We start from the raw sequence: 72,089 nt of genomic DNA on the forward strand, positions 1-72,089 counted from the left end.
GGAAAACCATTTGTGTGTGGCAATTTTTCACAAGGTACCTTGTAAAATTCATCTAGCCTTATAGTGCAATTTCCTGTGACCAGAAGATAGGTCAGTGGCACCTTATTGATCCTGTGATCATTGGGAAAGTATTGTGTCTCAATTTGTGGTTTAAGACCTATTCTGCATGGCTGCAACTCCTTTCACACCTTGTGCGTACGCACAGCAACATGTGCATACTATGATTGGAACAGTGGATTAGTGGAAAATAAATTTAGCGCTGGTCTTCATTTGGGTCGGGGGATCAACAGTGTTACGTGATAATGTTTTGCTGCTTCCCCCCCCTCCCAAACAAGGGCTTAACACATCTTTCTTTTATTCTCTGTGGTTACGGTCACTGAACAAAATTATAAATCAAACAACTTAATGACTGATAGGTAGGTAACCACCTATATATATACTTTTCTCAGAGTCAAATACAAAAGAAGTAGCAAATGTGGAATAGGAAAGTTTGGTCTTTTTGCACAACTTCACTTGGGTGGCCAGATGTTCGGGATGTGCTGAGAAAGTTCTGATGTTTCACCATCTGTCCTGCTGAATTTTGGAAAGTTAGTATGTCCCAGTTTCAGAGGTTAACTGAATACGTTTTTCTGTGCCCAAGTGCAGAATTAGTTACAACAGTGTTTTCTAAACTGTTGGTCGCTGCCCACTGGTGGACCTTGAGACGCTTTTTGGAGGGTTAAGATAGTCCAAGCATGTAAGCTTTATCACATTTGCTACATTCATAATGTTTCTATCCAGTGTGAGATCTCTGATGTTGCATTAGCTAATCCGTTCTACTAAATACTTGTTTAGTGATGACTATAATGAATACTTTTCACATGTGAAGCATTTATTTGGTTTCACGCCAGCATTAGCTTTCAAATAAAATGCACTGATATGGCTTCTTTTTACCCTTCACTTTCCCTTGTCATGTTCAGTGGATTGATGTGGCTTCTTCCCCATGGGAAATTTCCAGTGACAGGGAAATGCTCTCTTTTGAATGAAAGGGGTGTCACATCCAGTACACTAAAAAGATCTCTCCAAAGTTTGGTCTTTCTGATGGGCATTAGATCCCTCTTTGCAATCGATGCCTCATATCATTTAGCACGCTGATGTGGTTTCCACTCCAGATGAATGTGCCAATGAGAAAGCAGTCCTCTTGTTTCAATAAATCCCTTGTCAGATTGAGTACATTGATCTGATTTCTCCACAGTGTCAACCTTTTGATGCTTTACTAGCTTTGCCATTGTAAGGACTGCCTTGTCAGAATGACAGTACTGACATTTTTTCTTTCTTGCATGGATTTTCGGATGGTTTATTAGAAGGGTGCTTCAGTACGAAAGCCTTTTAATGTTCAGTACATTCACACGCTCTTCCCCATGTGGACTTTCTATTGTGTCATTATCTTTCTTTGGGATGAATGACTTTTCATATTAGTTGTTTCTCTTCTGTGTGGACATATGTATTAGGCTTCCCTTTACAGAGAACGTCTGGCACTAGGCTTGCCTTTGAATCGCCTAGTCGCATTCACTACAATCATATGTTTGTTTCCGTTGTAGATTTCGTTATGTTTTACTAACTGATGCTTCAGAGTGAAAGCCTTGTCACACTTAGTAGGTTTATATGGTTTCTGCGCAACATGGGCTTTCTGATGTTGCATGAACTGTCGCTCTGAAATGAATGCCATGCCACATTAAGCACATTCATGTGGTTTCTCTGCTGTGTGGACTTACAGATGTTGCATTAGTCACTCCTTTGAAAGAAATGACTTCTCACATTCACTACAATCATGTGGCTTCTGTCCAGGGTGGATTTTCTGATGTCACAGTACCATGGGCTTTAGAGTGAATCACTTATCACATTCATATGGGTTTGTTCCTGTGTGGATTTTCAGATGTCGCATTAGGTGGGTCTTTCTCCTAAATGCCTTGTCACATTCAGTGCATTCATATGGTCTCGCCCCTGTGTGGATTTTCTGATGTTCCATCAAATGGTGTTTTCTACTGTATGCCTGGTCACAGTCAGTGCATTCATATGGTTTCTCTCCAATGTGGGTTTTCAGATGTATCATTAGGGTCTGTTTATTAAAGAATGCTTTGTCACACTCGCTACAACCATATGGTTTCTTCCCAGTGTGGATTCTCTGATGTAGTACTAGCTGGTGTTTTAAAGTGTATGCCTTGTCACATTCAGTACATTTATATGGTGTCTCTCCACTGTGGACTTTCTGATGTCGTGTTAGGCTTCTTTTTGCAAAAAACACTTTGTCACATTCATTGCATGTATATGGTTTCTCTCCTGTGTGGACTCTCTGATGTTGTATTAGTTCTCCATTTGTAACAAATGCCTTTTCACATTCACTACAACCATATGGTTTTGTCCCAGTGTGGCTTTTCTCATGTAATGCAAGTGTGTGCTTTGCAGTGAATGCCTTGCCACAGTAAGTGCAATCATATGGTTTCTCCCCAGTGTGAGTTTTCTGATGTTGCTTCAACTGCCCTTTTGTAACAAATGCCTTCTCACATTCACTACATTCATATGGTTTCTCTCCAGAGAGAAATTTTTGATGTTGTTTTAAGTGCTCTTTTCTTACAAATGCCTTCTCACATTCACTACAAACATATGCCTTTCCTCCAGAGTGGAATTTCTTATGTTGTTTTAACTGCTGTTTTCTAACAAATGCCTTGACACATTTAGTACATTCATATGGTTTCTCACCAGTGTGAACTTTATAATGTAGTGTCAGCAGTGCCTTTGTAATGAATGCCCTGCCACATTCAGTGCATTCATATGGTTTCTCCCCAGTATGGACTCTCTGATGTACTGTTAAGGCTCCAGTTGTAATGAATGTCTTGTCACATTCAGTACAGTTGTATGGTTTCTCCCCAGTGTGGATTCTCTGATGTCGTATGAGGGATGCCTTTGTAATGAACGCCTTGTCACATTCAGCGCATTCATACGGTTTCTCTCCAGTGTGAACTCTGTGATGTAATATTAGTTCTCCATTTGTAACAAATGCCTTGTCACATTCACTACAACGATACGGTTTCTCTCCAGTGTGTAATTTCTGATGGTTTTTTAACACATCTTTTCTAATGAATGTCTTGTTACATTCAGGACATTCATAAGGTTTCTCCCTGGTGTGGACTTTCTGATGTTGGATTAACTTCTCATTTGCAATGAATGCCTTGTCACATTCTGTACATTTATATGGTTTCTCTCCAGTGTGGATTTTCAGATGATGCATTAGTGCTCCCTTTGTAACAAATGCATTGTCACATTCACTACAACAAAAGGGTTTATCTCCAGTGTGGAATATCTGATGTTGCTTTAACATGTCTTTTCTAATGAATGCCTTGTCACACTCAGTACATTTATATGGTTTCTCTCCAGTGTGGATTTTCAGATGTTGCATTAGGTTTGTCTTTGCAATGAATGCCTTGTCACATTCACTACAATGAAAGAGTCCCTCTCCAGTGTGGAATTTCTGATGTTGCTTTAACAGCTCTTTTCTAACGAATGCCTTGTCACATTCTGTACATTTATATGGTTTCTCTTCAGAGTGGATGAATAGATGTTGCATTAGATATTTCTTTGCAACAAAAGCCTTGTCACATTCACTGCAACGAAAGGGTTTCTCGCCAATGTTGAATTTCTGATGTTGCTTTAACATGTCTTTTCTAATGAATGCCTTGTCACGTTCAGTACATTTATATGGTTTCTCTTCAGTGTGTATTTTCAGATGCTATTAAGTTGGTCTTTGCATTGAAAGCCTTGTCACATTCACTCACTACATCCATATGGTTTTTGCCCAATGTGTAGGTTTTACTGTCATATTAGAGCTGTCTTTTTCATGAATGCTGGCTTACATTCAATTAGTTTTAAATGTTTTGCATCGGCATAGGCTTACATTCAATTAGTTTAAAATGTTTTGCATCGGTATAGGCATTCTGGTGTGTCTGCAAGTTCCCTTTTGCAGAGAATGTGGTATCCTCAACATGGACTGCCTGATCTACCAGTAAGTGTCCTTTTGCATACAAAGCTTCTGACATTCAATGCATTCACATAACTTCTTTCCAGTGTCAAGACTCTTTTGACTGAATGTCTGTCCACATTCCTTACATTAATATGCCCGAAGTCTTGCGTGGGCTACCTTGTGTATCTTTAGATGGCCCCTAGTCCTGAGTATTTTATTACATTCAGAACATTTATAGTCTTTCCATTGTGTGTGCTTTATGTTCAAACCCTTTTCAAAGTAAATACACAAAGGCTTTCTTCCATGCTGATTTCACATACTCCTTATAGAATGCTATAAACAAAACTGCGTTGAAACATTTAATGCATTTAAAAAGTTCACTATTCCCTAATTCCTTCTGGTTAGTTTTGCTGAGTATTTTTTCAAGCAATCCGAGTGTGTACATCGAGCTGTCTTATTGATTTTGAACAGGTAATAGCCTTCATGGCATGATTTTTTTAATGCTCAACATTGCAGCATATTGCTTTGTAAAACAGTCTAATGCCCTTTCGATCGTCCATTCTTAACACATTTCTTTCACCACAGTTCTTTGACCTGTTAAAAAAAAAAGTCAATATTAAAGAAACTATAATTATGATTTCATGCTTACATAAAGATGTATACTTCATATTTATAACTGAGTGAATGAAACTCTGCAATATAGTCTTTCCTATTTTCAGTTTCTATTTGATATGAACTCCAGATTAGGTTTGTCAGAAAAAAAAAACCCAGTGTTTAGATGTTTTTATGCATGAAGCAGTTAATGCCTTGCAGTGGCTTTGTAGCTCATTCTCAGTAGCCTTGGTTTCAATATTCCAACACTATGATCATTATTTGTTCTTTGAAACTAGCACTTTTGGATGAGCTAAAGCAAACCTGTATACGTTAGAGTAACAAACTTCATTTGTTTTGAGAACTGAACACCCACAGGTGTCCAGGGCGGTGTAACTTGCATTGATCCCACTAACTTTCCCACAATACCCTACAAAACCTGAAAGTTTGCTTAAACGGCTAAGATCACTACTTTATTTAAATTTTGTGATAGATATTTTTGAAACCTGTTGCGATCCACAAATTGCACAACCATCCAGGTTTTCCACTATCTCCACATAAAAATGGAACCCAATTTTTGAGGATGGGCTCAGCACCTGAAAGAGCACAAAACTAAAGAAGAATGCATCACATGTTTCCACTGAAAAACACACATTTTTTGCAATATGGGTATCAGTGGATTTTGGGGGTTGATCGTGCTTCCACCCAGGAAAACCTACTAAATCTGTACGTTTCTGAAAACTAGATAAGTAGTGAAGTCCAGGTTGGGGTGACCTGTGTGACTCTAAAGAGGTTTTCTTATAAAAACAGATCTTGCGAATCTCAAAAGTTAGCTAAAAGCACACATTCTACTGACATATCTGTGCAGTAAAGTTCCAGAATCTGCAGGAATACAACAATTTTGTACTACCCAGAGTTCACATATGACTCCTGATAAGAAAGGTGCCCCACTACTCCGCCAGGCACAGATTTACAGCGCAACTCCTGTCTGCCGTCACAGCCTCTCTGGAAATCCCTTGCAACTAGGAGTTTTGCAGCTAGCTTGTTAAACAAGCTAGTTAATATACCTTAATATAGAATTCAATAGAGGCACCTAATGGGGAAAAACATAGGAAAATCACCATTACTCTCAATTTATGCTATTACATTAATCCTACATGTACATAAAGCTCCTCATCCTCGTTTAAACCCCCCGGTGTCTTGGTCCCAAGGAGTATAATGTAGTAATGTATTCGGACTCCCTTATCCTCAGGAGTCTCTCTCGATCCCCTCCACATATGTTTCTCTCAATTTTATCAATGCCAAAAAATATCAAACTGTTAGGATCACGATTATGCATTTTTGACCAATGTCTAGAACCGGATATGAAGCATCATAGTGCTTAATGGCTCTATAGTGTTCCAAAATCCTCTTTTTTACAGGACCAATAGTGCTACCAATATATTGCAACCCACAGGGACATTGTAAAACATAAATGCAATAATCTGACATACAAGAGATAGCTTTATTAATCTTTCTGATTTCACCCAAGACCGTCTTATACGTCTTAACATTCTTGCTATTGCTGTATGCCTTACACCTACCACACTTGTAGAAACCCTTCTGTTGACTAAACCAGCCAATGTGTTGATGACTCTGTGCGCTCAAATAACTATGGACCAAAATATCACGTAAGGATTTTGCATCCGGTACGTAAACTTCGGCCGAGAAGCCAGCACCTTCCCAATTATAGGATCATTTTTAACTAGATGCCAATGCTTCATTACTGCCTTCCTGATTGCTGGACTCGCATTATTATAAATTGTAATTATCCTCATCTCAGGGATTACCTTCTCCTGCTTGTGAGTTTTTATCAGCAAAGTTTCCCTCTTAATTTGAGTTACTCTCTCACTGGCTATTCGTAATACCCTATCTGGATAACCCCTTGCTCGCAATCTTTTCATCATCCTATTCTCCTCCTCCTTGTAAGATTCCAAGGTAGTACAATTCCTTCTAGCCCTGAGTAATTCACGATATGGAATATTCCACTTCAAATTAGTAGGATGATGACTGCTCTCATGCAGGATACTATTACCTGCTGTATCTTTACGGTATAGCCTCGTCTGTAGAGTGTTGTCCTGAACTTCCAATAATACATCCAGGAATTTCATTCTTGTTGGATGTATTTTCCTAGTAAATCTCAAATTTAAAGTATTATCGGAAATATGATCCAAAAATTCCTCCAATTCTCGATGTGTTCCCTCCCATATCATAAAAAGGTAAACAATATATCTTGTCCACATTGAGATATGTCTAGTCCATTTCTCATTCTCTTCTACCCATACCCGAGTGGCCTCCCACCAACCCATGAAAATTACAGCATAACTTGGAGCAAAGCAGCTTCCCATCGCTGTCCTGATCAATTGATATATATATATATATATATATATATATATACACACACACACAACCATTGTTGAGTTCTGTGATCATTATTATTTCACTGCTGTGATTATTTTCAGAATTGCACTTGTGTTACTGCCTTTGAAACAAAAGCCCACATTATTTTCTCTGTGCATGAAACTTGAGAAGTACCTTAATGAATTCATTACTCAGACTAAGAGTGCTGCATTCTTGGCATTCCTTTCGTCTCCTCTCAGTCCAATGTAGAGCAGAACAGGGGTAAACAAGTCCTTTGTTTAAGGCCAGGGCACAGGAAACATAAAGGGCATACACTCTTGACAGGTCCCCAGGGCAGTATTCATAAAACACATTCAGGGCTGTTTAATGGCAGGTGGCTGAACTTCCAGCTGTCTGTAGCTAAACACACCCCTGAAGCTGCATTGTGCATGACACTCCTGAGCTTCAGCTTCATCCTTTCAGCCACCAATTTATAGCCCTGCCTGCTCCTCATGAGCCTCTGAGGATTCCACAGACAACTTTACCTCTTCACCTTCCCTGCTCCCCAGATCTCCTCCTGCCCCCCACCACCCCCAGGACCCCAAAAACAGCTTTACCTCTGCACCACCCCCCACTGCTCCCCAGATCTCCTCCTGCCCCCACCGCCCCCAGGACCCCATGCACAGCTTCACCTCTGCACCACCCCCCACTGCTCCCCAGATCTCCTCCTGCCCCCACCGCCCCCAGGACCCCATGCACAGCTTCACCTCTTCACCACCCCCCACTGCTCCCCAGATCTCCTCCTGCCCCCACCGCCCCCAGGACCCCATGCACAGCTTCACCTCTTCACCACCCCCCACTGCTCCCCAGATCTCCTCCTGCCCCCACCGCCCCCAGGACCCCATGCACAGCTTCACCTCTTCACCACCCCCCACTGCTCCCCAGATCTCCTCCTGCCCCCACCGCCCCCAGGACCCCATGCACAGCTTCACCTCTTCACCACCCCCACTGCTCCCCAGATCTCCTCCTGCCCCCCACCACCCCCAGGACCCCAAAAACAGCTTTACCTCTGCACCACCCCCCACTGCTCCCCAGATCTCCTCCTGCCCCCCACCACCCCAGGACCCCATGCACAGCTTCACCTCTGCACCGCCCCCACTGCTCCCCAGATCTCCTCCTGCCCCCCACCACCCCCAGGACCCCATGCACAGCTTCACCTCTGCACCGCCCCCACTGCTCCCCAGATCTCCTCCTGCCCCCCACCACCCCCAGGACCCCAAAAACAGCTTTACCTCTGCACCACCCCCCACTGCTCCCCAGATCTCCTCCTGCCCCCCACCACCCCCAGGACCCCATGCACAGCTTCACCTCTGCACCCCCCTCCCCAGACCATCCCCTGAGCCCCCCACCCTCCAGGCCCCATGCACAGCTTCACTTCTGCACCCCCCCGCTCCCGTCACCCCCTCCCCACCCTCCAACCACATGCACAGCTTCACCTCTGCACCACCCTCCCCAGACCATCCCCTGAGCCCCCCACCCTCCAGGCCCCATGCACAGCTTCACTTCTGCACCCCCCCCCGCTCCTGTCACCCCCTCCCCACCCTCCAGGACCCCATGCACAGCTTCACCTCTGCACCCCCCCTGCCTGCTCCCTTCACCCCCACCCCACCTTCCAGGCCCCATGCACAGCTTCACCTCTGCACCCCCCTCTCCAGGCCACCCCCTGAGCCCCCCACCCTCCAGGACCCCATGCACAGCTTCACCTCTGCACCACCCCCGCCTGCTCCCCAGATCTCCTCCTGCCCCCACCGCCCCCATGCACAGCTTCACCTCTGCACCTTCCTCTGTAGTGTTTCTATTCGAGAGGTTGAAGACTCACTCCACTATGTGCCTAATCCGAGACTCCGCAGCGTGTGCGTGCCCCCCCCCCATTAAACACAGAGATACGGGGTGTACTCACTCCTGCGCAGAGCTCGCTCGCTGCTCTCACACCCGGGGGCCGGGGGGCCGCGCGGGAAGCCTGCCCCTCCGGCCACGTCACATCACCGGCGAGGGAAGGTCATCGCGTGCTCAGGTATCAACTTCCGGGCCCTTTTACAGTTCGTGACCTAAGCTACGCGCACGCGCAGGTCTTAACTTCTGGACTACGCGCAATTAGTATCCGCGGCTCGGCGCATGCGCGGATTCAAACTACTGGTTTTATACGAGTAGTTCTTTCCGATGGGCGCATGCGCACATATGAACTTTCGGTTCTTTCGCAACTAGTGCTGAGCGCATGCGCAGGTCTTAAATTCTTTTTTATGCACGATTAGTGACCGTTGATCTACTCCGGACAAATCTCCGCTCAGCGCATGCGCAGATGTACTCTTCCGGTGTATTTGACGCTCACTCCCTCAGATTCCGAGCGCGACACCCCGAAACACTCCCCGCAAACCCCTGAACCCTCGTAAGCCAGAAGAAAAGCCAACCGGAGGTGAAACGAGTGTTTTCAAGCAAGGGCAGGTCCTTTCACATACCGAGTTCCGCGCCCCAGCCGCCAGGCCCTCGTTGGTCTCTTCTCTGGCGGAACATTGTGGCGCAGGCGCCGAGGCTCGGCGGCGAGGGTACCGCGCCTTCTAGCTTTGCCACAACCATCTTTGGTACTATTAAGGACACGCAGGCTCTGATTATGCTTCTCAATTCTTTACTGCTCAAAAACAGCAGCCAGGAAAAACCAATAAACATTAAAGAGGCTTTGAACCCCGCCTCCCGTAACCACCGATAGCAGACCAGCATATCCTATGAACGGGGAGGCACCAACTGGCCTCCTCTTTCTTTGCTGCTCTGCAGTCAGATAAGTGCCTTCCTATTTGTGCTTACTTTGATCATGGTTATTGGTATAATGATTTTATGTGGTATTTTTATTACTTGAGATTTGCTCTTCCAAGCGCAAGGGTGAGTGTTGCGCCCGTAATTCATTTTATTTCTGCCTCGCGCACCTTGTACGCGCGCTTCTGTTTTTCCTTGTCGGCGGCATTAATCATTTTTCTTTTGTATTTCTCCGACGCGCCTCACACGCGCACAGCAGATTCTATTATGGGCGGCCCCCAGGGCTTCATTTAATTATTTCCTTTTCCTTGCTGCATTGCAGCAGTTAATTTAGTTTTGGCGCATCGCGGCTTTTGCCTTTCCTTGCGCGTGAGCGCACCAGTAGCCTGAGAGTGACCGAAAGGTCAGGAAAGGCTTGCCCGACTTCCTGGTCGCGACGTTATTAATCGCACCAGGAGACATGCATCTATAGCCCAATTGGGCTATTCACATGCACATACATCCCACGAGGGAGGGAAGCGACATGTCAACTTCCCTCTCTCGTTGGACCACGGGCGCAGGCCTTGGGCTGATTCAACAGGGGCAGTGATTTTCTGTGATATTATCTCTACTATGCCTCATTTTAGCTCAGTTTTTCTTCAATAGCGGCTGCTATCGTTTTTTTCTGTGCAGGCACTCGTCTCCTGGTGCACCACATTTATTTATTTATTTTGATTTTTGGATTTTTGACGCCCCTGACCTGTGCTGGCTGGGGTTGGAACCATTTAAAAACTTGCTTTTTCAGCAATTGTGAGCACTTCAAACATTGAAGTTTTGACAGTGGCAATACCATGTCTGATGAAGAGTATTATGGTCAGGGCCTGGAGATGTATGGCCCTTATGAAGACGAAGATTACTATTTTGACCCCTGTTTTAAACAGGTTGTTGACTCTTCCATACAGAAGTCTTTGGATAAAACAATTTCATCAGCCCTTGTCCCCTTATCCAAAAAGATTGATGACCTGGCTGGCCCTTCTTCTTCTCTTCTTTCTGGAGATATTTCATCTCTGTCTGTCCCTTCTACTGAGCAACTGTGGCCTCACAAGAGTAAATTGGCCAATATTCCCTTTCCTTCTACCTCTGAACACACTTATGCTTCAAATCCTTCCACGCCTATTACTTTGCATACAACTGTCTCTGATTCTGTTTCCTCCCAGGATTCCGCTCCACCTAAGAAACGCACAAAAAAGTGTAAACCTTCCTCTTCTTTCTCCCCCTTTCCTTTTTCTTTCGAGCCATCTGATATTATTCATCCCAAGCCATCAGATTGGGCTACTGCCCCTGCTGTAGCGGATTATATGCATCTGCATATTCGTAAAGGGTTTGAGAAGGAAGTCAGATCCAGATTTAGATCGGAGGGTTCGCGGCCAGATTTACCTCATAAAACTGCGCTCACTCCTGAAATTGACAATACAATGGTGACTTTCCTTAAAAAATATAACAAGGACCCAAAGAAATGAATAGACAGGGCCCTCAAGGCTTGTCAAGATAAATTGCTGGATGTGTCCGGCCCCCTTGCAAAAATTCGAATTGGCTCTTCAGGCTCAGGAAACCGGGGCAGCCATCCATCTGGAGGTGCCGGCTGGGTGGACACAATGGGTGACATGTTTCCTTGGCAATGCAAATTTTGCTTTAGCGTCGGAACGTAGAAAGTCCGTCTTACTGCGTATTGACCCTCAGTTGGCAGATTTGGCTTGTTTGTGAAATACATTGCTAAATTTGTTAATACTGTCACCTCTTTGGATTAATCACAGTCTTCCCTTAAAATAATATTTAACCCACTTTTTGAACTGGCTGGTCGATTTTGAGGACGCTCTACCGACCGGGGTTTTCAACAAGGTCCTGCCAGAGGTACTTATCCAAGACGCAGGGGTTACACCCAGGACCCTTCCCAAGCAGGTTTCTACCCCTCCAGATATAGAGGAGCAAGTAACCGCAACAATCGAGCCGCACATAGAGGTTACAGAGCCATCAATAACACCCCCACAGGTAATAAATCTTCCTTTTCCTTCTATCTCCTTAGGGGGCAGACTAAAATTTTTCATTCAAAAATGGGCTTACATTTTCTCAGACGCATGGGTTCTAGATATGGTTCAGGAGTATCCCATAGAACTGATATTGGTTCCTCAACAGCACGCTTTACCTCCTCCTATCCTTTTTTCCCAACTAGACAAATCCTTTATAGATGGCGAAGTTCAGGAATTGTCAACAAAGAAGGCCATTTCTATAACTTCCCATCATCCAAGAGGTTTCTGCAGCAACGTTTTCTTGGTGCAAAAGAAGGGAGGTGGTCAAAGACTAGTACTCACTTTAAGGCATTTCAACCCCTTTGTGTTATACCGTCATTGCAGGATGGAGGGCATCCATCTGTTGAGAGACCTTCTTCAAAAGGGAGATTGGATGGTTCCTCTAGATCTGAAGGACGCTTCCTTATCAGTCCCCATAGCGCTTCCCCACCTATGGTTCCTCCAATTTCAGTGGAGAAATAATTGGTACGAATAGCTGATGCTCCCTTTCAGAATGTCTTCAGCTCCGTGGGTGTTCACCAAACTCTTGAAACCAGTAGTGGAAAATCTTCGCCAGAGAGGCATTTGATTGATAATCTATCTAGACAACATGATTATCATGGCTCAGGATCAATCTCTGTTACTGACCCACCAGTTTTGGGTGAGCTCTCTTCTTCAGGATCTGGGGTTTGTGATCAATCACAAGAAATCCTGCATGATTCCATCCCAACGCTTGGAGTTCCTGGGATTCCAGGTAGATTCGATACAAGCCCTGTTGCTTCTTCCTCCTCAGAAAATGAATTTGATCAAGAGAGAGTTGAGGTTGGCGTTATCGAAACAGATGGTTTCTTTGAGGTCCATAGCATGGATTGCAGGCCTTTTGGCCTCTTCGATTCAGGTGGTTTTTCTGGGTCCTCCCCATTACAGAGCCTTGCAGAGGTTGAAGATCCATTTCCTTCAGGGTTTCTCATACAAACACCTGGTTCCAATACCTCTAGAAGACCGGGAAGAACTTCAGTGGTGGCTCTCTCACATGGAGGCGTGGAACGGCAGGGCCATCTTTGGGGACATCCCTGAGGTGGTGATAGAATCGGATGCCAGTCACTGGGGCTGGGGAGCGAGATGCAGTCCTTTTTCGACAGAAGGGAGGTGGTCCTCAGAGGAATTGCATCTCCACATCAATTGTGTGGAACTTTTAGCGAGTTCTTCAGCCATCAGATCTCGATCCCCCCACAGGAGCAATTGTTGTATTCTTCTGAAAATGGACAATGTGTCTGCAGTCCGGTATATCAACCGTCTGGGGGAACAAGGTCTCGCCTCCTGACGAATATTGCCAGGCAGTTCTGGAACCTTTGTCTGGATCGGAAGATCGTGGTGACATCTTAATTCCTTCCAGGCAAAGATGACTTAGTGGCAGATTGGAACTCTCGATTCCTGAGGGATTCCAGCGACTGGAAACTTCTGCCTTCTGTTTTTCAGAAGGTCATGGGGATATTGGGACCTTGTCAACTGGTTCTGTTTGCACCTCACTTCAGTTCCAGATCCCAAAATTTTCAGTTGGAGGCCAGATCCTCTGGCCATGGCGACGGATGTGTTTCTGCAGGATTTGTCATCTCAGGTGAATTATGCGTTTCCTCCGTTTGCCATGATTCCTCAAGTTGCAACGTGCTTGCGACGACAAGCAGCGTCTGCAGTTTTCATAACTCCCTTTTGGAAGTGTCAACCGTGGTTTCCATCCCCTCTGGAACCCCTGATTGCCCTTCCTCTTCAGCTGCCAGTGTTTCCCCAGCTCCTTCTGGATCCAATGGGTTCCCAGCACCCTCTTCTTCTATCAGGTCAACTGTGTCTCATGGCCTGGATGATATCGGGAGACATTCACAAGTGCAGGGCCTTTTGGCTTCAGCTTCCTCGTTTATACGACAAGCTTGGACTCCTTCCACCCACAAACGATATTCCCTGGCATGGAAGAAGTGGGTGGGTTGGTGCATTCGAGAAGATTTGGATCCCGTGGGATCCGAAGTCAAGGACATTATAAATTTCCTGTCTGAGTGTGCAGACTCTCGTTTGTGTTAGAGGTCGGTAAATAATTTTAGATCTGCTATTTCAGCTGGACATTCTTGGATTAATAATAAACTGGCTGGGCAACACCCTTTGGTTTGTTAATTGCTGAAAGGTATCAGAGTGGCCAATCCACCTAGACCACGCTATTCACAGCTTTGGGATGTGAATGTTGTTTTATCTTTTTTGTCTAATTGGCCGGAGAATCATTTGTTATCTATGAAACAGTTGTCCCAATGTTAACTATTTTACTCTGTTTAATTTCTTGTCGCAAGGTGTCCGATGTGAAAGCCCTGGATTTAGGAGGGAGGTTATTCTCTCCTTCTGGGGTTTCCTTTATCATTTCCAAGCGTACTAAATGTATGTCTTCGTCTGTGGATTACTCAGCATTTCCACATAATGCTAATCTGTGTGTAGTCAAATGTTTAAAGGTATATGAAGAACACACTGCAGGCTACAGAGTGGATCCTTTGGGTCCTTTTCTTATTTCTACAGAGAAACCCTTCAAACCAGTTTCAGCAGCTACTCTGGCACGCTGGGTTTGTTGGGTGATGTCAGAGGCAGGTATTGATATGTCTCTATATGGAGCCCATTCTACCAGGGAGGCCATGGCATCAAAAGCTTCTTTTTTGGGTTACAGATTGGAGGATGTTCTTAGGGTGGCCGATTGGTCTGGTGATTCTATGTTTAAAATGTTTTTATTATGAACCTATGGTACATGTGTCTAATTTGGTGGTGGATCAGCTTTGAACCAGCATAATCGGAGCCTCCAGTCCTGACATAGAATGCAAAATTTTCTAGTGTAGCGTTAAGAATTTTAGATTCTGTTAAGGACACGGAGGCGAGGATTATTCCACCCAGTATATAGGTTGAATTGAATGATATTATTCAATGATTTGTATTATAGTCTTTTGCTTCCCACCCTGAACATTTTTTGATCGTATTATTCTCAAGTTTTATGATGGATTTTTCTTTCAGACACAGATGCCAAACAAGGGTGAAGTTGACGAGCTGTTGTTTGGTCGTTCTTGGCAACCTGGAATTTTGGTGGATGGTTCTTCGTCCCAGATACTTTTGTTTGACTTGATCACTGTATGTTTTCTCTGATTATTCAAAGAAAGAGGACGTCAGTTGGTGCCTCCCCTGTTTATAGACTATGTTGGTTTGCTATTGGTTGTTATGGGAGGCGGGGTTCAAAGCCTCTTTAATGTTTATTGTTTTTTCATTGGCTGCTGTTTTTGAGTAGTAAAGAATTGAGAAGCATAATCCTCGCCTCCGTGTCCTTAATAGAATCTAAAATTCTTAACGTTACACTAGAAAACTTTGTATTCTCTGTCAGGGCCTGAGGCGCAGATTATGCTTCTCTTTTTTTACTACATATTTACAGCAGCCAGTCAGAAACAATATTAGAGAAAAAACAGCAATATAAACTACAAGCCCCATGAACCCCAGCTTGTGTGTCACATGGGTCAATCCCCAGCAGTCCAGCCCTTCAAAAGGTACTTCCACCATTTTAACCTCCTCTTTCTTTGCTGCTCGGCAGCCAGTTAACCCCTTCACTGCCAGGGCTTTTCATAAGCTACCCGTGCCAAATTTGCGTCCTTTTTTCCCAACATCCTAGGGATTCTAGAGGTACTCAGACTTTGTGGGTTCCCCTGAAGAGACCAAGAAATTAGCCAAAATACAGCAAAAAACTTGTTTAAAAAAAAAATGGGAAAAAAGAGCTGCAGAAGAAGGTTTGTGTTTTTTTCCCCTGAAAATGGCATCAACAAAGGGTTTGCGGTGCTAAAATCACCATATTCCCAGCTTTCAGGAACAGGCAGACTTGAATCAGAAAACCCCATTTTTCAACACAATTTTGGCATTTTACTGGGACATACCCCATTTTTTATATTTTTTGTGCTTTTAACCTCCTTCCAATTCGTGACAGAAATGGGTGTGAAACCAATGCTGGATCCCAGAAAGCTAAACATTTCTGAAAAGTAGACACAGTTCCGAATTCAGCAAGGGGTCATCTGTGTAGAACCTGCAAGTGCTTCCTACAGAAAATAACAGCTCAAATAAAAAAAAAATTGAAATTGAGGTAAAAAAACAGCCATTTTTCTCCATGTTTTACTCTGTAACATTTCCTTGCAATGTCAGATTTTTGAAAGCAATGTACTGTTACGTCTGCTGGACTCTTCTGGTTGCGGGGATATATAGGACTTTTAGGTTCATCAAGAACCCTAGGTACCCAGAGCCTATAAAGAGCTGCACCTTGCAATGGGGTTTCATTCTATACCGGGTATACAGCAATTCATTTGCTGAAATATAAAAAGTTAAAAATAGGTATCAAGAAAATCTTTGTATTTCCAAAATGGGCACAAGATAAGGTGATGAGAAGCAGTGGTTATTTGCACGTCTCTGAATTCCGGGGTGCCCATACTAGTATGTGAATTACAGGGCATTTCTCAAATAGACATCTTTTTTAAACACAGTCTTACATTTGGAAGGAAAAAATGTAGAGAAAGGCAAGGGGCAATAACACTTGTTTTGCTATTCTGTGTTCCCCCAAGTCTTCCAATAAAAATGGTACCTCACTTGCGTGAGTAGGCCTAATGCTCGCGTAAGGAAACACAACATGGACACATCACATTTTTACATTGAAATCTGACATGTTTTTTGCAAAGTGCCTAGCTGTAGATTTTGGCCTCTAGCTCAGCCGACAGCTGGGGAAACCTATCAAACCTGCGCAAATTTTGAAAACTAGACATCTATGGGAATCCAAGATGGGGTGACTTGTGGGTCTCTGACCAGGTTTTGTTACCCAGAATCCTTTGCAAACCTCAAAGTTTAGCCAAAAAAACACTTTTTCCTCTCATTTTGGTGACAGTCAGTTCTGGAATTTGAGAGGAGACACGCGTTTCCTTCCACCCAGCGTTCCCCCAAGTCTCCCGATAAAAATGGTACCTCACTTGTGTGGGTAGGCCTAGCGCCCGCAACAGAAAATGCCCCAAAACACAACGTGGACACAACACATTTTCACTAAGAAAACAGAGCTGGTTTTTGCAAAGTGCCTAGCTGTGGATTTTGGCCTCTAGCTCAGCCGGCACCTAGGGAAACCTCGCAAACATGCGCATTTTTAAAAACTAGACACCTAGGGGAATCCAAGATGTGGTGACTTGTGGGACTCTGACCAGGTTCTGTTCCCAGAATCCTTTGCAGACCTCTAGATTTGGGCAAAAAAAATACTTTTTCCTCTAGTTTCGGTGACAGAAAGTTCTGGAATCTGAGAGAAGCCACAAAAATCCTTCCACCCAGCGTTCCCCCAAGTCTCCCGATAAAAATGGTACCTCACTTGTGTGGGTAGTCCTAGCGCCTTGGATTTCTCTCAACACCCTTTAGTATCTGAGTATACCCAGGGTTGTAAATTTGTGCATAGGCTTTGCCTAGAGAGTTCAGGCGCCTCCCTCCATGTTTTACTTTACTAATATTTGCACCTGTTTGGGTTTACACTCCCCCTGTTTAGTACTAAGGTACACACATATATATATATATCTATATCAATCATGGCCCAGTATGATCCTTATGAGGAGGACAGAGGGGAATACCAATGTGTTTCCCCCTTCTTTTGAGGAAAGCCTGGTGGAGGCTTTAGACTCTAATGTACAGTTATCAGTTAACAAGGCTCTGGCCAGAGCTCTAGGCCCCCTGACCTCTCATCTAAAAGGTTTCACACGCCAACAGGGTTGGTTACCTCCGCTGACTGCGTCTGCTGAAACTAATTCTGCATCTACCTCATTGTCAGGGTGTAAAGGCAAGGGTAAAACTAAAGTAAAAAGTGGCATTCTGAGGCTTTTGAGAAGTTGTCTACGACAATCTTGGATTAGCATGGTTATAGCCATGTTCTACCGCAAACATCCTTGATGACCCCTCAAAAGACTTGGATCCTTCTGGGTCAGATTCATCTAAAGGATATTCCGATAGCGATCAGGAGGACACTTCTGGTCCTACCAAGAAAAGATATCTTGCACGGGGGCTGACACAGGATCTAACGGTCCTGAGGTACTTACCTTCGGTCCTTCAGAGATTATCCATCCCCGTTCTACCAATTGGTTCCCTCTGCCACGGCAAAGTAGCGGACACTCCTGAGGTTGACCCGACCATGGTCACTTTTATGAAAACGTGGGCCAAGGACCCCAAAAAAGGACTGGATAGAGTCTGGCGTACTTGTCAGGATACTTGTCAGGATAAGTTGTTGGATATTTCAGGTCCCATTACAATAATTTTGGAATTGGGTTTTATAGCCAAAGAATCTGGTGTCCTTGTGGATCCAAATGTTTTAATTGGCTGGGCTCAACAAGCAGTCAGTCAGTTAGGTAATGCCAACATCGCCATGTCCACTGAACGACGACGTTCAATTCTCATGCATATAGACCCTAAATTAAATGATCTTGCTCCCTCTGAATCTGGACCCGTTGCACAAGGATTGTTATTTGGGGCTCCCTTTGTAAAGGACCTGGCAAAGATTGCAGTGACCTACAACACCCTAGATAAGGCACACCTGTCTTTGAAAAAAGTTTTCTGCGATACCCTTTTTGGAAGGGTCGGACGTTATAGAGTCCGCTCGTCAGGCAGCAGATTTTACCAGGGCTCACATTGCAAAGCTTTCAACAGATATCAAATTTCCTGGCAGGACCAAGCCTCAGACCAAACCTTCTACCCTTCAAAACTTTGTGGAGGTCGCCAGCTATACCGTCGAGGCAGAGGCTATCAAAAAGGCAACCAAGACACAAGATTTTCAGATGAGGATAATACCCTCTTCAGAGGTGATTTTGGGGGGAAGGATTCAGTTGTTCTCACACAATTAGTCAAACATTTCTCAGGACTCCTGAGTTCTAGAATCAGTTCAGGGTTTCAAACTGGAATTTTACACTTCCCCAATAAAGGATTCACAACCAGGGGAAATATATTTTCCTTACGAGATCAAGAGCTCGTATCAGAGGAAATTATGTCCCTGTTGCGAAAAGGCGCCATTTGTCGTTCTTCTCCTCATCCCGGGGTTTTCATCAGCAATGTCTTTCTAGACAGCAAAAAAGACGGGGGATCTTGTTTAGTTCTCAACTTGAGAAGCTTCAATTCGTGGCTAGCATACCAGGATTTCAAGATGGAGGGTTTCCATCTTCTAAGGGGTTTGCTCCAGGAAGGTGATTGGATGTGAGACTAGATTTGAAAGATGCTTACCTCTCAGTTCCCATCTTCCCTCCTCACAGGCGTTTTCTTCAGTTCTTTTGGCAAGGGCAATGTTACGAGTACTAGGCCCTTCCATTCGGTCTTTCATCAGCCCCACGGTGTTTCACCAAACTGATGAGACCGGTGGCAGAAGCTCTCCGAGCCAGAAGTGTCAGGTTAATCATGTATCTCACCAATTTAATCCTGATGGCGCAGGACCCTCAGACTGTGCTCCTTCACTTTTAATGGACAGTAAAGTTGTTGCAGGAACTGGGATTTGTCATCAACCAACCAAAGTCTTTCCCAACCCCTTCTCAGGAGATGGAATTTTGCGGATTTCTGATTGATTCGGTGTCATCCCAGTTAGTTCTTCCTCCTCAAAAGATTTGGAATATCAATAAGGAGTTGAGGTGTGAACTGCGAGCCCAGACAATATCGTTGAGATCCGTAGCTCAGATAGTGGATCTCCTAGCCTCGTCTATTTATGCAATTTCCCCAGGACCCCTTCATTACAGGGCTCTCCAACACCTCAAGATTCTGCACCTGCAGAAAGGTCTATCGTACTCCGATCCGATTCATCTATCTGCAGAAGCCGGGTTGGAAATGAATTGGTGGCTGAACCACATGGAAGCCTGGAATGGCAGAGTAATTTTTGGCAGGACTCCGGATGTTATTCTGGAATCGTATGCAAGCAGATGGGGTTGGAGGGCCAGGTGTGGATCCCTCTCTACGGGAGGTCATTGGACGGAGAACGAGCTTCAACTTCACATCAATTGTCTGGAGTTGTTAGCGGGCTCCTTTGCAATCAGGAGCGTTTCCCCAATGAAGTCAGATTGTTGCATTCTGTTGAGAATGAACAACGTCTCAGCAGTATGTTATGTGAACAGACTGGGGGGCACGAAGTCTCGCATGTTAGCAGAGATTGCCAAGGATTTTTGGCACTTTTGTCTGCAACATCGGATCTCGGTTATTGCAGAATATTTTCCAGGTACGAAGAACTTGGTGGCGGACTGGTATTCCTGCCATCTCTGGGATTTCAGCGATTGGAGCTTACATCCGAAGATTTTCAAACAGATCAGTCACAGGTGGGGTCCTTTTTCAGTGGACCTGTTTGCCTCCAGAACAAGTCGTCAGATTCCGGCCTTCTTCAGTTGGCGTCCGGATCCAGAAGCTCTGGCAACAGATGCGTTTTTGCAGGATTGGTCTTCCCACAGCAGGTACGCATTTCCGCCCTTCAGTATGATACCCAGGGTTCTGTCCCTGGGGAGTCATCAGAAGATCAACCTAATCTTAATAACTCCTTTATGGAGGGCTCAGCCATGGTTCCCCATGGCTTTGGAAATGTCGTGCGATTTTCCTCTTCGGATCCCTCATCTCCTGAATCTGTTGCTGGACCCAGTAGGCCTTCCACATCCTCTGATGTCATCCAGTCAGCTGCAACTGTTGGCTTGGAGGGTTTCGGGGTTAGATAGAATTTGCCAGGTATTTTGGCAAAAGCTGCAGCCTTTATCAGCCAGGCCTGGTCCAGAAATAACCCATTAGCGTTATGCTTCGGCATGGAAGAGATGGGTTTGCTGGTGTGGCAAGAGGAGTTTGGATCCCTCTCAGGCGGATGTCTGTTCCGTAATCAATTTTTGTCGTCTTTAGCTGAATCTGGCCTGTCTTATAGATCGGTTAACAATTACAGATTGGCTATTTGGCAGGCCATGTTTCTATTAATGGTAAACCTATCAGAGAAGACCCGCTGGTACGTAAATTGCCGAGGGGTATTCGTTTTTCCAATCCTCCTCAAGCTAAATATTCATCCTTATGGGATGTGAATGTTGTGCTTCGATTTTTGAAATCCTGGCCTGATAATAAATATTTATCTCTTAAACAACTAGCGGCTAAATTGACTATGTTGCTATGTTTGATTTCCTGTACAAGAGTGTCAGACGTTAGAGCTTTGGGCCTCCAAGGTCGTCAGTATTCCCCGGAAGGTGTGAGCTTTACAGTTTCTAGAAGAACCAAGACTAACATTAGGTCCATATCATATCCGGCGTTTCCTCATGATTACAAGTTGTGTGTAGTACAGTGTCTATGGGCATATGAGGTGGCTACGCATGAATTCCGAGCAGATTAAGAGGGACAGATTGCCTTAAAAAAGCCCTTTAAACCGGTTACTTCGGCCACTTTAGCTAGATGGCTGCGTTGGCTTCTTTCGGAAGCTGGAGTAGATACTTCTGTGTTTGGAGCTCATTCAGTTAGAGGCGCTTTGGCATCCAAGTCTTTTAACCTAGGGTCTCGCCTAGAGGATATCATGAAGGCGGCAGATTGGCCTTCTGAATCCACTTTTAAATCATTTTTATTATAAACCTGTGGTAGATGTGGCGTCAATAGTGGTGGCTCAGCTTTAAACAAGCATAATCTGAGCCTCCGGTCCTGACATAGAATACAAAATGTTCTAGCTTTCGCGTCACAAATTTTCAATTCTATTAAGGACACAGAGACCCTGATGAGTTATGAAGTTGTTCGTAAGGTATAAGTATACTAATTATGAATATTCATAATGCAAAGAATTTGTTTTCCCCCCTTTTAATTTGTTGTATGCAATGTTGAGGGAGTGGTTGTTATGACTTCCCTTTGTTTTTTCCTCAGGTACTGATCAGAAGCAGTCTGGATAAGGGTGGATATCTCCAGATTTATCTCATTGAAGTGTCAGTTATCTTCAGCGACTTGTGAGTTGGATCATCTGGGATCCCAAATTTCAGGGCCTGTGTGTGCAATGGTGGATCGGTCTGTATGCAAGGAGAAGTATCGTGTTTTGGTTCCAGTTTTGGGAGTTGAGGAACACTTGATGTTCCGTAAGACTGTTTCAGCATATTGACAGAATCAAGTTTGATTGTTGTTATTCGCAAAGAAAGAGGAAGTCTGATGATGTCAGGAGTTTATATATGTGGGCTATCTCTGTGGTTGGTCACATGGTTATGGGAGTTATGGGACGTGTAGTTTTTAAATAAGATCTCTTTTAATTGGCTGCTGAAAATAAGAAGCATAGAAACAGAAGCATAATCCTCGCCTCTGTGTCCTTAATAGAATTAAAAATTATTGACATGAAAGCTAGAAAATTTTGTATTCTACTTCGGCCGACCACAGACTCATAAGGCTTCCCGTCTAATTAGAATCCATTCCTTCCATAGATGAGCAGCAAGTAAGTCCATGAAGCTCACGTCTGTTTAGAATCCGAACCTAAAATAAAAGAAAAAGTGAATCCCAATTCAGCCTCAAAAGACTAAAGCAAGAGAAAAATTGAATCCCAATTCAGCCTCAGATTAAATCAAGGGGGGAGCTGCGAAATACATCTACAGTTTCATGTAATCAAACACTCAAAATCTGACAGATAAAGCATTGCCGGGGGTGGGATAATTCTCACCTCCGTGTCCTTAATAGAATCTAAAATGCTTGTTGCAAAGCTAGAAAATGTAGTATTCTATGTCAGGAACGGAGGCTCCGATTATGCTGGTTCAAAACTGATCAACAACCAAAGATGAAACATGTACAATTGGTTTATAATAAAACATCATAAACATGGAATCATTCGACCAATCAGTTGCATGGAGAATATCTTCCAACCTGGAATCCAAAAAAAAAGCCTTTGAAGCCATGGCTTCTCTGGTGAAATGTGCACCATATATAGATATATCAATACCTGCTTAAGACATCACCCAACGGACCCAGCGTGCAAAAGTAGCAGCTGATACAGGACGAAAGGGTTTCTGAATCGTAATGAGAAGAGGACCCAAAGGATCATTCCTATGATCAGCGGTACGTTCCTCGTACACTTTCAAACATTTGACCACACAAAGCTTATCACTGTGAGGAAAAACAGGAATATCAACAGATGTACACATACAATTGGTCCTTCTGGAAATGATAAAGGAAACTCCTGTGGGAAAAAAACAACCTACCTGCTAGATCTAAGGCTTTCACATCCAAAACTCTGCGACATGAAAGTAGGCATAATAACATTGTCAATTTCGCTAACAATTGTTTAAAGATAAAGAATAATTATCTGGCCAGGAATTCAAAAGGATAATACTACATGCACATCCCACAACTGCGAGTAGCGTGGTTTAGGAGGGTTGTTCACCATGATGCCCTTAAGCATTTTACATACCAACTGATGTTGTCCAATAGATTTACAATCAATCCAATCGTCCTGCAGAGATAGCTGACCTGAAATTGTTTACTGACCTGTAACATAAACTAGATTCAGCGCACTCAGACAAAAAATTCAGAATATACTTGAGTTCGGATCCCACAGGGTCCACCTCCCCACAAAGGCACCAACCTACCTATGTCCTCCATGTTAATGAATATCTCTTGCACGTGGATGGAGCCAAACAAGGCAGCTGCTGATGAAATGCCTTGCATTTGGGAAATGTCTCACAATAATTTCCAAGCCATGAGAGTCAATTGACCCACTATCAGGAAGTGGTGAGGGGATCCTACTGGGTCCAGGAGGAGAGACACAAAGACTGGAAGAAGGAAAGGAAGAGCATTTGACAACTCCAGACGAGATGGGAACAAAGGTTGATTCTTCCACACAGGAGTGATAAGAATCAATGATGCATACTGGCATCTCATTTGTGCGGCCAGTCTCGGAATCATGGCAAATGGAGGAAAGACGTAATTCATCTGACTTGCCCCGTTCTGCAGGAAAGTATCCGTTGCCAGGGCTAACAAAGCTGGTCTCCAAATGAAAAAGTTTGGAAGTGAAAGTTGAGGTGAGATGCAAACAGATCTATGTGAAAAGGACCTAACAAGGACATGATCTGCTGGAAGATCGAAGGAGGAAATCTCCAATCGCTGGAGTCCCTCAGAAAATGAGAGTTTGAACCTGCTGCCAGATTGTCTTTCCCCGAAAGGAATTCTGCCACTTCCATTATCTTCTGTGACAGGCAAAGGTGTCAGAATTCCCTGGCAATGTTTGCTAACAGGCGTGATCTGGTCCCTCCCAACTGGTTGATGTACCAGACTCCTGATCCATTGTCCATCCTCAAGAGGATGCAGCAGTTGCTTTTGACTGGTGAGGGAGACCTGATGGCGAAGGACCCTGTAAGAAGTTCCAGGCAATTTATGTGGACATATAATTTGTTGGAAGACCACCAACCTCTTATCAAAAATGGTCCGAATCTTGCTCCCCTGCCCCACTGACTGGCATTGGACTCTATCACTACCTCTGGCGAGGCTCCGAAAATGGCTCTGAGAGCCACCAGTGGACTTCCTCCTGGGCTTCGATTGATAAAGGAATTAGATGATCATCTGATAGGCCCTGTTGCAGATATTGGCTCTTTAGTCTCTGAAGGGCTCTGTAATGCAAGAGACCCGGAAAGACGGCTAGTATCGAGGAAGCAAGTAACCCCACAATCCGGGCCAGGGATCTCCAAGAAACCATCTGTTTCGACTAGGTTGCTCTCAACTCTCTCTTGATCTACTTCATTTTCTGGGAAGGGAGAAGAAATTGAGCCTTGACGGAATCCACTTGAAGCCCCAGAAACTCCAGGTGTAGGAGGGGATTAAGGACAATTTTTTTTAGATTGATCACAAACCCCAGATTTTGCAATAAGGAGATTGTCCAAGAAGATGAGCTTGGTCCTGGGCTAATAGTATCATATTGTTTAGGTAAATGATCTAGCGTATTCCCCTTCCACGAAGGTGTTTCACCACAGCTTTTAAAAGTTTGGTGAATACCCACAGGGCTGATGACAGGCCAAACGGAAGCATCAAATACTCGTACCATTTGTCCCTCAAACGGAACTGAAGGAATCTTCTGTGGGAAGGAGAAATGGGAAATGTTGAATAAGCTTCTTTGAGATGTAGACGGACCATCCAGTCCCTCTCTTGCAGGAGATCTCTCAGAAGGTGGATATCTTCCATCTTGAAATGGCAGTAAACCACAAAAGGATTGAAATCTCTGAGATTGAGGACCAATCTCTGGCCTCCTCCTTTCTTTTGTACTAAGAACACATTGCTGCAGAAACCTTTTGGATGGTGGGAAGTGAGGGCGATAGCTCGCGTTGTTAAGAGTTCTTGAATTTCGTAGTCGATAAAAGACTTGTTTTGGTGAGAAAAAAGGAGAGCAGGAGGGATTTTTGGTTAAAAAGGAACAGCAGTTAGCTCTATGGAATAACCTTGAACTGTACTTACCACCCAGGCATCTGAAGAAATGTTGACCCAATTGTGAACAAAATGTTTTATCCTGCCCCCCCCCCCCCCCCCCCCCCAAAAGGAAGAGAAGGGAGAGAGAACAGGAAAGTTTGTTACCTGTGGGGGTGTAGTCAATGGCTTTGTAACCTCTGTTGGAGCCACAGAATCTACAGTCACGTGCACCTTTAGCTCTGGAAGGGTAGAAGCCTGCTTGAGCTTGGTCTTGAGTAAAACCTCTGTGTCTGGGGGCGGCTTCTCTAGTAGGAACGTGTTGATATCCCCGGACAGTCGGGCATCCTCTAAATCGGCGGCCCTTCCAAAAAAGGGGGTTGAGCATGCGTTTGAGGGATGTTTGCGATTTATCTAGTGAAGTGAAAGTATTCACGAATTTCGCAATGTCTTTCACAAAGCGATCCCAGAAACATTTCCCCTCGGCCAGAGGGCCTGCTCCAGCTGAGGCTAGATCCACGAGTTGTGAGTCAATGCGTAATAAAACAGATTTGTGCCATTCAGAAGCTGGGGCACAATTTGCATTGCCCAAGAAACAAATGGCTCTTTAGGTCCAACCAGTAAGTACTTCAGGGTGAATGGCAGCCCCAGATTCCTGAGCTTGAAGAGCTAGTTCCAAGATTTTTGCTAAAGGACCTGACACGTCCAGAAGCTTATCTTGACAAGCCCAAAGGGCTCTATCTATGCTTTTTTTGGGATCTTTATTACATTTCTTTAAGAAAGTCACCATGGTGGCATCAATCTCAGGAGTGGCAGCAGTCTTATGCTGTAGATCAGGACAAGGGCATTCAGATTACATCTGGATCTGATTTATTTTTCAAAGCCCTTTCTGAGATGGGCTTGCATGTATTCCGCAACTGCCGTTGCCGGGGACCAATCAGTGGACCTCAGGTGCACAATTTCAGAAGGACCAAAAGTAAAAACGAAAGGAGTGGAGGGGGAAGGGGGGTTCTTGCATTTTTTTAGTGTCTGTACAGGCTTTACGGGACTCAGGAAGAGGATGAGGAGTCCGAATATGAATCGGTGGGAAGAGGAGGGGCAAGAGGAATAGACGGCTTGGGAGCATCAGCCGCTGTGTAAGTATGTTCTGGCAGGGTCGACTGTGACAGTTTGGCCAGGGTATTGGAATTGGGCATGGTTGGTCAGGAATAGGGATAGGTGGTGGGGCAGCTAGATCCCTGGGAGGCAAATTGGGAACTAGATGATGGGACAGTTCATCTAGACATTTAGAAAGAGGTTGAAGAGCTGAGGAAAGTGCTTTGTCCACAGATTTCTGGACAGAGAAATCAATTACCTGTTCGATACAAGGGTCGAAATAATAATTCTCATCCTCATAAGGGGACATAGAGCTCCAGGCTTTGGTCATATGCCTCGTAATCAGACATGATAGTGGCACTCTACTGCCATGAAATCCCAAAGAGAATCAAGGGTTTGAGAATCAAGGGCAAAATAGAAGGGAAGGGGTTAACTCACAGGGACCCAGATCCAATTATTACAGCCCAGGCCTTCTCTATGCCTGGGGCATCGAAGGGTTAATTTGGACACAGGCAGAATTGAACATTTCCAAAAAATTGTTCCAATCTATACAGATCACTTTCTGTTTAGAAAACAATGGCCCTCATTACAACCCTGGCGGTCGGTGTTAAAGTGGCGGTAATACTGCCAACAGGCCGGCGGAAAAATGGGATTACGACCGTGGCGGAAACCGCCAACATAGACAGCCACTTTAACACTCCAACCGCCACGGCGGTACAAACAACCAGCACGGCGGACACTGCCACAGGTGGGAGACAATGTACCGCCCACTCTATCACAACTCGCTTATCCGCCACCTTTTCTGGAGGCGGAACCAACGCGGATAAAAACACGGTGGAAACAGTACACAGAAGGGAAAACACTCACCTCTCCACACCCCACAAGGAACCAGGACGCCATGGAGCCCGAATTGCTGACACTGCCGGCAATGGTCTTCCTGCTCCTCTATCAGGAGCTCCAACGACGGCGGCAACGACCACGGTGAGTACTGCACCTACAACACAGGGGAGGGGGGAGGGGAAAGAGAGTGACACACACACACGCAACACCCCCACCCCTACCCTCACCCACAACACCATACACACAAATACATGCTGCAACATTACATATTCACCCCTCCCCTGGAATAACGCAAGGAAAAAAGGAAATGATTGTACAGATTGTAATCAATAAAAATTCATTAGTCAAAATCCAGTATATACAATTATGTACACCAACTATACAAGTCCGGATAGTGCACCAATCATTGTCCGTGGACCACTGGGCCCAAAATGCATGGGGGAGGCCCACACATGATACCTGACTCCAAACTGAGAGAACACTGGAGGGGCATCACATAGAAAATATACAGGCACCTCAGGGGGAGGGGGTGCTCCTCAGCCAGATGAACGCACGACGCCACTGCTCCACGAGGGGGCACCATGCCCATTGCTTTATCCTGGGGAGTGCAAAGCCACAGTCTCTCAAGTCTTTTCGGTGGGTGGTTTGCCCACTGCTTTATCCTGGGGAGTGCAATGCCACAGTCTCTCAAGTCATTTCAGTGGGTGGTTTGCCCACAGCTTTATCCTGGGGAGTCCAATGCCACAGTCTCTCAAGTCTTTTCAGTGGGTGGTTTGCCCACTGCTTTATCCTGGGGAGTGCAAAGCCAGTCTCTCAAGTGGATAACAGTCTCCACTGGTTCTGGAGGGGGCTTGGTGCCCAGAGTGCTTCATCCCGCCAAGGACTGAGGTAGTGGATGTGATACTTCACTGGTTCTGGAGGGGGCTTTGTGCCCAGAGTGCTTCATCCTGCCAAGGACTGAGGTAGTGGATGTGATACTTAACTTGTTCTGGAGGGAGCTTGGTGCCCAGAGTGCTTCATCCTGCCAAGGACTGAGGTAGTGGATGTGATACTCCACTGGTTCTCGAGGGGGCTTGGTGCCCAGAGTGCTTCATCCTGCCAAGGACTGAGGTAGTGGATGCCTTTCCCCACTGGTTCTGGAGGGGGCTTGGTGCCCAGAGTGCTTCATCCTGCCAAGGACCGAGGTAGTGGATGTGATATTCCACTGGTTCTGGAGGGGATTTGGTGCCCAGAGTGCTTCATCCTGCCAAGGACCGAGGTAGTGGATGTGATACTCCACTGGTTCTGGAGGGGGCTTGGTGCCCAGAGTGCTTCATCCTGCCAAGGACTGAGGTAGTGGATGCCTTTCCCCACTGGTTCTGGAGGGGGCTTGGTGCCCAGAGTGCTTCATCCTGCCAAGGACTGAGGTAGTGGATGTGATACTCCACTGGTTCTGGTGGGGGCTTGGTGCCCAGAGTGCTTCATCCTGCCAAGGACTGAGGTAGTGGATGCCCTTCTCCAGTGGTTCGGGAGGGGGTTTGGTGCCCAGAGTGCTTCATCCTGCCAAGGACTGAGGTAGTGGATGCCTTTCTCCACTGGTTCTGGAGGGGGCCTGGTGCCCAAAGTGCTCCATGTGCAGTGTGACCGGAACAATACACTTGACTGGGTGTGTGTGCCACGAGATTGCCGAGGTACAGGTAGCATGATATGCCATGGAGGCAGGAGACATGCCCCACACTGCTGCGGCTTCGCATTCCATTTGCAGGTAACAACTGTGATGACAGTGATGCTTTATGGAAGCTGCTTAGGGTCCTGGAACTCACCACCAGCCTCGGACGACTGACCACTGGGGATGGTAGCCATGTCTGCGGTGGTGCCACTGTCTGAGAATGTCGCGCGGCCGCTGGCAGTGCTTGCAGGGGTGTCAGTCACGGCGGTGCTGGCTGCTGGGTCTGTTGGCGGCGGTGCTGGCTGCGGGGTCTGTTGGCGGCGGTGCTGGCTGCAGGGTGTGTTGGCGGCGGTGCTGGCTGCGGGGTGTGTTGGTGGTGGCGCTTGCGGCGGGGTCTGTTGGTGGCAGTGCTGGCGGCGGGGTCTGTTGGCGGCAGTGCTAGTGCTGGCGGCAGTGCTGGCGGCGGGGTCTGTTGGCGGCAGTGCTGGCGGCGGGGTCTGTTGGCGGCAGTGCTGGCGGCGGGGTCTGTTGGCGTCAGTGCTGGCGGCGGGGTCTGTAGCGGCAGTGCTGACGGCGGGGTCTGTGGCGGCGGTGCTGGCGGCGGGTCTGTGGCGGCGGTGCTGGCGGCGGGGTCTGTGGCAGCGGTGCTGGCTGCAGGGTCTGTGGCGGCGGTGCTGGCTGCGGGGTCTGTGGCGGTGCAGGTGGCGGTGTTCGCCGCCGTACAGGTTGGCGTCGACGTGGACAGAAGGTGTGACACTGCTCCATCAGTCGGTGCCACCATGCCCTCTCCTGACCTGCCCTTCAGTTTCTGGCCCTTCCCAACCTTTGAGGGTGGCGCAGCTGTCTTGCCACTATCCACTTTTGTTTTCCCTGACCCCTTGGTGGCAGGTGTTTTCAGCTTCTCCCTCCAGGATGTGGGCACCTTTTTCACCTTGGCAGGTGTCGGAATGTCCTTGCCCTCGCTCCGTGGCACACTGGCAGCCCTGATGGTTGGCGCACTCCATGACCCCGCAGTTGCTGGCACCAATGTGCCAGAGGATGTGGTGGCTGAGGTGCTGGGCTAGGACCTGGAAAGCCTGGCCCTAGGGGAAGGACGGGGGGAGGAGATGTAGGGAAGAGGTCAGTGTTAGCCAGGAAAAGTTTTTAGGCACACTGGGATGGGTAGATGGAGGGGGTTTGGGAGTGGAGGTAGAGGTAGAGGTAGAGGTAGAGGTAGAGGTAGTGGTTGTAGGAGGTGTACGTCTGCTGAATTTGGGTGAAGGTGCATGGGCTGGAGGCTGTTATGAGGTGGATGGCTGTTGGGTGGGTGTGTGCCTGCATTTGTGTACTTTGGGAGGAGGGCTCACAGACACACTGAGAGAGGACACTGGGAATGTGTGAATGGTAGTGGGGGTGGTGAGTGCACGTGAGCGGTGTGTGGTGATGGGCGTGCTGGTGATGGAGGTAGTGGCTGAGGATGTAGTGCATGCAGGTGTGAGTGGAGATGAGACTGGGAGGGAGGAGGGAGACGTGGAGGAGGGGGACACAGTGGAGGCAGTGGATGTTGGTATGTGTGCATGGGTATGATGTTTGTGTGAGTGCCTGTGGGATGTGTGGTGCTTATGTTTGCCTGAAACACTTGTGTGTGCATGCTGGTCTGATGGTGTGCTTGGGATAGGTGAGGTACAGGGGATTGGGTCTGGGTGGAGGAAGTTGGAGGGGTGAGGCTGGACACAGGGACAATGGCTGCCATCAGTGCTGAGGTCAGAGCCTGAAATGCTCTCTTTTGGGCTGCCTGGCCAGAATGAATGCCCTCCAGGTATGCATTTGTTTGTTGCAAATGCCTCTCAACACCCTGGATGGCATTCAGAATGGTAGAGTGCCCAACAGTGAGGGATCTCAGGAGGTCAATAGCCTCCTCACTGAGGGCAGCAGGGCTGACTGGGGCAGGGCCTGAGGTGCCTGGGGCGAAGGAGATGCCCACCCTCCTGGGTGAGCGGGCACGGGACACACGCTGAGGAGCTGCTGGGAGTGCGGTGCTGGTAAGGGGGGGCGGCTGTACCTGTTGATGTGGGGGGGGGCACAGAGGGGCCCGCCACCGCAAGGGAGCTCCCATCAGAGGAGGAGTCGCTGTCACTGCTGTCTGCTCCTGTCCCCGCCGTGGAGCTCCCCTCGCCCTCCGTCCCACTGGTGGCTTCAGACTCTGTTGTTTCGCCCTCCAGGGCCAAGTGGGATGAAGCTCCCTTCTGCTCCAGTGCCAATGCTCCTCCGCCTGATGATGCTATTGCACACAAGAACAGGGAGACCACAAAAAGAGGGGGGGGAGACAGGAGAAAGACATGTTCAGTGCATTTAACACCACTACCGTTGGCGGACACAGACACAGCAGCCCTCTGCACTACGCCATGCACTTATAGTTCCTAGATTAATGACATGCCCAGGGGGTACAAGGCCTAAGCCCAATTGCTGCACATCTGGAAGTCACAGGAGCCTGACTAGGTGTAGATGGCACTAACCATTAGTGGGGTTGGGGTGCTACTGAGCCTGCCTCACAAGGGACCTTGCCTACCAAGCTCGCCCTGGCCTAGGGGAACCCACTGCTCACCTCCCCCACCCAGACACCTCGAAATACGCGCAGAGTCAGCAGAATGAGAGTGTACTCACCCCCTTGTGGCTGCTGTGATACCCTCAAGCGCCCATCCAACTCTGGATACGCCACCGACAGGATCCGGAACATCAGGGGGGTCATGGTGCGACGGGCACCCCTCTCACGTTGGGAGGCCATCCCCAGCTGGGCCTCCGCCGTCTTCTTGCTCCAGCGGCACAGGTCCTCCCATCTTTTACGGCAGTGGGTGCTCCGTCTGTGGTAGACCCCCAGTGTCCGGACTTCCTTGGCGATGGCATGCCAAATAGCCTTCTTATGGTGGGCGCTGACCTAGAGGAATAGTACAGGGGAAAATGAAAATATTTACCTGTCCGGACCGTCATACTCATTGGCCCACGTTCCCACCCTTGCCCTGATGCACATACACTCCCCGTCCGCACATGCAGGCCTCAGTCCCCCAACCCCCCATTTATCTTGCATCCACACCACTCCAAACAGGCATTGCCCATGCAGCATGCTCACAGTGTACTCACTTGTTTGTCTGTAGGACCGTACAGTTGTGTGTACTGGGGGAGGACCCCATCCACTAGTTTCTCCAACTCCTCCGAAGTGAAGGACGGGGCCCTTTCACCAGACCCATGAGCCATTGTCGCTTCCAGACTGAGGTCACAGCAGCACTTGCAGTGTAGGTACTCTCCTGTTGACGGTCAGGTATCAAGTGAGTGAACAGGCAGAAAATCGTGGTCACGTCCGCGGCGGTGTGTACCGTCACCGCCGGCGTACATCGTCATTGGCTCCTTGGACCCATAGGGTTCAATGTTAACCAATCTTGGATTGCGCCTCGGTCTTCGACCGCCTACCACAATGGTGTACAATGCCAGCGCAGTTGCCTCATATCCCCTTGTCCCACCTTACAGGTCAGGCAGCCGCCATTTCAGGGGGCCACATGGCATTAATATTAACTGCGTCACACCAATGTGGCCTTGAATACACACAGTTACAGGCACATTGCGGATTAATAAATGTGTGCAAATGACTTTTTGTGATACCTCAGTGTTGGCTGACTCTGTGCTCGCTGTTCTCGTCCATAGGGCACGTCTGCTCGGGCAGGCGATGAAATGGCGGCATCCTCCGGTGTACAGACCGCTGGTGGACCGGTCAACAATGGAAGAGAGACACATAATAGTCACCTACAGACTTGATCATGCAACAATCCATGAACTGTGTGCCCAGTTGGAGCCAGACCTGATGTCAGCTATCCGCCATCCCACAGGAATCCCCCCCTCTAGTGCAGGTCCTGTCTGTACTCCATTTCCTGGCAAGTGGTTCCTTTCAAACAACAGTGGCCATTGCATCAGGGATGTCCCAGCCAATGTTCTCTAACGTGTTGTCCAGAGTGTTGTGTGCCCTGCTGAAACACACGCGCAGCTACATCATGTTCCCTCAGGTGGAGGATTTGCCCACAGTTAAAGGTGACTTCTATGCCCTGGGACATGTCCCCAACATCATAGGTGCCATTGATGGGACACATGTGGCCTTGGTATCCACCGCCCCCCCGCAGGAGTGAACAGTTGTACAGAAACCGGAAGAGCTACCATTCTTTGAATGTGCAGATGGTGTGTTTGGCAGACCAGTACATCTCCCATGTGAATGCCAAAGTTCCTGGCTCAGTGCATGACACTTACATTTTAAGGAATAGCAGCATCCCTTATGTGATAGGGCAACTCCAGAGGCACCTTGTGTGGCTAATAGGTGAGGACAAGGACCCTATACAGTGTGAATAGTTGTCTGGGTATGGCGTTGTCCCTACGGGTTAGTGTGTGTCTAACAGTTGTCCCTCCATATTTGCAGGTGACTCTGGTTACCCCAACCTGTTGTGGCTACTGACCCCAGTGAGAAATCCCAAGACAAGGGCAGAGGAACTCTACACTGAGGCACATGGGCAAACTAGGAGGGTGATTGAATGCACCTTCGGCCTCCTGAAGGCCAGATTCCGGTGCCTCCATATGACAGGTGGTTCTCTCTACTACTCACAAAAGAAGGTGTGCCAGATCATCGTGGCCTGCTGTATGCTGCACATCCTGGTTTTCCGACGCCAGGTGCCTTTTCTGTAGGAGGAGGGCCAGATGGTGGTCTTGTGGCAGCTGTGGAGCCTGTGGACAGTAAGGAAGAGGAGGCAGAAGAAGAGGATATCGACAACAGAAACAACATAATCATGCAATACTTCCAGTGAGACACAGGTAAGAAGATGTCACTGCCTCCCACATCTCATACTATTGTTGGAGCTAGCATAAATCTGTCATTTTCACTCAGTGTTTGGACCCTGACTTGTCACTTTGCCTTTCCATTTCACAGATGTGGGTCCCACTTTGTGCCCTCTGCTATATTTCCTCCAGCCCTACAGCTGTGTTACATTGGTATGTGAACAAGTAAATTGACATTGCTAAATTCCATGGTTATTGCAATTACACGTTTGTGAAAGCACAGACTGACTCCAGATTGTTTTGGGATTAAAGTGTGTTTATTTCTGTGCAGATACGTGGAGGGGGTTGTAAAATGGGCAGGGGTGATGGTGAAGGAATGTCCATGGCAGAGTCTAGTCTATTTGTTTCACAGGTGCATTGTCCAAAGGGGCATAAAAAGTGGCGCAATGGCAGTTTAAGGATGGACAGGGTGACAAAGTGGGACAGAAGGGTGACATTCAGGGGGGTCTCATTTCCTGGCGGGGGTCTTGGCAATGTTCATAACACATAGGGAGAGTAAGGGAGCAAAAGCAAACTGGGAGGGACATCCCCTTACTGGGCTCCCTAGGTACGCAACCAAAACTAACACAAAGAAGTACGGGGTCCCCTAAGGGAAAAAGCGAGGCTAAAAGAGCAAGATTCTGCCCTCAGCTGCTTAAAATCCAGGTTCAGGAAATAGTGATCGGGGCGTAGCTGTGGCGTGATGGAAGAGCTCGGGGGAATTCCCTTTACGGACTAGGTGGTCTCACACAGTTGCAGTAACTGGTCTCTATTGTTGTTCCGTGCTCTTTTATAGGCTCTTCTGACCAGATGTCGCGGGTAGTCCTTTGCTTGTAACTTAGCAGTCAATTTATCTGCATGTTTGTAATAATCTGTAATGGTTTTACAATTCCGTCGTAGACGTAAAAACTGTCCCACTGGGAGGTTTTCTTTTAGAGCTTGTGGATGGAAGATCTGAAACTGTAACAGATTGTTACGATCTGTCGGTTTATAGTAAACCTCAGTTGCCAGGGCTCCCTTATCCTCATAAATCAATAAATCCAGGAATGGCAAGTTATTGTCGCCTATTGTCATAGTGAGAGTGCACCGAGACCTTCCTTGGCTCAATTATAAGGGCAGAAACATGTTGGCTACGCATTTTAGATAGGTGACCCTGTGAGTCCTTGTTCTCACGGAGGTGTCCCACTGTCTGTTTTTAATCACACCAATCAGACACCATTATTAAATTGTAATTGCACACTGGTGACTGCTTAGGTGTTTTTATTTCCCCTAGTTTAGCTGGATCCCACTTTCCAGACCAAGAATTAATTTACGCACTCCCTCCTGTTCTTTTAACAGTGAGGTTGAGTCCACCTAGGTGGTACCATGCTACCTGGGTGGGACTAGGTGGTCAAATGATGAAGCAAGACACTATATAGTGTGTGAGACCACCTAGTCCGTAAAGGGAATTCCCCTGAGCTCTTCCATCACACCACAGCTACGCCCGATCACTATTTCCTGAACCTGGATTTTAAGCAGCGGAGGGCAGAATCTTGCCCTTTTAGCCTCGCTTTTTCCCTTAGGGGACCCCGTACTTCTTTGTGTTAGTCTTGGCAATGTTCTCTGTCTTGTTCCTGGATCTCAGGGACCCTTTGCGGGGTGGTTCTCCATCTGCAGGGAGTGGGGTGCTGGTGTCGTGTTCCTGTGGCGGTGCCTCCTGTCCACTAGCATCGGCGGAGGGCTGTTCATCCTCCAGGCTAGTGTCAGGGGCCCCTTGTTGTGCCACAGTGTCCCTCCTGGTGTTTACAAGGTCTTGCAGCACCCCTGTAATGGTGACCAGGGTGTTGTTTATGGACTTCAGGTCCTCCCTGATCCCCAGATAGTGTTCCTCCTGCAGCCGCTGGGTCTCTTGAAACTTGGCCAGTACCGTTGCCATCGTCTCCTGGGAATGATGGTAAGCTCCCATGATGTTGGAGAGGGCCTCATGGAGAGTGGGTTCCCTGGGCCTGTCCTCCCCCTGTCGCACAGCAGTCCTCCCAGTTTCCTGAGCCTCTGTCCCCTGAACCGTGTGATCACTGCCACTGCCCCCAGGACCCTGATTTTCTTGGGTTGGTGGGTCTGCCTGGGTTCCCTGTAGTGGTGGACACACTGCTGATTGACGTGTCCTGGGGACAGAGGTATGGGCCAGATGGGTGGGTGCTGTGCTGGTGTTTCCTGAGGGGGGAGGCTCTGTGGTGGCTTGTGACCGCGTCAGGGGAACCGACTGTCCCGAGGTCCCTGATGGGCCGGGCTGGTCATCTTGATCCAGTTGTGCAAAGCTGCTGTCATCAATGTGGGTCTCTTCCGTGGGGGGACTGGATATGTCTGGTACCTCTTGTCCGGTGACATTGGGTTGGGGTCCTGCAGGGGTGTAAAGGCATGATTATTGCATCTGTGTGTGCCATCGTGTGCAATGGGTGAGTGACCCTGTACTACAGTGCTTGCATTCTTGTCTTGGTCCTTGTGTGATATTTGGTTTGGGGTCTGTGTGGGTATCTGTAGTAGACATGCTTTGGTGTTGCATGCAGGGCTTGGTATTGGGATGGGTGGGTTGTGATAGTGGGGCATATGTGAGGTGTTGGAGTGATGGGGGTGATGGTGAGGGTGGGAGTATGTGATAGCATGCAGGTAGGGTGGGGAATATAATAGTAAAGCTTTAACTTACCAGAGTCCAGTCCTCCTGCTACTCCTGCGAGGCCCTCAGGATGCAGTATTGCCAAGACCTGCTCCTCCCATGTTGCTAGTTGTGGGGAAGGAGGTGGTGGTCCACTGCCAGTCCTCTGTACAGCAATCTGGTGTCTGGAGACCACAGAACGCACCTTCCCCCGTAGGTCGTTCCACCTCTTCCTGATGTCATCCTGTGTTCTTGGATGCTGTCCCACTGGGTTGACCCTGTCGACGATTCTGCGCCATAGCTCCATCTTCCTTGCAATGGAGGTGTGCTGCACCTGTGATCCGAATAGCTGTGGCTCTACCCAGATGATTTCTACCACCATGACTCTGAGCTCCTCCTCAGAGAACCTGGGGTGTCTTTGAGGTGCCATGATGTGGTGTGGGTGATGAGTGAGGTGGTGTGTGTTGTGTGTTGTTTGAGGTGCGTGGATGTTGTGTAAGTTCAGTGTGTTGTGTAAGTGACCCAAGGGTAGGTCGCTCCCCCTGCCGCTGCAGCTCCTCCAAGTTCCCGAGTTCCTGTGTTCCTGAGACCCACCTAACTGTAAGTACCCCCCTCCTCCCAGCCCCTCGCCTGCCCCGCGCCACTCACCTTCTCTCCTGCTCCTGCTTCTTTTCCTCCTCTCTGTCTCTTCCTCCTCGCTCCCCCTCTGCAATCTTCTTCTGTGTTCTTCTGTTCTTCTCTTCTGTTCTTCTGTTCTTCCCTTCTGTTCTTCTGTGTTCTTCCGGTCTTCTGTGTTCTTCTTCTCTGTTCTTCTCGGTTCTTCTGTGTTCTTCTGTGTTCTTCTGTTCTTCTCTTCTGTTCTTCTGTTCTTCTGTTCTTCCCTTCTGTTCTTCTGTGTTCTTCCGGTCTTCTGTGTTCTTCTTCTCTGTTCTTCTCTGTTCTTCTGTGTTCTTCTCTGTTCTTCTCTGTTCTTCTGCTCTTCCGATCTTCTGTTCTTCTGTCTTCTGTTCTCCTGTCTTCGGCTCTTCTACCTCCTCCGTCTTCTTCCCCCGAGCCTGCCCTCCTGCTCCTTCCTCATCCCCCTCCCTCACTCGCCTCCCCCTCTCTCACCCCTAGCTAACCCGTTCGCTATCTACCTCCCTCACTCCTCCTATCTTCCTATCTCTCTAGCTCCCTATCTCACTATCTAACTCCCCCACTCTCCACCTCCTCCTACCTACCTATCTGTCTATCTATCTATTTCCCTATCTATCGACTTCTCTATCTATTTTCTCTATCTATTTCTCTATCTCTCCCCCCCTCCCGCCACCCCCTCTACTACCTATCTCCCTATCCTCTCACTCTACCTCTCTCCCTCACCCACCTCTACAACCCCCCCTCCCCTATCTTCACAACCCTACTCCTATCTCTCTCCCTAATCTCCAAACCTCCTAACACTCACCCTCCTCCACCCTAAACCCCCTCCCCCAGCTCCTCTCACTCTACCTGTCCCCCCCCCTCCCTCGCGCTTTCCCGCCGCGACCTCCTGCACGCCCCCGCCCCCCAGCTCCCATTCGCCCCCAGCTGACCCCTCCCCCCCCTCCTACCTCTTATGGCGGCCGCTGCGCGACAGTGGTAGCGACCCTTGACCCAAGGGTAGGTCGCTCCCCCTGCCGCTGCAGCTCCTCCAAGTTCCCGAGTTCCTGTGTTCCTGAGACCCACCTAACTGTAAGTACCCCCCTCCTCCCAGCCCCTCGCCTGCCCCGCGCCACTCACCTTCTCTCCTGCTCCTGCTTCTTTTCCTCCTCTCTGTCTCTTCCTCCTCGCTCCCCCTCTGCAATCTTCTTCTGTGTTCTTCTGTTCTTCTCTTCTGTTCTTCTGTTCTTCCCTTCTGTTCTTCTGTGTTCTTCCGGTCTTCTGTGTTCTTCTTCTCTGTTCTTCTCTGTTTTTCTCGGTTCTTCTGTGTTCTTCTGTGTTCTTCTGTTCTTCTCTTCTGTTCTTCTGTTCTTCCCTTCTGTTCTTCTGTGTTCTTCCGGTCTTCTGTGTTCTTCTTCTCTGTTCTTCTCTGTTCTTCTCGGTCCTTCTGTGTTCTTCTCTGTTCTTCTGTGTTCTTCTCTGTTCTTCTGTGTTCTTCTCTGTTCTTCTCTGTTCTTCTGCTCTTCCGATCTTCTGTTCTTCTGTCTTCTGTTCTCCTGTCTTCGGCTCTTCTACCTCCTCCGTCTTCTTCCCCCGAGCCTGCCCTCCTGCTCCTTCCTCATCCCCCTCCCTCACTCGCCTCCCCCTCTCTCACCCCTAGCTAACCCGTTCGCTATCTACCTCCCTCACTCCTCCTATCTTCCTATCTCTCTAGCTCCCTATCTCACTATCTAACTCCCCCACTCTCCACCTCCTCCTACCTACCTATCTGTCTATCTATCTATTTCCCTATCTATCGACTTCTCTATCTATTTTCTCTATCTATTTCTCTATCTCTCCCCCCCTCCCGCCACCCCCTCTACTACCCATCTCCCTATCCTCTCACTCTACCTCTCTCCCTCACCCACCTCTACAACCCCCCCTCCCCTATCTTCACAACCCTACTCCTATCTCTCTCCCTAATCTCCAAACCTCCTAACACTCACCCTCCTCCACCCTAAACCCCCTCCCCCAGCTCCTCTCACTCTACCTGTCCCCCCCCCTCCCTCGCGCTTTCCCGCCGCGACCTCCTGCACGCCCCCGCCCCCCAGCTCCCATTCGCCCCCAGCTGACCCCTCCCCCGCCCTCCTACCTCTTATGGCGGCCGCTGCGCGACTGCGCAGCGGGCGCGCGCAGCGGGCACGCCGCTGGCGCGCCAGAGGCGCGCCAGAGACAAGCCCGTCTGCGCCCGTCCGCGCCTGGCCCGCGCCCAGCGCCACGACCCCTGGTCCCCAGCTCCCCCAAGCCCCGCTGATCCGCTACGACCCCACCACCCTCCACGCCCTCAACCCAGGGCGCTCCAAAACCTGCTTCCTAGCTCACCCCAAACGCACCCATGGACCCTTCGCCTGCAACTCCTGCAAACGCATCTTCCACCACGCAACTACCACGACCACAAGCCCACGCGCCATCAACCACCTCAAGTGCATCCTGGTCAACGCTCGTTCCGTCCACAAGCACGCCGTTGAACTTTGGGACCTCCTGGACTCCACAGCCCCGGACGTCGCCTTCATCACGGAGACATGGATGAACGCCTCCTCTGCTCCAGACATCGCTACCCGCCATCCCCGAAGGCTACAAGATCTCCAGAAAAGACCGCACCAACCAAGTAGGAGGAGGTGTCGCCATCATCTTCAAAGACTCCATCAGCATCACCACCTCCACCGAAGACCCCCCCCTCGCCGCTGAACACCTGCATTTTCAGATTCGCACCGACCCAAGGACCACCCTCAGAGGATCCCTCGTCTACCGTCCTCCCGGACCTCGCGCCTCTTTCAGCGACGCCATCGCCGACTTCATCTCCCCGCACGCCCTCGCCTCACCGGACTACATCCTCCTAGGCGACCTCAACTTCCATCTGGAACAAAACAACGACCCCAACACCACCACCCTGCTCGACAACCTCGCCAACCTCGGCCTCAAACAACTGGTGAACACCGCCACCCACATCGCCGGACACACGCTCGACCCTATCTTCTCCGCCAGCAAACACGTCTTCTTCAGCCACACCTCTGCCCTACACTGGACCGACCACAGCTGCGTCCACTTCACATTCCGACGCGAGACCTCCCACCTCCGCACTCAACCCATCCCTCGTCGACAGTGGAACAAGATCCCTGAAGAGCAACTCTTCTCCGCTCTCGCCGCCAACCAACCCACCCTCACCACCGACCCCAACGACGCAGCTCTCAACCTCACAAACTGGATCTCCAACTGCGCTGACAACCTTGCTCCCCTCAAACGCACGCATCGACAGACCTACACCAAAAAACCTCTCTGGTTCTGACACCCTCAAAGAATCAAAGAAAACTTGTCGTGCCCTTGAGAAGGCCTGGCGCAAGGACCACACCGCTGACAACATGACCACCCTCAAGAACGCTACACGCGAACACCACCACCTGATCCGCACTGCCAAAAGGAACTTTTTCACCGACAGACTAGACAAAAACAGCCACAACAGCAGAGAACTCTTCAGCATCGTCAAAGAGTTCTCCAACCCCAGCGCCAGCGCCAACGCCGTCACGCCCTCACAGGATTTGTGCGAATCCCTCGCCACTTTCTTCCATCGCAAGATCAGCGACCTCCACGACAGCTTCGGACACCAGACCCAACCATACACCACTGAACCCGCTTCCCCGGACATCACCCTCAACATCTGGACCCACATCAACACGGAAGAAACCAAATCCATCATGAACTCTATCCACTCCGGCGCCCCTTCGGACCCCTGCCCGCACTTCATCTTTAACAAAGCCGACGACATCATCGCCCCGCACCTCCAGACCGTCATCAACTCTTCTTTTTCTTCTGCTACCTTCCCCGAATGCTGGAAGCACGCTGAAGTCAACGCCCTACTAAAGAAACCTACGGCTGACCCAAGCGACCTGAAAAACTTCCGCCCCATCTCTCTTCTACCTTTCCCAGCCAAGGTAATAGAAAAGACAGTCAACAAACAGCTGACCACCTTCCTGGAAGACAACAACCTGCTCGACCCTTCACAAACCGGATTCCGAACCAACCACAGCACGGAAACCGCCCTCATCTCAGTCACAGACGACATCAGAACCCTGATGGACAACGGTGAAACAGTCGCCCTCATTCTCCTCGACCTCTCGGCTGCCTTTGACACCGTCTGTCACCGCACCCTAATCACCCGCCTACGCTCCACCGGGATCCAAGGCCAGGCCCTGGACTGGATCGCCTCCTTCCTCGCTAACCGCTTCCAAAGAGTCTACCTCCCTCCGTTTCGCTCAGAACCCACCAAGATCATCTGCGGCGTACCTCAAGGCTCATCGCTCAGCCCAACACTCTTCAATGTCTACATGAGCCCCCTCGCCGACATCGTACGCAAGCACGACATCATCATCACCTCCTACGCCGACGACACCCAACTTGTACTCTCCCTCACCAAGGACCCCGCCAGCGCCAAGACCAACCTACAAGAGGGTATGAAGGATGTCGCAGATTGGATGAGGCTCAGCCGCCTAAAGCTGAACTCTGAAAAAACGGAAGTCCTCATCCTCGGCAACACCCCGTCCGCCTGGGACGACTCCTGGTGGCCCACGGCCCTCGGCACCGCACCGACCCCCGCAGACCACGCCCGCAACCTCGGCTTCATCTTGGACCCTCTTCTCACCATGACCAAGCAAGTCAACGCCGTGTCCTCCGCCTGCTTCCTCACTCTCCGCATGCTCCGCAAGATCTTCCGCTGGATCCCCGCCGACACCAGAAAAACCGTGACCCACGCCCTTGTCACGAGTCGCCTGGACTACGGCAACACCCTCTACGCCGGGACCACCGCCAAACTCCAAAACCGCCTGCAACGCATCCAAAACGCCTCGGCCCGCCTCATCCTCGACGTACCCCGCAACAGCCACATCTCCGCACACCTGAGACACCTGCATTGGCTCCCAGTCAGCAAAAGGATCACCTTCCGTCTTCTCACCCACGCACACAAAGCCCTCCACAACAAGGGACCGGAATACCTCAACAGACGCCTCAGCTTCTACGTCCCCACCCGCCCCCTCCGCTCCGCTGGCCTCGCACTTGCTGCCGTCCCTCGCACCCGCCGCTCCACGGCGGGTGGGAGATCTTTCTCCTTCCTGGCGGCCAAGACCTGGAACTCCCTCCCCACCAGCCTCAGGACCACCCAGGACCACTCCGCTTTCCGGAGACTCCTAAAGACTTGGCTGTTCGAGCAGCGATAACCCCCCCCTTTCCCCCCTAGCGCCTTGAGACCCGCACGGGTGAGTAGCGCGCTTTATAAATGTTAATGATTTGATTTGATTTGATTTAAGTAATGGTGTTGTGTGTCTGTGGATTCTGGTGTTTATGGTGGTTTCTCTCACTGGCATGGCTTCAGAATTCTGGTAGTAAGGGTTTGTGGGTGTGTTATATATTGGATTGGGTGTGTGGATCTGGTGTGTATATGTGTGTCAGGTGTGTGTATTTTGAATTGTTCAATGTGGTTGTGTTTTGTAAATGTGTGTGTATTTTGAGTGCTGCAGTGTGTACCGCCAATGGAATACCGCGGTTGAAAGACCGCCGCGTGGATTCGTCGGTCGTGATAGTATGAGCAAATTCCTGTTGGCGTGACGGTGTCGGTTTTGTTATCGCCAGTTTATCACTGACCTTTGGTGTGGCGGACTTGTGTGGTTGTCTGGATTATGGCGGATTCCGAACTGTGGGTCGTAATAGCTGTAGAGGAATTCCACTGCTGCGGCGGTATGTTGGCGGTCTTCTGCATGGCGGTAAGCGGCATTTACCGCCGGGGTTGTAATGAGGGCCAATGTCTTTCAAGTGCTGGAATATTGTTCCAATTGCTCAGCCACTTGCTGGCAAAGGAGGAACTCATTTGTTGCAGCCCGGGGCGAGGTGTTCGTCCAGCGTGCACACAGGGAGAGCAGCCGAGTGCAAGAGCGTCGCGGTTGCCCCTCCCCGGAGCCAGCGTGCATAGCCCAATTGATCTACATTGCGTGACCTACATAATCAGGGGTGGGGCAGGGACAGGCTAAACTCTGCCGAGCGCTCAGTCTCGGAGGGACAACATGGGCATAACAGTGAACGGGGAGGAGGAGCCTGAATAAAAAGCTACCAAGGGTAAAGGGTATAAATAAACAAAAAGGCAATTTAGTAAGGCGCAACACGCACCTTGAAGGGAAGGGCAAGAAATGACCGAAAGGTCGTGAAATAAAAGCAGTAAATCACTGAGTCTGGAAAACCTGTAAGGCAAGCGCAAATATCTATACAGTGCAGTAAAATTAAGGATTCTATTACAGTGTACAAAACAAATAGAGAGGCACTTATCTTAACTGCGTAGCAGCAAAGAAAGAGGAGGTCAAGGTGGTGCCTGGGTATTTTGTAGGCTCTGATGGACTACCTTTGGTGGGTTAGGATTGAGGCGTGGTTCAAAGCCTCATTGTTATAGTATGTTTACTGTTTTTTTTGTTTTTACATTGGCTACTGTTAATGAGTAGTAAAGATTGAGAAGCATAATCGGAGCCTCCAGTCCTGACATAGAATTATGCTTCTCCTTCTCTGCTGTTTATTATTGAACTTAGTGAACTCAGCAGCAGCCAATCAAAAAATAATTTTTTAATAAACCACATTTCCCATAAATCTTGACATGACATCACATCTTCTGCAGCAGTCACTGGGTCTCTGGTCGTATAAGGTGTGTCTACCTTCGGATGGGGCGGGGGTCCTTGTCCCTGGCGTGACATCACTGTATCAGGCCATTCTGTCAGGACAGGAAGCTTCGGATCATGCTTCTCCTTCTTTGCTGTTTATTAACATTCAAAACGTAGCAGCCAATAAAAAACAGACTTTTCAAAAAACTACATTACCCATAAGATATATATGTATGACATCACAATATCAGTACCAATCACAGTACACCATATAAAATATACTGCTGAGGAACCAAAAATCTTCCTCTTTCTTTGCTGCTTCGCAAAAGATGACTACTTACCTTATCTTTTATTCATTAAGAGTATCTGCTTATAATTATTGATTGTAATTAATGCCTGCAGGGTGGTAAACAACTGCTTTACTTAAACAGCGCACACGATTTTCCCTTCAAACGCGCCACTGCACCGAGTGATACCAGCGGCCAGATTACAACGGCCTTGTGTGGTTTCCGTGCTTCTTTCGGGTAGCAGACGACAGGCCATAAATTGTTTGTTGCAGGGGTACAAGGAGGCCGAGGGACGGAGCGCATTTGCATGAGGACTCTTTCTGGCTCACTGCCCGCGCGCTGCGGCTCAGTTTCCAGTTCGAATTGGAGCGCGAGCCCACACCTCAGACTCAGCGAGTTCAGAGTCAGCTCCTGCGGTGCCTAAAGCGGTAGAGCATAGCGTTCCCCTCGCGCCCATGTGCTTGGGATGTAATTAGTCTATCACACGTTTTATTCCTGAGGGGTAGACAGAATTAAAATAATTTAACTTTTATTACATATAAGAAGTGGATTGTGCCTCCTCAAAGGGCCTGAAAGTTCTGGGGGTCCCCCCTATCATAGTCACTTCAGAAGGCCTTCTAGCCTCCTTTTGTCATTACACAGGCCTGTGACTCTTCCTTTTTCTCCTAAAAAAGTCATGATAGACAGACAAAATCCTGACAATGCCGCATACTACCAAGAGCAGGAGGACCTGCACCTTGTGGAGGACATTGTGCATGCTATAGATGCCTCAGTGGCCCAATCAGTTAACAGAGCCCTTGCAGTAGCGCTCCAACCAATTGCCAGACAGCTGAAGAGGTATTCCTTGATGGTCCCTCCTTATGGCCAACCCAACCCCATGCCTCTCCCTTCCTGCAAGGATGAACGCCCCCATCTTACTCCCGAATGGCCCCACACAGCTCCCATGTCCCATCTGTGGCAGACTGTGGCCAGGGACCACCAATACTCTGCGCAGCTCTTCACCAGCGCCCAAGCTCTCTCTTCCCCTCCCCCAGATGAAGTATCTGATGACTTACACTCCTTCCAGTCTGATTCAGAGGACACCTCCTCACATCCCCAGAAACGGCAGTGCCATACATCTGACGAGCAACAGACAACTGCCCGATAGGTGAAGGTCTAAACCCTGAATCTTCTCACACCTTTGATCCAGATGCGATCATCCACCCCTGGTAATCAGACTGGACCCCTCCCCCCCCTCCCTGCCGGCAGTTGCGGAATACACCCAAACGAGACTTAGAAAGGCATTAGATAAGGATGCCAGGAACCGCCTCTGTTCCGAATGCCCATGCCCTGATATTCCTGGCAAGGTAGCCCTGACTCCCAAACTAGACCCCAATCTTGCAACATTTATCAAGCGCTCCTCCAAAGACCCCAAAAAGGGTATAGATAGACCATGGGAATCCTTTCAGGACAAAGTTTTAGAACTTGCAGGCCCCTTGTGCAAAATTTTAGACCTGTCAGTAGCTCCTTGATAGACCCCGATACCAAAGCAGGGTGGGCACAGCGCACATTGTGCATCCTGGGCAATGCAAATTGTGCTATCTATGGGTAAAGGAGTCAAGCTATTTTGCGGCGCATCGATCCCAAACCAGCGGACTTAGCCAACGCTGAGCCGGGTCCCCTGGCCAGTGGCCTCCTATTTGGTAACAAGTTTGTAAAGGATTTGGGCAAGTTTGTTCACACATTCACAACCCATGACAAGGCCCAAACATCCCTAAACAAAGTGTTCCAACAATGCATTTTTGCCAGGGCATGCAGAAATAGAGGGCATCTGTCCGGCTGCTTCATCACACGCAGCCCTCATCCAGGCTACACTGGCTCAGGTAGGGGATATATGTCTCAGGCACAGACACCTTCTATCCCACCAGGGCACGGGCAGGACGTGTCCTTTTCAATCAAGCTGGCTTCCGGGGCAACTACAACTCAGGCTCCAGCTCTCAAGGTAAGCTTGATTTCTCCCTCGTCAGTAAAACTGAGTTTGGAACCAGATTTTTCCTACAAAATTGGTCCTTGTTAACATCAGATCAATGGGTACTGGAGCCAGTGTCACGTTTGCACCTAGAGTGTTTTGGGAACCCCCAAAAGACAGGCCTACCAAAAACCAATCCATTTTCCCTAGTTGATCATTCCTTTATTCAACAAGAGATACACTAGTTGTTGACCAAAGATGCAAGTACCCCCTGTCAGGCAGACCCCTTGGGGTTTTGCAGCAATATATTTGCTGTAAACAAGAAAGGAGGGGGATCACGCTTGGTAATCAGCTTGAAGGAATTAAACAGTTGGATTCTTTATCGTCACTGCAAGATGATGGGGATCCATATTCTCAGAGAAATTCTCAAGGAATGTGACAGGATTGTTCTCCTATCTCTTGATCCTGATATTTCCCTCTCATAGGAAGTTCCTACAATTCAGATGGGACTATCAGTGGTTCCACTTCAAGGTTCTCCCCTTCGTACTCTCCTCCGCCCCTTGGTGCTTCACTAAGGTTATGCGTCCAGTGACAGAGAAGCTCCGTTCCAGAGGAGTTTGAATGATCGTCTACTTAGACGACATACTTCTCAAGGCCCAAGATGTCCAGTCACTCATGCAACATTTAGGATCTGGATTTTCTGATCAATGCAAAGAAATCTGATCCGACCCCTTCTCGTCAGGTGGAGTTTCTGGGATTCTGGATCAACTCTTCTACTTCTCTTCTATCTCTTCCTGCCCAGAAGTTGCACTCAATTCAGTAGAAGATCCTCTCCACTCTCCACAAAGACAATATTTCTCTCAGGATATTAGCCAGCATAGTAGGCTTGTTAGCGTTCTCCATACAAGCCATCTTTCCAGCCCCTCAACATTACAGGGCACTCCAACGCCTAAAGATCCATGATCTCCAGAAAGCCTGGCATATGCAGAACTCATAGACCTCACCCTAGAGACTCGCAGGGAACTTCAGTGGTGGCTAGACCACATGTCAGCATGGAATGGCAGAGCCATATGCGGCTCTCAGCCAAATGTCATTCTAGAATCGGATACCAGCAGGTGGGGTTAGGGAGCCAGGTGCGGCACCATCTCTGCAGGCAGTCGCTAGTCTCGCGACAAACCTCACCTTCACATAAACTGCTTGGGGCTGTTAGCAGGCTCCTTTGCGATAAAGACACTAGTCTCACGCTCCAAGGGTTGCGTTCTTCTGCGCATGGACAGCATTTCTGCAGTCTGTTATATCAACAAACTGAGCGGGACAAGATCACAAGTTCTAGCAGAGATAGCAAAGACCTTCTGGCAATACTGCCTCCAGAATCAGAAATCAGTGACAGCAGAATACCTTCTGGACCAGCTCAACACAATAGCGGACTGGAACTCCAGGTACCTCAGAGATCCCAGCGAATGGAGGCTCCATCAATCAATATTTCAGGCCCTACAAATGAGATGGGGCCAATGCCACATAGACCTATTCGAATCCCATCTCTCCCATCACTGGGCCGTTTCTTTTCTTGGAGTCCGGATCCCATGGCCATTGCTGACTTTCTAGAACAATGTACAGGGCCACTTCTGTATGACTTTCCCCTGTTCATAAAGATACTGAGAGTAGCAACTCAAGCTTTGCAACAGAAAGAGTTCTATTGGAACTGTCCCGAAACCCTCCGGTTCAGATCCCTTTGATCTCAGAACTCTTGTTTGATCCAGCGGGTCTGTCCCATCCCCTTCTCATTAAGAACAAACTGCAGTTCATGACCTGGTGCATTTCCGGCAATGTTGGTCCCTTCCAGACCTTTTGGATCAATCTCTCTTTTTTATATCCACTTCCTGGTCAGATTCCATTCATAAACGCTAGTCCTCAGCCTGGTGTAGATGGGCGGGTTGGTGCAGCACACTGGGTCTGGATCCCTTGGAAGACCCCATTACTTCCATAATCAATTTCTTGGCGGGGAAGGCATCTGAAGGCTTAAGGTATTTTTCGGTCAATAATTACTGATCATCCATCTCAGCTGGACACATGTCCATTGATGGAAACCAGTGGGAGAATACCCTTTGGTAAGTAGGGTTATGAAAGGTATCTAATTGGCTAATCCTCCCGAACCAAAGTATTTGCATTTATGGGATGTTAACATCATCCTAAATTTCCTACGATGCTGGTCCTGCAACTCCGATTTGTCTAGGTAGCAATTGTTAGCCAAACTGACCATAATATTGGGCCTGATATCATGTGGGAGGATTTCAGACGCTAAAGCTCTGGATATTTCTGGCCGTGTCTGTTCCCTGGATGAAGTTACCTTTTTCATCTCAAGAAGAACCAAAACACTTTTCAGGAAAGTAACTTACCCTAGTTTTCAGGAAGATCCTAAGTTATGCATTGTCCAATGCTTAAGTGAATACGAAGATCGAACCAGGGAGTATCACCAGTCTCCCGGAGGTCAAATCCTGATTTCTCTTCAGAAATCTTTTCATCTAGTATCTTCGGCTACACTAGCCCATTGGGTGAGATGGATTCTGGCTGAAGCAGGAATTGATACTTAAAAATTTGGAGCTCACTCCGTACGAGGTGCCATGGTCTCAGAAAATGTTTTTTAGGGTCACAATTACAAGACATAATGAAAGCAGCAGATTGGTCAACCGACTACATTTAAAACATTTTATGAGAAAACGATTTTAGATGTAGCTTCTATTGTGTTACAACAGCATTGAGCAAGCATAATCCGAAGCTTCTGGTCCTGACATTAAGGGCACGGAGGCGAGGATTATCCTACCCAATCACTAGTAACCCCCACCCCCTAAAATGTTCATTCTTGAAGTAAATCGTCATTAATATGGTATATGTGGACAGATATATTTTCAATGATGTGATTATGACTTGTTCACCTTACCTTTCCGACTTATGAATATTGTCATTGATATGTGCTCGACTCCCATATAAATAAATGAGTGTTGTTGTATGACTTGAACTGTTTTTAATAGAATGACACAACAATGTATTTTCTCTTTTCACAGTTTCTGATCTGAAGACTAGGTGATTGAGAAGAGATGGACTTCGTTTTCTCACTTCGGGCCTGTTCGCCTGTCAGTTCCATTGGACAACGTCGATCCCACGTTGGGAAACCGTGTCAGAGAAGTTCTTGTTAAGACATTCACCTCAGAGCAAAGAAAGAGGAAGATTTATGGTTCCTCAGAAGTATATATTATATGGTGTACTGTGATTGGTGCTGATATTGTGATGTCATACATATATCTTATGGGTAATGTAGTTTTTTTTAAAGTCTGTTTTTTTTATTGGCTGCTGTGTTATTAACGTAATAAACAGCAAAGAAGGAGGAGCATAATCCTCACCTCCGTGTCCTTAAAAGAATTGAAAATTCTTGGTGTCTAATCTAGAACATTTTTCATTGTCTGTCTAAAGTGCAGAAAACTGTCCTTGTTTCTGATCTGTTTTGTCTTCAGAGGCAGGAGTTCTCATGTAAACAGCGTCTCAAGCTTCCCCCAGTGGCCAGGAAAAAATGTGCATGCCCATGGTTTGCACACTCACTAGTAAATGCACTCCCTTGTTCATAAGCAAACCCCAAGAAGGGTGCAGTCCTCACTCAGTAGTATATGCACTCTGTTGTGCACATAGAATCCCCAGGAAGGGTGCAGTCCCCACTCACTAGTATATGCACTCTGTCGTGCACATGCAAACCCCAGGAAGGGTGCAGTTCTCACTCACTAATTTATGCACTCTATTGTGCACACAAACCCCAGAAAGGGTGCAGTCCTCACTCGCTAGTATATGCACTTTGTTGTGCACATACACTCCCCAGGAAGTGTGCAGTCCCCACTCACTAGTATATGTACTGTGTTGTGCACAAGCAAACCCTAAGTAGGGTACTGGCCTCACTCACTAGTATATTTACTCTCTTGTGCACATGCAAAACCTAGGAAGGGTGCAATCCTCACTCACTAGTATATGCACTATGTTGTGCACATGCAAACCCCAGGAAGGGTGTTATCCTCACTCACTATTATATGCACTCGCTTATGCACATGCAATCCCAGGAAGGGTGCAGTCCTCTCTCACTTGTATATGCACTCAGCTGTGCACATACAAACCCCAGGAAGGGTGCAGTCCTCACTCACTAGTATACACATTCTGTTGTGCACATACAAACCCCAGGAAGGGTGCAATCTTCACTCACTAGTATATGCACTCTGTTGAGGAGATAGATCCATGGGAAGGGTGAAGTCCCCACTCACTAGTATATGCACTCTGCTGTGCACATGCAAATGCCAGGAAGGGTGCTGTCCTTACTCGTTAGGATATTCACTATCTTGTGCACATGCAAACCCTAGGAAGAGTGCAATAATCACTCAGTATTGTATGCAGTCTATTGTTCATATGCAAACCTGAGGAAGGGTGCAATCCTCACTCACTAATATATGCACTCTGTAGTGCACTTGCAAACCCCAGGAAGGGTGCGATCCTCACTCACTAGTATATGCAGTCACAGAGCAGTGTTGCCCTGGTGCTGCAGGCGTGACACTGTTGGTTTACCCACCGCATCTCACAGCAGTGTGACCCTGGTGCTGCAGGCGTGACACTGGTGCTATATCCACTGCATGTCACAGAGCAGTGTGACCCTGGTACTGCAGGTGTGACACTGGTGTTTTACCCACTGCATGTCACAGAGCAGTGTAACCTTGGTGCTGCAGGTGTGACACTGGTGTTTTACTCACTGCATGTCACAGAGCAGTGTGACCCTGGTTCTGCAGGCGTGATACAGAGCAATGTGAGCTTGGTGTTACAAGTGTGACACTGGTATTTTACCCACTGCATGTCTCATAGCAGTGTGACCCTGGTGCTGCAGTCAGTTAAAGGGAAGAGAGGTGGCCATGGACAGGTAAAAGAGGGCAGTTATCGTGCACCTTTTGTTAATGCCCTGTGTAAAGCCCATGCCATAGATAACAAGCATGTGCAATGCAATGGGTCTCGCGTTTGCTCAAGTTAGAGCTATTAGCGTTGTAAATTCCTAATTGGACTTTTCTTGCCACATAAATTGAAAATGAAAAGTAAAACATTTGACATAAGCAAGCCAATTCAAAGTGCCACGGCCACCATGAGCATAAGCGCAAAGGAGAGACACAAAAGGAAAAAGAAGTTTGCTGCAGTCAAACGCATCGGCAATCATGCAATTAGCCACGTAACAGGGTTGATAGCTAAGGCAGTAACAAAACTGCCCCAGGGAGTGACAAACATAAAGCATTTACCAATGATGACAAATAATTTTTGAAAGGCAAGCCCATGAACAAGTGATAGTGATGGCCGTGCGGTGCACGTGGTTGAAAGCCTACAGATAGATTACAACAGACCAGAGTACATGCATATTTGTCCATAAAAACCAGCAGTCACATAAGCAGCACTCCCCGATGGGTGTATAGGAGAAAAGATGATGCACACATGCACTACAGAAACCCCAGTAGTCCATAGAGCAGTGACTCCTTCCCGACCCTTCGGAAATCCAAGCAGTAATAAACCAATAATAATGGGAGGGTCCTAGCATCCATCCCCACCCACAGAGGCCACCAACCCATAGAGACCACCCCCCCACAGCAGCTAGCCACCTGCAGAGCTCTGCCACCCACAGAGGCTACCCACCCACAGAGGCCGCCCACCCACAGAGGCCGCCCACCCACAGAGGCCACCCACCCCAGCCATAACTCTGCCTCCTGCCTGCCCTGAGCATCTATGCCCACCCACCGACTCACAGGCCACCTACCCCAGCCATGATTCCACCTCCAGTCTACCCCACAGGAATAAACAAATCATAATGGGAGGATACCAGCAGGCATGCCCCCCACTTACAGAGGCCTCCCAACCACAGAGCCTCCCTCCCACAGAGGCCACCCACCCCAGCCATGCCTCCACCTCCTGCCTACCCCACAGTGCTCTATTCTCCTTTTGTGCTCTGTTAGCTCTGCCCACACCCTGTCGGTCAGCACACCAGGACAGATATACTTTCAGTGTGCTGAGAGAAGGCCGCATCCCTAAGCTGCCTATCTGCCCTGGCTTCGGCACTGAGTCTGTGCAGTCACCACTCCCAAAATACACCCCTTTTAATATGCAACAGCCAGCATTTTGCTGAGATGACCATGGCTTCCCACACCTTTCCTTCTCACCTCGCATCAGTTCTTACAGTGGGGGTCGTGTCCGATGGTGTCAACACACTGCACCAGAAAGTGTCACTGCGACAGAACAGCTGTAGTGAACAAGCCATTCACAGCTACTATTTCACTATTCAAAATATTAGGGTGCAATTAATCACTTTAAAAAACTCATTGCACAAAAGCAGGACTTTAAGCCTGAACAGGACAATGTAGCTTAAAGTGAAAGGGACACTTAACCCAAGTAATGGGCACAGGGATGTAGACACTGAATGTAAGTGACATGCAGTGAACAGCCCCCTTAGGTGCAAGAGATGGGGACATGAGAGAGGTGTGGGTGTGAGATGGAGACAGAAGAGAGATGTGGATGTAAGATGTGGACATGAGAGAGGTGTGGGTGCAAGAGATGGGGATACAAGAGAGGTGTGGGTGTAAGATATGGACATGAGACAGGTGGGTGTGAGATGGGGACACAAGAGAGGTGTGGTTGTAAGATATGGACATAAGACAGGTGTGGGTGTGAGATGGGAACATGAGGGAGGTGTGGGCGTAAGATGTGGACATGAGACAGGTGTGGATGTGAGTTGGGAACACAAGGGAGGTGTAGGTGTAAGATGTGGACATGAGAGATGTGGGTGTAAGCGATGGGGTCACAAGGGTGGTGTGGGTGTAAGAGATGGGGACAAGAGAGGTGCAGGTGTAAGAGATGGGGTCGCAAGAGATGGGGACACAAGCGAATTGTGGGTTCAAGAGATGGTGAACAAGTGAGGTGTGGGTACAAGAGATGGGGACACGATAGAGGTGTGGGTGTGTTGAAGCAGGTTCTGATTATCAAAAAGGAGATCAGCGGGGCTTGGCAATCAAGAACAGTTTAAGTTCAATTAAACAATAACGACCGGGAATGGCAGCCACTACTCTTACAGTTGTGTACTGGAATCCAAATTGCATTAGGTACATGCATGTTTTCTCCTATACCGTGGGTGCAATAAAGTGAAGCTTGTCCCCGTTTGGGCAGGAAATACTGTGTTGTGGAGTTATTTTAGTACCTTGTTTAGCCACATATAGCTTAGCTTAGCCTAGGCCTGCGGCCTGTACCCTTTTACCCAGACAATATGCTCCATTCTCATTTATTCATTATATTCGTTTTAGTTTAGCCTGCTTTTCAGTGGGGATGTTTTATTTTTCTAATCAGCTGTAACTCTGCGAACGCGTTAGTATTATTTTCTGTGCATGACATTTCACAATGTGTATCTGTCCAAGGCTGGCAAAGAACAAGTACATGATAATCTATCTAGTATAGCCGCCACAAGAGTGTGCGGACAGCCATCACTTAGGCATGTGCTCGTGTCAGGTCTGTTCTCACAGAACGCAAACATGCTTTTGTATAAAAACACCATACAGGCTGGACAAGGTTAGGGAAGTCATTCCGGCTAGGATATTCATCTACACTGCATGCCATTTCATTGCAGACCTCAGCCTGATCTGTACAACCAGCCAAGGAGACATTGGGCATGCCTCTATGGGTGCTCCTTTCATGGACTGAGTACAGGCAGATTTGGGCTATCAGCGCTATGCTCTCGCTAGGAGCTAGAAGCTAGGCATTAAGTAGGAATCATATACACCTGTGCATTCCAATATGCTGGGGTTATTTATTTTCACTAATTGTGACAATTCTAATATTGCTCTGTCTCATTGCCCTAATAATTGCAGTTCATCTATTTTATTGTAGATTGCAGTATTTTCAATGAATGTATTGGAAAATCCTCTGCATCTCTTTCCTTACCTGCATGTGTGTATGAGACCTTTTGGTTACGAGAGAAAGGGGTGAGATTTTGTCGACCATGTATGGAACTCGTAATACGGTAGGTGGTATATCCGCCACTTTTGGGACGGTTTAACACCGTCCTCCAAAGTTGTAATCAGGCCCCAAGTGTCATAAGGCTGCCTCAAATCACCTTTGCTTTCTAGGTTTGGGTGAGGTGCTGCTTGCTAGCTGAAAGGGTTAGGCTGGCAGTTGCCAACCATTGTGGGAGTGACTCAGTTGCCCTCAAGTGGTGGTACTGGTGCCCGAATCTAGCAGTCTCATTCTAATAATTGGAGTCCTACAACAACTGGTACAGTGGGTCATAAATTTCATGTTTGGATCCTTGTACCCACTCTGATAGACGGGGCCATAAATACCAACTGGTGTTCACATTCTGAGGTGGTCCAGGTGCCCGGGTGTGTCATGTGTGTTATCTAGGGTAACGCTTACTACTAAACATTGTTTGGGCTTTATCTGATAAATGCAACTGACTGGCTGCACTTGCATTGTGTCCTTGGGCCGAATGCAGGCCTTCTGCTGTGCATTTATTTGTGTTTATGAGTGTGTGCATCTGACTCGTTTATTTAGGTGTCACATTCTGGGGCCATATTTGATTTACTGCTGCAATTTTCTAGGTGTGTTTGAGGGGTGTCTCCATCACAGGAAGTGCTAGGGGCAACAGAGGGCAGCTGTGTTAGGCTGATCTGATAAAGGTATATTAATATAAAACTCAGAGATATATTACTGGTGCACCACTCCTCAATTTCAGTTTTAGTGATTATGTTCTAGCCGTGTAAGAACCTATCCTTCCGAACAATACAAACACACTGACAATCTTCTCGTTCTATCAGTAGTATGTACTCATAAAAATACTTTTTTGACAACTTTATTCAAGACAGATCCTATTTCATTAATATAAAACCTATGTGTTACAAGATGTAATACATAATATTCATATTAAAAGTATAACAAGATTTTTGAGAACCAAAGTTACAAGCACGTATGCAATATTATACTTTTACACTAATTATTGTTACATTAGAACTTTTGCTATTAAAACATATACAAATCAACAATGCTCATTTACAAGTATTAATATTTAAAAAATCCAAATATTTATAAAAAAGTGTCCACGCGACGTTTCAGCGGTCTTGCCAATAGTTCACCCCACCTTTTCCAGGACAATTAATACTTTATGGACAACAAATCCCCGAAACAAAAAGATAATCCGGTATTACAACCCAAATGTTATTAATTCTAAGGTTCAACAATGGCTCAACCATCTTCACCAAAACAACATTACTTCCCTAATTGCCTTGTCATAGGGACGAAGATATTTTTGGTGCACCACAATTTCTGAGTGAACTTTATAGTGATTAGATAAATAATTCCTTTTCTTGCTCTGTATGTGCCGGCATGCTCCTGGACTGAAATTATCATAAGTATATTATACCACTTACTTATCAATTGTGTTATCGTGGCATATATTTTGCACTTCATTCACTACCATCAATTTTCCATATTTATTTGTTTCTGTAAGGGTGAGATATCAATTTGTGACGTTTTTTTTAATCATTTTTTATTATAAACCCTTTTTGTGCCCAAGGTGAAACTATTAAATTCACTACCTCCAACATTAACGGTCTTTTATTTTCTCCTTTTTCATAGGGAATTGCCTTTTGGTTTAGAAATTCAGGGACCGTTTCCTGATCAAGCCTCTGGTCAATCTTTTTATAACATGGCGGTTTATTCCTGCTGTTCGCCTCCTCCATGTCCCAAGTCTCTCATAAGATCTACAAAGACAGAAAAACAAATGTCCTCTCCCCTGTAAATAACTTCCCACGTGGTTTATGAAGTTCTTTAACCGTAACATGTTACACAGGAGTACCCCGCTGCTCTTCCTTACCTGTGGGAGGGCGTTCTCGGATCTAATCATTTAGTTATGGCGCCGCCATCTTTCTCCTGTATTTATACTGGGAGGCAATGCCAATTTCAAATCCCAGGCCTGCCATTTTAACTACTGGCGACCATACCAAAACCATCATTTTTGCACCTAAACTTTCTATTAAATAATATTTTTCATAAATCAAATGCTAATATTAAGATTACTGATTAATTATAAATAATAATAAATATTTTCAATGTGCAATTTTACCGATCATGAATTCTGGTTGCCCCATTTTAACTATTGGCACTTCTAACAAAGATTTTCTATTTACCCCTGACTCTTTAACAGACGGGCTATATATTCAAGAGATTTTTAAAACGGAATATTTTTCATGGGAACTCACATCCTTTCCGATTTTGTTGGGCTTCATTTTTAAAATGAAGAGGCCTCGTGTTCCGAGATATAAGGAGCATTTCTTGCATTTACTTTCATACTTTTAATTTCTTACTTTTAATGTCACCATGCCCCATCTACCTATGGGTTTCGCGTATAACTCTACCTATAACTTAATTTCCAACGCTTTGATCTTTATATCAAGAAAATCACACTCCATCTAACTCATTGTTGAAGCAAATCTTAAATTAGGGTCTCCACAGTTTAACCAAACCACAAAAGAATCCAAATCATCTCTATTTTCTTGCCAAATGAAAAATATATTGTAAATAAAACGTACCCAATTCCTAACATTTTCAAAGAATGAGGCCATTTTATTGTAGACATGTTTTTCTTCAAAAAACCCTACATAAAGGCATGTCAGACTTGGAGCACAAGTTGCTCCCATGCTCGTCCTCTTCGTCTGACAAAACATGTCACAATTGAATAAAAAGATATTATTCTTCAAGATGATTTCCACTCATCCCAAACTTTTTTGAATGGAATGGCAAGTAACCTTCTTCATCGCATAAAATCCCCTTCAACATTTTTATTGTTGCATCCTGTGGGATATTGGTGTATAAAGCTACAATATCCAGAGTTTCATGCCATTCATTATTTGGATCAAAGCTCATTGCTTCTACTTTACTAATCAGATCCTTGGTTTCTTTAATATACAAGGGTTGTTTCGAAACCAAAGGCTTCAAGAAACAATCCACATACTTGCTGAGGGGTTACGTAAGTGAGTTTAGGCTGGAGATAATTGGTTGCATAGGTGGATCTGTCAAATATTTATGTACCTTGGGAAGGCCATATAACACTGGGATCATGGGATATTCGATGTATAGAAAATCAAACTCTTCCTGACAAATTAAGTCATTTTCTTTTGCTAGCTGCAAAGATCCCTTGATTTTAATACCTAATAATCGCCATTCTTCCTTACTAGATTTTCTGTCGTGTTCTGCTACCTGTACCAGTTTCTCCATCCTTCTAAGGTAGTCATCTGTATCTATAATTACTATACTCCCACCTTTATCTCCAGGTTTGATTGTAATTTTCTCATATCCTTGTTAATCTTTAAGAGCATTTCTCTGTTCCTTCGTTAGATTATCATGATTCCAAACTTTTTTCTACAACAAATCTTCCAACCCTTTCCCTACCACTCTCTCAAAAACCTTTACTTCTTTCCCCACCATTTGTCTCGATGGTGTCCACACTAACGGGGTTTTAGTCCTGACTTATTTTCTTTTCTTGCTGTGTTTTTATTCTCAAAATACTTCTTTAACCGGATCTTTCTAAATAAATCCCTCATGTCACTCTTGCAGGAGGCTGGCCTGGCTTGTAGTGGGTACCAAAGGTACTTACACCTTGTGCCAGGTCCAGTTATCCCTTATTAGTAGAATAGAGGTGTTTCTATCAGCTTAGGCTGATAGGAGGTAGCTATGGCAAAGCAGCTTAGGCTGAACTAGGAGACCACTCATATCATATGCACAATATCATAAGAAAACACAATACACAGAGTTACTAAAAATAAAGGTACTTTATTTTTATGACAATATGCCACAAGTATCTCAGTGAGTACCATCAGTAAGAAGGTAAGTAATATACACAAGTTATATGTACACAAACCACAAATAGGTAAGTAAGAGTCAGAAAGGTAATGCAAACAGTCTAGAATTACAATAGGTTGCAATAGGCAAGCATAGGTATAGGGGCAACACAAACCATATACTCCAAAAGTGGAATGCGAATCACGAATGGACCCCAAACCTATGGGAGCTTGTAGAGGGTTGCTGGGACTGTAAGAAAACAGTCAGGGTGTCCAAGATACCCCACCCCAAGACCCTGAAAAGTAGGAGTAAATTACACCTACTACCCCAAGAGAGCACAATAGTCGTGGTAGGGGGATTCTGCAAGAACAACAAACACCAGCAGTGCACTGACAACGGATTTCCGGACCTGAGGACCGGCAAGGCAAGGGGACCAAGTCCAATAGTCGCGACAGTGTCCGGGGGGGGCAGGAGCCCAGGAAACCCCGGATGAAGGTGCAAGGAAGCTGCCTGCGGAGGGAAGAAGCTTGGATTTCTGCAAGAAAGAAGAGGACTAGGAACTTCTCCTTTGGAGGAAAGATGTCCTACGTCGCGATGAAGCTTGCAGAGGTGTTCCCACGCAGAAATACCGCAAACAAGCCTTGCTAGCTGCAAGGGTCGCAGTAGAGGTTTTTGGGTGCTGCTGAGGACCAGGAAGGACCAGGATGTCGCCTTTTGGAGGAGGAGACAGAGGGGGCGCTCAGCAACTCAGAGAGTCCTCACAGAAGCAGCACCCGCAGAAGTACCCCAACAGGCACTTAGAAGATTAGTGAACCAGGGTCCACGTGAAGTTACAAAAGAGGGTCCCACGATGTCGGAGGCCAACTCAGAGGGTTGTGCACTGCAGGACTGAGTGCTGGGGACCCAGGCTAGGCTGTGCACAAAGGAAATCCTGGAAGAGTGCACAGGAGCCAGAGCAGCTGCAAATCACGCAGTACACAGCTTTGCAGTCTAGCGTGGGGAGGCAAGGACTTACCTCCACCAAACTTAGACTGAAGAGTCACTGGACTGTGGGAGTCACTTGGACAGAGTTGCTGTGTTCCAGGGACCACGCTCGTCAGGATGAGAGGGGACCCAGAGGACCAGTGATGCGGTCTTTTGGTGCCTGCGTTAGCAGGGGGAAGATCCCGTCGACCCCCGGGAGATTTCTTCGGAGCTTCTGGTGGAGGGTGAAGGCAGGCTACCCCCAGAGCATGCACCACCTGGAAACAGTTGAGAAAGCCGGCAGGATTAGGCGCTACAATGTTGCTGGTAGTTGTCTTGCTACTTTGTTGCGGTTTTGCAGGCGTCCTGGAGCAGTCAGCGGTCGATCCTTGGTAGAAGGCGAAGAGGGAGATGCAGAGGAACTCTGGTAAGCTCTTGCATTCATTATCTGAAGAATTCCCCAAAGCAGAGACCCTAAATAGCGAGAAAAGGAGGTTTGGCTACCAAGATAGGAGGATTGGCTACCAAGAGAGGTAAGAGCGTCTGACATCACCTGCTGGCACTGGCCACTCAGAGCAGTCCAGTGTGCCCCCAACACCTCTGTTTCCAAGATGGCAGAGGTCTAGGACACACTGGAGGAGCTCTGTGCACCTCCCCTGGGAGGTACTGGTCAGGGGAGTGGTCACTCCCCTTTCCTTTGTCCAGTTTCGTGCCAGAGCAGGGCTGGGGGATCCCTGAACCGGTGTAGACTGGCTTATGCAGAGATGGGCACCATATCTGCCCATCAAAGAATTTCCAGAGGCTGGGGGAAGCTACTCCTCCCCAGCCCTTCACACCTATTTCCAAAGGGAGAGGGTATAACACCCTCTCTCAGAGGAAATCCTTTGTTCTGCCTTCCTGGGCCAGGGCTGTCTGGACCCCAGGAGGGCAGAAACCTGTCTGAGGGGTTGGCAGCAGCAGCTGCAGTGCAGACCCCGGAAAGGCATTTTGGCAGTACCCGGGTTCTGTGCTAGAGACCCGGGGGATCATGGAATTGTCCCCCCAATACCAGTTTGGTATTGGGGGGACAATTCCATGATCTTAGACATGTTACGTGGCCATGTTCGGAGTTACCATTGTGACGCTATACACAGGTAGTGACCTATGTATAGTGCATACGTGTAATGGTGTCCCCGCACTCACGAAGTCTGGGGAATTTGCCCTGAACGATGTATGGGTACCTTGGCTAGTGCCAGGGTGCCCACACACTTAGTAACTATGCACCCAACCTTCACCAGGTGAAGGTTAGACATATAGGTGACTTATAAGTTACTTATGTGCAGTGGTAAATGGCTGTGAAATAACGTGGACGTTATTTCACGCAGGCTGCAGTGGCAGGCCTGTGTAAGAATTGTCAGAGCTCCCTATGGGTGGCAAAAGAAATGCTGCAGCCCATAGGGATCTCCTGGAACCCCAATAGCCTGGGTACCTCAGTACCATATACAAGGGAATTAGAACACAAAGGCCAGGGCACACCAAACATATGATGTTCATGTAGTATATCCAAGTGGTGATTCAAGAATTCAGTCGAAGTCCAGGTAAGTAGGTGACAGCAAATGGTCACAGTTCCAGTCAGATGACCATGTATGATATAAGTCCAAGACAGCAAAACAGCCGACACGTGTTTCGTCTTCCAGACTTTGTCAAGGCTGTGAAATAGATGAACATAAATACCAATGTATGAAGTGGAACGTGAACACAGGGTTGACCAACATATAGAAAAAAACCAAGCGACGGGATAAAAAGCTCAACCACCAGTGCTCCGCGTGGCAAAGAATAGTCACAAACGGGTGAGTATATATAGCCTGAAAATCACTAGAACAAATCATGCTTAGCGGGATGCGCACACAAACTGAATAATTATATTTGAGGTGAAGTGCACAGTATGAGACGTAATGCATATGAAAAATAAGAGTGGAAGAGTGGGAAAAGCCCAAAAACAAATTGGCGTTAGAGTAGTGATTGTAGCCAGAGCGGAAGTCCTCCCCGGTGCGTGCACCATGCTTTAATTGTGCAGAGAGTATTGCTAATTAAGTTTCTCCCACCAAGAAAGTGCATGGGTGGATAAGTGCATATAAAACCGAAAATAAAAATAAAAGGTCAAATACCTTTAGCTATGTGGACATGTTAGGATGAAGATAAATGCATTGGAGTCCCGAAGGTTCGTATGCAAGAAGAATGGCTCCTGATGAGCCAATCAAGTGCAAGTACTGATAGCAACAAGGGCTATGATAAGCCTAATGTGAAGGAAAACAAAAGAGCTTATAATATTATAGACAAATGGTGCTATAAAAAAACGTGGTAGGTATCATTCGAACAAACAAAGAACTTAAGCCAACAGGGTGTGTAAACTAGGTCAAAACATCCTAGGTTGAGGTATATGGGTGCAAAAACTAGGGACTGCAAAATTGTAGAGGCAAATAAAACAAGGTTGTGTCATGAAAAGTCTCATGAGAGACTCAGGATATGAGTGTAAAATTAAGGCACTTTCATAGGAACTATGTATAATTGTAAGGTTGTATGAAAACAACTTATTAATTGTAAATGCCATGGAGCAATGAAATTGTTAAGCAGAATGCCTAGGCATGGTGATCGTATTAAAGTATATCCAAGAAGTGGCTGCGCGAAGGTAAAAAATGCCTTCTTGTAGAATGCGCTCAAAGTTGCTTAAGAATGGTCGCGTCGGAGGCTAGTAAAATGCTGTATGAGCGTGACCTGAGTAGACAAAAACATAAGTATGCGGGAAGCGAGGGGGGAGAGGTATAGCGCGGTGATTGTAATCATTAGTAATACTGGGAGAGAAATGCACTGGGGAAGACAATAATTGTATGCCTCTTAATTGGAAACCTCAAAGGAGAGTGACATGCTGGTCATGTCGGGGAACCGGCTCAAATGCCGTCCGCGCTTGACCTACATGAAATGGAAAGAGAGGAGGGGAACGGTAGCGCTTGGGGAGCTAGGGCGTTCTTACCTTGGAAATATTGTAATGATGCTGTGCCGATCGCGTTGGTGCTAAGTATAATTGTCCTGCCTACACGTGCGGTCGGTATTTAAAGGCAGAAACAATATAGGAAATGGACGTGAAAACTAAATAGGTACCAAGTCCACTTCGCGAATAAAGAAAAAGGTGGACCAAAGTGGGGGCCATATTGGAGTAGTCTGCACAAAGCATAAACCTCAAAAGAGTGTTGCATAAACAAATACAAATGTGTGAGGAAAAGAGAGGTTGTAGGTGAGAGCTCGAATAGTGACTTATATGTATAACAGTGTAGTGATATAATTTGTATAATTTAACCGCTTAAGTGCGGGCGTCGGCCACTGGCCGACGCCCACACTACCTCCCTGGTGCGGGTCACAACCAGTGGCTGACACCAGGGAGGGGGTTAATAAATCCTCAGGTGCGTCGCACCGAGGATATTTTTTTTTGTTTGATCCCTGGGAGACACAGAAGCTCTTCCGTGTCTCCCCCCGCCCCTTTGTGACATCAGCGGCTACAAACGGCCACAAACGGACTTTCCCACGTTCGGGAAGGCCTTGTAAGAAAGGGGAGAGTCTCCCCTTTCTTACGAGGCCTTCCTGAAAATGTTTCCTGGCCCCCGACCCCAGCACAGCTGCGATCGGGGGCCAGGAAACAGTTTCAGGAAGGCCTCGTAAGAAAGGGGAGAGTCTCCCCTTTCTTACGAGGCCGTCTGAAAGTGTTTCCTGGCCCCCACCAGGAAACACCACTAGACACCAGGGATTTCACTTGGGGGGGTCGGCCCCCTTAAAAAAAATGGTAGGTGTCCCCTGGTCCCCTGGGGGGTGGCGCATCGCGCCCCACCTCAGGGGCTAAATTTGTTTTTTTCTTAAAAAATAAAATAAAATAAAAAATAAATGGACAGGGGGTCGCCCGTGGGCAGGGCAACCCCCTGTGGGGGCAATATTTTTTTTTAGTTGTTGTAGGGTTTCCCTGGGGGCCATTTTGGCCCCCAAGGAAACCATACAACAACAAAAAAAATAGATCTATATATATATATATATATATATCAAACAAATTGGTCACAAAAGCGGCGCGCACTTACTGCTGGTGCAAGTGTAGGGGATTGACCACTCCCCTCGTTTAATGTCGAATCAAAAGAATCACTGCACTCCCAGGAGATTCATATCAATCCATTTAATAATCGTCAGCATTTCAACCATTACCACCTACTTGATCACGGTGGTTTAACATGGATTGATTGCACCTGATTAATGATTTTTAACTTGAAGCATTGTGGGAGTTGTTGTCCATAATGTATATAACTATCAGCAATGGCATATTAATTCAGGCGGCAGCATCATACGATCAGAGGTTTACAAGAGCATTTAACATCCTTATAGTTGTCCCCAATACTCCGTTGTTTTCAAAGTTCTTTTGAAAAAATGTTCTGTTTATAACACGTTTCCTTTCAGCTCAATGTTGCAGACACTGTTGTTGCCTTTCCAATGTTCTGTGTCTTATTTTCATTCTCCCACACATGCCTGCTGGAATATTAAAAGTTCATATACTGTAGATAAGCTCCCGGGCCTATACCTTCTGTCTGTTTCACAGTGTATTGGGGACAACTATAAGGATGTTAAATGCTCTTGTAAACCTCTGATCGTATGATGCTGCCGCCTGAATTAATATGCCATTGCTGATAGTTATATACATTATGGACAACAACTCCCACAATGCTTCAAGTTAAAAATCATTAATCAGGTGCAATCAATCCATGTTAAACCACCGTGATCAAGACGGAAGTCGAAACGTGTAGGTGGTAATGGTTGAAATGCTGACGATTATTAAATGGATTGATATGAGTCTCCTGGGAGTGCAGTGATTCTTTTGATTATATATATATATATATATATATATATATATATATATATATATATATATATATATATATATAGATCTATATATATAGATTTATCTATGTAGATATATCTATGTACATGGATAGATCTATATACAGTATATATATATATATATATATATATATCACTTTTGTCAATATGTGTGTGGTTTCCCTGGGGGCTGCGATCGGCCCCCAGGAAAACCAGACCCACATATAAAAGTGATATATATATATATATATATATAGAGAGATTTGCCACCAGTTGTCTTGCAGTTGCAGCTTGCGTCTTCAAAGCAATGCACATACTTCAACTGTAGCTTTTAGGCAGCAATATAAAAGTCAAGTAAGTATTGTGATTATGTTTCTGCTACAAAAGTGTCAGACTTGTCTAGTGGCAGTTTTAGTGCCATAAAGAAGCGCAGAAGGTTTATATGCCTACTGCAAAGAGCAAATCTGTATTTTATGTAAATAGCTGAGTACATTAGTAAAGTCAGCCATTACCTGCGCTATAATACAAATGAAATGTATGTGCAGGGTGGAGGGCGGCTATGGAGAGATGAAGGGCACTTTTGCTGGGTGGTAATGAGGGAATCTGAGGAGGAGGGAGTGGGAGCACCAATAATGATTGTTGGACTGGGTGCAGGAGGTACTAAAGACTGTGACGAATGGTATGTGACAAGGTGTTTTTTGAGTGTCTTGAAAGAATGTGCTGATTGAGGGAAGAAGCGCAGGTAAGGTGGCCTCTACTGTTGCACGTATCTCACACACACCATCGATTTTGTGACTGTCTACGTAGGCTAGTGTTTTAGAGCAACAGTTTAGCCAATAGCAGAGATGGCATCTTGATGGATGACTGCTGCCGTCACTCGGTTTATAGAGGACAGCTCTGACATAGGATCAGAGACTGAGACAGCATCTGAGGGATAGGACAATGGCGCAGACTCTGGGAGTGATTTTTCAGTCGTCGGAGTCCCATTCGATAACTCCTCTTCCAGTACATTATGAGGGAGGTGATGAGGACAGTCCTGCTGTCCCTTCGCAAGCAGTCTGTGCAACAGGGTAATAGTGGGTTAGCCCAACCCAGAGAGCAGGTGAATGCGGCGGGAAGCAGAGAGAGAGAGAGAGTGCTCTCTTGGGAGCTCCCCAATTTAGTTCACCCCCAAATTCCACCGCCCAATTCGTATTGTGGAGACATCAAAATTATCTATCGCAAAACAAACTGGTTTTGTAAGGCAGGCACCTGCGTTTTTGGTCCTGGGTTCGGCGGCCATATAGAGAAACACACTAAACCCAAACATTTCTGGAAACTAGACATTCGGGGGAGTCCACAGAGGTGTGATTGTGTGGATTCCGCAAAGTTTTCTTACCCAGAATACCCTGCAAAGCTGAAATGTTGAATAAAAACTCTATTTTTCTCGCATTTCTGTCACACAAACTACAGGACTATGCTGGGATCCACAAAATTCCTACCACCCAGTGATTCCTCACCTGTCCTGATAAAAACACTACCCCACTTGAGTGCCTACACCTAGTGCCTGCGTCAGGAATGGATCACCCCAGGGTCAACAGCTGCCTCATATAAGGACCAACATTGACCGTTGTGTGATCTATTCCTGTTGCGGGCACCAGGCCTACACACACAAGTGAGGTACCATTTTTATCGGGAGACTTGGGGGAATGCTGGGTGGAAGGAAATTTGTGGCTCCTCTCAGATTCCAGAACTTTCTGTCACTGAAATGTGAGGAAAACGTGTTTTTTTTAGCCACCTTTTGAGGTTTGCAAAGGATTCTGGGTAACAGAACCTGGTCAGAGCCCCACAAGTCACCCCCTATCTTGGATTCCCCTAGGTCTCTAGTTTTAAAAAATGCACAGGTTTGGTAGGTTTCCCTAGGTGCCGGCTGAGCTAGAGTCAGAAATCTACAGGTAGGCACTTTGCAACAAACAGCTCTGTTTTCTGTCAAAAAATGGGATGTGTCCACGTTGTGTTTTGGGGCATTTCCTGTCACGGGCGCTAGGCCTACCCACACAAGTGAGGTATCATTTTTATCGGGAGACTTGGGGGAACGCTGGGTGGAAGGAAAGTTGTGGCTCCTCTCAGATTCCAGAACTTTCTGTCACCGAAATATGAGGAAAACGTGTTATTTTAGCCACATTTTGAGGTTTGCAAAGGATTCTGGGTAACAGAACCCGGTCAGAGCCCCACAAGTCACCCCACAAGTGAGGTATCATTTTTATCGGGAGACTTGGGTGAACGCTGGGTAGAAGGAAATTTGTGGCTCTTCTCAGATTCCAGAACTTTCTGTCACTGAAATGTGAGGAAAACGTGTTTTTTTAGCCACCTTTTGAGGTTTGCAAAGGATTCTGGGTAACAGAACCTGGTCAGAGCCCCACAAGTCACCCCATCTTGGATTCCCCTAGGTCTCTAGTTTTCAAAAATGCACCGGGTTGGTGGGTTTCCCTAGGTGCCGGCTGAGCTAGAGGCCAAAATCTACAGGTAGGCACTGTGCAAAAAACAGCTCTGTTTTCTGTTAAAAAATGGGATGTGTCCACGTTGTGTTTTGAGTGAGGTATCATTTTTATCGGGAGACTTGGGGGAACATAGAATAGCAAAACAAGTGTTATTGCCCCTTATATTTCTCTACATTTTTTCCTTCCAAAAATTAGAGAGTGTGTAAAAAAGACGTCTATTTGAGAAATGCCCTGCAATTCACATGCTAGTATGGGCACCCCGGAATTCAGAGGTGTGCAAATAACCACTGCTCCTCAAAACCTTATCTTGAGCCCATTTTGGAAATGCAAAGGTTTTCTTGATACCTATTTTTCACTCTTCATATTTCGGCAAATGAATTGTTGTATACCTAGTATAGAATGAAAACCAACTGCAGGGTGCAGCTCATTTATTGGCTCTGGTTACCTAGGGTTCTTGATGAACCTACAAGCCCTGTATATACCCGCAAACAGAAGAGTCCAGCAGACATAACGGTATATTGCTTTAAAAAATCTGACATCGCAGGAAAAAGTTACAGAGTAAAACATAAAGAAAAATGGCTGTTGTTTTAAGCTCAATTTCAATATTTTTTGTAGGAAAACCTTGTAGGATCTACACAAATGACCCCTTGCTGAATTCAGAATTTTGTCTAGTTTTCAGAAATGTTTAGCTTTCCGGGACCCAGCATTGGTTTCACACCCAGTCCTGTCACTAACTGGAAGGAGGCTGAAAGCACCACAAATAGTAAAAATGGGGCATGTCCCAGTAAAATGCCAAATTTGTGTTGAAAAATTTGGTTTTCTGATTCAAGTCTGCCTGTTCCTGAAAGGTGGGAAGATGGTGATTTTAGCACCAGAAACCCTTTGTTGATGCCATTTTCAGGGAAAAAAACACAAGTCTTCTTCGGCAGCCCTTTTTTCCCATTTGTTTGGGAAAAATGAAATTTTCACTGTATTTTGGCTAATTTCTTGGTCTTCTCCAGGGGAAACCACAAACTCTGGGTACCATTAGAATCCCTAGGATGTTGGAAAAAAAAGGACGCAGATTTGACGTGGATAGCTTATGTGGACAAAAAGTTATGAAAGCCTAAGCGCGAACTACCCCAAATAGCCAAAAAAGGGCTCAGCACTAGGAGGGGAAACGGCCCAGCAGCTAAGGGGTTAACAAAGAAAATATAAGTTCTGATGAATTCTGTGGTCATAAATAAATAAACAAGGCATGCAGTGCGATCATATGACACTACATCATTATTGGAAAAATGTTGACTAGAACAATTAGTAAAGGTTTGTGGTCTGTCTGAATACTAAAGTGAGTGTCAAACAGGTATGGCCTCAACTTTTCAGTGCCCAGACCACAGCAAAGACCTCCCTCTCTATGGCAGACCAACGCTTTTCTCTAGGGGTCAACCTTCTGCTGATAAAAGCAACTGGTTGATCCTTGCCCTCAGAATTCAGTTGTGATAAGACTGCCCCTACCCCTAATTCAGATGCATCAGTTTGAACAATGAATTTCTTGGAATAACATAGGCTTTTTAGGACAGGTGCAGAGTACATGGCCCGTTTGAGCTCCTCAAAAGCTTTCTGTCCATAACACCTTCTTAGGCATTTTCTTACTTGTGAGATCATTAAGAGGGGCTGCTATGGAGCCATACTTTTTAATGAATCTCCTGTAATACCCTGTGAGACCTAAAAAGGCTCTCACCTGGGTCTGAGTTGTAGGGGGAACCCAATCCATGATTGTCTGGATTTTCCCCTATAGTGGTGCAATCTGTTCTCCACCTACCAGGTGGCCCAGATAAACCACTTTTCCCTGCCCCATCTGGCACTTTTGAGGCCTTGATAGTGAGGCCTGCCTTTTGCAGGGCCTCTAAAACATTCCAAATGTGGACCAGGTGCTCGTCCCAGGTTGAGCTAAAGACAGCAATATCATCAAGATATGCTTCACTGAAAGCCTCCAACCCTTGCAGGACTGTGTTCACCAACCTCTGAAAAGTGGCAGGTGCATTTTTCAAACCAAAGGGCATCACTGTAAATTGGTAATGCCCTCCTATAGTTGAAAATGCGGTCTTTGGTTTAGCATCTTCTGCCAATACCCTGCAGTCAGATCAAAAGTGCTAAGACAGTTGGCAGATGCCAGTGAATCAATGAGCTCATCTTCCCTGGGTATAGGGTGAGCAGCAGTTTTTGTTACCTGATTGAGACCTCTGTAGTTTACACCAAACCTCATCTCCCTCTTTCCATCTTTGGTGTGAGGCTTTGGTACAAGCACCACTGGGCTAGCCCATGGGCTTTCAGAAGGTTCAGTCACTCCCAGATCCAACATTTTCTGCACCTCTTGTTTAATGCAGAATCTGACATGGTCAGGCTGCCTATAAATCTTACTTTTGACAGGCAGGCTGTCTCCAGTATCAATTTTGTGTTCACACCAGGATGTTGTACCTGGCACAATTGAAAAGACATCAGAAAATTGTGCTAGGAGATTGATGCAGTTGTCTTTCTGTTCTGTAGTCAGACAATCTGCTAAAACTACTCCCTCCACTAAGGCATCTGCCTCAGTGGTGGAAAAGAGATCAGGGAGAGGGCCACTCTCTTCTTCCTGTCCCTCATCTGTTGCCATGAGCATGGTGAGATCAGCCCTGTCATAGTAGGGTTTCAGGCGGTTGACATGAATCACCCTAAGGGGACTCCTGGCAGTGCAAAGGTCTACCAGATAGGTAACCTCACCCTTCTTCTCAACAATTAGATGGGGTCCACTCCATTTGTCTTGGAAAGCTCTTGGGGCCCCAGGCTCCAATAACCACACCTTCTGTCCTGGTTGGTACTGGATCAGGCCAGCCTTCTGGTCATGCCATTTATTTTGCAGCTCCTGGCTGGCCTGAAGGTTTTTACTGGCCTTTTTCATGTACTCAGCCATTCTGGATCTTAGGCCAAGTACATAATCCACTATGTCCTGTTTAGGAGCTTTTAAAGGTTGCTCCCAACCCTCCTTCACAAGAGTGAGTGGACTTATTACAGGGTGTCCAAAGAAGAGTTCAAAGGGGCTGAAGCCCACTCCTTTCTGGGGTACCTCCCTGTAAGCAAAAAGTAGGCAAGGTAACAGGACATCCCATCTCTTCCTGAGTTCCTGAGTTTTTTTTCAGGGAGTCCCATTATCATACCTTTGAGAGTTTTATTAAACCTCCCTACCAGTCCATTAGTCTGTGGATGGTAAGGAGTGGTCAACTTGTAGGTAACACCACACTCCTTCCACATTGCTTTCAAGTATGCAGACATGAAGTTGCTACCCCTGTCTGATACTACCTCTTTAGGAAACCCCACCCTGGAAAAGATTCCCAGGAGGGCCTTTGCCACTGCAGGAGCTGTAGTGGTCCTTAGAGGAATAGCTTCAGGATATCTTGTGGCAAGATAAACCTGAAGCAGTAGGAGGGTCAAGGGGGCCAACTATGTCAACCCCTACCCTTTCAAAGGGCACCCCAAACACTGGAAGTGGGATTAGAGGGGCCTTTGGAGTGCCACCAGTCTTGCCACTGGCTTGGCAGGTCACACAAGACTTGCACAAATCTTTGGTGTCATCTGACATCCTAGGCCAGTGAAACAAGGGGACAAGTCTTTCCCAAGTTTTTATCCGGCCCAAATGCCCAGCCAAAGGAATGTCATGTGCAAGAGTGAGAAGAAACTCTCTGTACTGCAGGGGAATAACCAATCTCCTGGCTGCTCCAGGTTTTGGGTCCCTTGCCTCTGTGTACAAGAGGTTGTCTTCCCAGTATACTCTATGACCGTCACTGACATCCCCATTTTGCTGTTTGACAGCTTGCTGTCTGAGACCCTCTAATGTGGGACAGGTTTGCTGTGCCACACTCAGCTCTTCCCTGGCAGGCCCCCCTCCACCCAAAAGCTCAGCAGTGTCTGCTGCCAGCTCATCTGGTGAAGGTTCTGCACAGGGAGGAAATTCCTCTTCCTCAAAAGGGGAATCATCTGTAGAGGGAGGGATAGTGGGTAGGGATTTACCCTTGCTACCTCTAGCTTTAGGGAGCACTTGGTCCATTGTTCCAGGATCCAAGTTACCCTGTCCTTTTTGCTTTTTGGCCTGAGCCCTGGCTAAAGCAAAAAATATGCCCAGGAATGCCCAGCATTGCTGCATGAGCCTCCAACTCCACTTCTGCCCAAGCTGATGTCTCTAAATCATTCCCTAGTAGACAGTCTACAGGTAAATCTGAGGCAACCACAACTTTCTTTGGGCCAGTAACCCCCCCCCCAGTTGAGATTCACAACAGCCATGGGGTGGCTAAGAGTGTTGTTATGAGCGCCTGTCACTTGGTACTGCTGACCAAGTAGGTGTTATTCAGGGTGGACCAGTTTTTCTATCACCATACTTACACTGGCTCCTGTGTCCCTGTAGGCCTGAACCTCAACACCATTTATTAGGGGAAGTTGCTTGTACTTATCCATATTAAGGGGACAAGCAACCAAGGTGGCCAAATCAATGGCACATTCAGAGACTAAAACAGCCTCTGTGGTCTCCCTAACAAGACCAACCCCAACTACATTGCCAATATTGAGCCCAGCTACACCCTTGGATTGGCTATTAGTAGGCTTCCCACCACCACTGCTATTACTAGGGGCACTAGAATTTGCAGCAGGGGTTGTGGTGGTGGGAGGTTTGGTGTTTTTCTTTGGACAACTGGAATCAGTTGCCCAATGGCCTTTGACTTTACACAAATAACACCAAGGCTTTTTAGGTTGATTATTGGAAGAGGATTTGGACCCACCACCCCCAGAGGATTTCTGTGGGCCTGATGAAGACTCAGTATGTTTACTTTTGTTCCCACCCTTGTCAGAAGACTTACCATCCTTCTTCTTGCCATCCTTGTCACCCCCTGTATGAGCTTTTCTGTTCACCCTTGTTCTGACCCACTTGTCTGCCTTCTTTCCCAATTCTTGGGGAGAGGTCAGATCCGAGTCCACTAGGTACTGGTGCAACAAGTCAGACACACAGTTGTTCAGAATATGCTCTCTCAGAATAAGATTATACAGGCTTTCATAGTCAGATACCTTACTGCCATGTAACCACCCTTCCAAGGCCTTCACTGAACAGTCCACAAAATCTGTCCAGTCTTGAAAGGACTCTTTTCTGGTGTCTCTGAACTTAATCCTGTATTGTTCAGTGGTTAAGCCAAATCCATCCAAGAGTGCATCCTTCAATACTGTGTAGTTGTTAGCTTCACTTTCTCTAACAGTAAATTGCCTATCCCTACCCTTTCCAGTGAAAGATAGCCACAAAATAGCACCCCACTGCCTTTGAGGGACCAACTGTACCATACAGGCCCTCTCAAGTGCAGCAAACCACTTGTTGATGTCACCCCCCTCCTTGTAAGGGGGGACTATCTTGTGCAGATTCCTGGAATCATGCTCTCTAACGGGGATTACTATCAGGAATACTGCTGCTGCCACCATGGGGTCCTAACTCCAACCTCTGTCTTTCCTTCTCAATGTCTAGGGATTTGCTATCTAAGGCCAGCTGTTGCTGTTTAAACTTCAGTCTGGTCTCTTCAACCCTCAACTTTTTGAGTTCCCTTTCTAACAAGTTATCCTCAGGGTGGGTGGGTTGGGAATGCTCTGACACAGATGACAAATTGGAAACTTCAGAGGGGGGGCCTGTCCCTAACTGTCTGGACCCTGGTAACCTGGCCTCTAGCAATAAAGGCTGCCCTACTGTGATGGGAATCTCTTTCACTACCAGCATTACTGAGTGTCCTGCTAGGGGGAAGACCCTTGTCAGAACCCTCCCCAGCTTCCTCAGGGGGTTCCTCTGAATTAGACTGGGAAGCTTCTACTAACCTCTCATTGGATGGGCCAGACTAGGTATGGTCATCCACCATAAGCATGTTATACAGAAACTCTTTTGTAGGGTTCTTTCCTATAACTAAACCTCTATCTAAGCAGAGACTCCTTAAGCTCTTGTAGTTCAAAATGTCATAAGTAGCATTGACAGTTTTGAGAGTAGAATCTACCACAGACATGATAGTAAAAGGTTTAGAGATAGGGAGAAGAAATAAAAAGTTTTAGAACTTTTGAAA

At 47.1% G+C, this 72,089-nt stretch overlaps 1 protein-coding gene and 1 long non-coding RNA gene across 2 annotated transcripts; one reads left to right on the top strand and one right to left on the bottom strand.

Moving 5' to 3' along the window:
- Positions 1 to 338: 338 nt before the first annotated feature.
- On the bottom strand, positions 339 to 9,120 carry LOC138295232 (zinc finger protein 850-like). Its single transcript, XM_069233412.1, has 2 exons — positions 8,928 to 9,120; positions 339 to 4,591 (listed from the first exon to the last, which is right to left on the bottom strand). The coding sequence occupies exon 2, from the start codon at positions 3,692 to 3,694 to the stop codon at positions 1,871 to 1,873; it is 1,824 nt and encodes a 607-aa protein (XP_069089513.1). The 5' UTR covers positions 3,695 to 4,591; positions 8,928 to 9,120; the 3' UTR covers positions 339 to 1,870.
- A 207-nt stretch (positions 9,121 to 9,327) lies between these two features.
- LOC138297190 (uncharacterized) lies at positions 9,328 to 49,165 on the top strand. Its single transcript, XR_011203925.1, has 3 exons — positions 9,328 to 9,440; positions 21,727 to 21,806; positions 48,850 to 49,165. It is a non-coding gene; the product is annotated as an uncharacterized lncRNA (long non-coding RNA).
- The last annotated feature ends 22,924 nt before the right edge of the window (positions 49,166 to 72,089 follow it).

This window comes from Pleurodeles waltl, chromosome 5 (genome assembly GCF_031143425.1).
Source record: "Pleurodeles waltl isolate 20211129_DDA chromosome 5, aPleWal1.hap1.20221129, whole genome shotgun sequence".
NCBI classification, from domain to species: Eukaryota; Metazoa; Chordata; class Amphibia; order Caudata; family Salamandridae; genus Pleurodeles; species Pleurodeles waltl.

What these genes read in the sequence shown, in the direction of transcription:
- LOC138295232 (XM_069233412.1), bottom strand. Translation starts at nt 3,694, where the DNA reads ATGTTAAAGCAACATCAGAAATTCAACATTGGCGAGAAACCCTTTCGT.